The sequence below is a fragment of the Carya illinoinensis genome, chromosome 1, assembly GCF_018687715.1.
Source record: "Carya illinoinensis cultivar Pawnee chromosome 1, C.illinoinensisPawnee_v1, whole genome shotgun sequence".
NCBI classification, from domain to species: Eukaryota; Viridiplantae; Streptophyta; class Magnoliopsida; order Fagales; family Juglandaceae; genus Carya; species Carya illinoinensis.
This window is the reverse complement of record NC_056752.1, coordinates 35,030,858-35,102,946: the sequence shown is the minus strand read 5'-3', so window position 1 is coordinate 35,102,946 and position 72,089 is coordinate 35,030,858. Positions and strand designations below refer to the sequence as shown.

General features: G+C 35.9%; 5 protein-coding genes and 1 long non-coding RNA gene across 11 annotated transcripts; 3 read left to right on the top strand and 3 right to left on the bottom strand.

Moving 5' to 3' along the window:
* The first annotated feature begins 32,065 nt into the window (after positions 1-32,065).
* Positions 32,066-36,952, top strand: LOC122316130. 3 transcript variants are annotated; one of them, XM_043132675.1, is made up of 4 exons: positions 32,066-32,212; positions 32,531-33,312; positions 33,920-35,547; positions 36,551-36,952. In XM_043132675.1, exons 2-4 carry the CDS (start codon positions 32,583-32,585, stop codon positions 36,599-36,601), a joined length of 2,409 nt encoding a protein of 802 aa, XP_042988609.1. In that variant the 5' UTR covers positions 32,066-32,212; positions 32,531-32,582; the 3' UTR covers positions 36,602-36,952. The 3 variants fall into 3 exon arrangements, with proteins under 3 accessions (XP_042988609.1, XP_042988605.1, XP_042988600.1); XM_043132671.1 differs by having other exon boundaries at positions 32,080-32,238; XM_043132666.1 differs by having other exon boundaries at positions 32,082-32,242.
* Positions 36,953-37,721: 769 nt separating this feature from the next.
* LOC122292545 lies at positions 37,722-38,084 on the bottom strand. Its single transcript, XM_043100989.1, has one exon. It carries the CDS (start codon positions 38,082-38,084, stop codon positions 37,722-37,724), a length of 363 nt encoding a protein of 120 aa, XP_042956923.1.
* A 9,747-nt stretch (positions 38,085-47,831) lies between these two features.
* On the top strand, positions 47,832-48,446 carry LOC122292464. The gene has a single exon (XM_043100876.1). The coding sequence runs from the start codon at positions 47,832-47,834 to the stop codon at positions 48,444-48,446; it is 615 nt and encodes a 204-aa protein (XP_042956810.1).
* Positions 48,447-50,118: 1,672 nt separating this feature from the next.
* LOC122316109 (high mobility group B protein 15) lies at positions 50,119-64,213 on the top strand. Of its 4 annotated transcripts, none has more exons than XM_043132653.1 (7): positions 50,119-50,250; positions 52,277-52,524; positions 54,786-54,864; positions 61,616-61,778; positions 61,857-61,970; positions 62,912-63,300; positions 63,445-64,213. In XM_043132653.1, exons 2-7 carry the CDS (start codon positions 52,358-52,360, stop codon positions 63,667-63,669), a joined length of 1,137 nt encoding a protein of 378 aa, XP_042988587.1. In that variant the 5' UTR covers positions 50,119-50,250; positions 52,277-52,357; the 3' UTR covers positions 63,670-64,213. The 4 variants fall into 4 exon arrangements, with proteins under 4 accessions (XP_042988587.1, XP_042988593.1, XP_042988589.1 ...); XM_043132659.1 differs by having other exon boundaries at positions 50,145-50,250; positions 52,316-52,524; XM_043132655.1 differs by lacking the exon at positions 50,119-50,250 and adding an exon at positions 50,605-52,106 and having other exon boundaries at positions 52,316-52,524.
* LOC122316124 lies at positions 62,658-63,648 on the bottom strand. The gene is made up of 2 exons (XR_006244254.1): positions 63,505-63,648; positions 62,658-63,222 (listed from the first exon to the last, which is right to left on the bottom strand). It is a non-coding gene; the product is annotated as an uncharacterized LOC122316124 (long non-coding RNA).
* A 621-nt stretch (positions 64,214-64,834) lies between the features above and the next one.
* Positions 64,835-66,725, bottom strand: LOC122316104 (ethylene-responsive transcription factor ERF062-like). The gene has a single exon (XM_043132646.1). The coding sequence runs from the start codon at positions 66,550-66,552 to the stop codon at positions 65,242-65,244; it is 1,311 nt and encodes a 436-aa protein (XP_042988580.1). The 5' UTR covers positions 66,553-66,725; the 3' UTR covers positions 64,835-65,241.
* Positions 66,726-72,089: the final 5,364 nt, after the last annotated feature.

The following is a 72,089-nucleotide window of genomic DNA, read 5'->3' as shown; positions in this document are numbered from 1 at the left end:
TTAATTGTGCCTTTACGTCTACAACTAATCTAAACCAAGAACAAAGAACTTCGATCCTTTCTAAATGTAAACTGAAATATCATCCACCAAGTTAATCATTGAAATCATATAACATTGAAGAAAATTCACTCCAAAACAGTCATAAGTTACTCATTGAATCTCTAAATTAGTGAAATGCTTAAAAATAATGAATCCTAACATTTCAAGTTACTATAAGAAAATAAATGCAAGAAAAAAAAAATGGTAACCAAAAGAAATGAAATGGAGAAGAAGCTACTGTGCAGCAAATAATCAAATGCCAAAAAAATAAAATAAATAAATATCGTCTGAATGAAAACGAAACAACAAGAAGAAGAAAAAAATAAAATAAGCTACCCCGTTCTGCAACGAAATGACCAGCTATCCGAAAGAAATAAATACTGTCTGGAACGAAAATAAATAAGTAAGCTGAGAACTCCTCCTCCTCTGCTGTGCCCGAACGAAAAACAAGTTGAAATTCAAGTGCCCAAAACCAGCCGGCTATCTACTAAACGAAAAAGAAAGAAATGAAAATCTACTCTCCTGCCTCTAGCTACACGAAAACAAGAATTTAAAACTAAACTCTCCCTTACTGCTATGCCGAAGGACTGAAACGAAAAGCAAGAAAAAAAGTGAGAAAAACAAACCAGCCGCCTCTCTTTGTGAAAATCCAAAAAAAAAAAGAAAAGCATACTCCCAGCTACTCTAACCTAGTGCTCCCTCTGGAACCAAAACAAAGTGAAAAGATAAAAAAACAAAAACATCCCAAAAAGTCAAGCCTCCCGCCGACCCAAAACTAAAGCCACAAAAGACAAAAACTAAGACTAGGGCTGGGCTCCGACTCTGTCGGAGTCAGAAAGCCCAACTCCGACCTCCGACTCCGACCAAAGTCGGAGATCAAGTTGGGCTCCGACTCCGACTCCGATCGGAGTTGTCGGAGTCGGAGTAGAGGGTCGGAGCTCTAATCGAAGTTGAATGGAAGAACAAAAAAAAAACAGAACAAACGAAAATCTCAACAAAGAACATTCCCCAATTCACAATTTGTTTTCTCTTTTGCAACCCAATATCAAAATCTTCGAACAAAGAACATTTCACAAAGAATAGATTTTTGCATCCTAACAAACAACAAATAAACAGAAATTATAAAAAATAACATAAATTATAAAAAATAATATAAACAGATTCACAGAAGATTTTCGCATCCTAGAAGCATATTGTAACAAGTCCACCCTGGAAGCTCCTTAATGCGGTGGAGAAGAGGAGGCTACTGATGGTGAGAAGCGGCGGGAAGAGGTTAGGGATGAAACCCTAACCCACGTGTAGTGGAACTCGAACACGGTTCTGAGAAAATGATGGAAGTGAGAAAACAAATTGAGTAATATTAGTTGACTAAGGGAACTTGTGAGAAAACAAAGGAGGAATTTGTGAGAAAACGAATGAGGAAGTGAGAAACATTGGCAAGAGAGAAAAGAGAAGCTTTCGGCTCTGAGAAAATGATGGAAGAGGTGAGAAACGGCATAGGGTTTCGACCTGATTCCTAAAGGCTGAAGAGATAAATATATATGAGGCCGAAACGACGCCGTTTTGAACTTTTGAGGGTTTTTTTTAAAAAAACTTGGCAAAATATATCATTTGTACATGGGGAGGCTCGAACGCGGGTCAGCTTATTGGCAAAACACCCCATCGCACCATTAGGCCACTCAAGTACTTGTTAATTTTGTTACAACATTAAATATATTAAGTTAACTGTCGGAATTCGAAGTCGGAGCTCGGAGCCAATATGGACTCCGACTCCAACTCCGACTAAGGTTACTCCGACTCCGACTCCGAATTCCAAAAATTCCGACTCCGTCGGAATTGGAGCCTTGTCGGAATTCGGCCGGAGTTCGGAGTTCGGAAATTTTGCCCACCCCTAACTAAGACCTACCTAATAAAGCTACTCAACACGGAAGAAAAAGAAAAACTAAAAATATAAAGCTAAGAAAAAAAATAAATTCACTACTAACTAAAGTCTGGGACCCAAAACTCAAAATGAAAAATGCCAGTATGCGGCCTACTTCATGCGACCAGCGTGCCCGTGCTCTTGCAACTCTTTTCATTTTCTCAGCCCAAGTCATCCTAGAGGCATGCCTTCATCCTGGGACCACAACACTTTCTCTGATTTATTTGTTCATCTTTATGGACTTCAAGCTTCAGCTCTTATAACTGGCCCCTTTGTGATAAATTCTTTCTAGGCTTGATAAATCTTAAGACATTATAAGTTATATGAGTCCATCTGAATTTAATTAAAGACAAAAAAAAAATCATTTTATATGTCAAATAAAGTTAAATCATATTATCCAATTAATACTCTTATTTTAACACATAAAACTCTTTTAACCCAAGATATTTAAGAGTATTAATACCGCATAATTGACCATTTATCAGTGGGAGAATCAAGCCTATAAATGTGCGCCTACCCACACTTTCACAAGTCCGCCCTTACCACTAGTCTACCTAAATGATTTTTTTTTTTTTTTTTTTATCTCTGGCTTGTCCATTTTCTAATTTGATTCATTCCAAATTTCTTCCTAAGCCATTAGGATATGGTTCATTAGAGTTCCAAACAATCGAAGTATAAATCAACAAACAATGACCCAATGTAGTCTTTCTAGGCATTCCGGGCATGTGTTGTTTGTGTTTTAGTAAAACTTTCAACATCTTTCCCTTGGTTTAACAACTAAATAAAATGGATAAATTCCTCTTTTGACATATACTCATATTTGCACTACATTCCACATGTTCCATGACCTCAACAAATCATTTTTTTTTTTCAATTCACTTTCTAGCATGTAAAATTCAAGAATATGACATTTAATCTGCTTTGAACTCAATACCAACACTCCCCCAAGGTGGACCAACATAAGTGTAAAGCATGCAAACAGAAAAATAAATTCTCTTCCACCCCCCAACTAGATTGTAGCATTGTTCTCAATGATGCAAGAGAAATGATGGAATTTATACAAAGAGAGAAGTTAAGGGGCAAAACAACCAAAAGAAGAACCAAATATTTAAAGAAAAAAAATGAAAGAAAGAGGAAAAGGAAGTACCTGGATAGCTTTGAAAGGAATGCAAATAAAAACTGAAGAACAAAACAAAACAATGAAAAGAAATGGATAGATCAAGAACCATCAATTAGGATCAAGCAAATGTAGAGTAGATTCCTCAGGTGCAAAGTTAGAAATAAAAGGTTTGAGCCTTTGACCATTAACCTTAAAAATGTTACCATTGAGAGGATTCATTATCTCTATAGCACCATGGGGAAAAATAGTTTGTACCACATAAGGCCCGCTCCACCGAGACCTTAACTTACCAGGGAACAAGTGTAACCGAGAGTTGTACAATAACACTTGTTGATTAGACTCAAAAGTCTTATGTTGGATGCATTTGTCATGGAAGTTCTTCATTCTTTCTTTGGACAACTTAGAGTTGTTGTAAGCATCCATCCTCAACTCATCCAACTCGGACAACTGCAATTTTCTCACACAACTAGCTTCATCAATGTTAAAATTACATTGCTTAATGGCCCAATACGCTCTATGTTCCAGCTCTACAGGCAAATGGCAAGCCTTACCATATACTAGTCTATATGAAGACATGCCCAAAATGGTTTTAAAGGCTATTCTATTAGCCCATAAGGCATCAGACAATCTCAAAAACTAATCCTTCCTGTTTGGGCTAACTGTTTTTTCAAGGATGTTTTTAATCTCTCTATTTGCTAGTTCTGCTTGTCCATTTGTTTGAGGATGATAGGGAGTAGAAATTTTGTGATGGATACCATACTTCTTCATTAAGGCCGAGAAATGCTTGTTACAAAAATGGGTGTCATTATCACTGATTATGGCTTTAGGCATGCCAAATCTTGCAAAAATGTTTTATTTCAAAAATTTAAAACAACTTGATGATCATTAGATTTGCAAGGGGCTGCCTCAACCCACTTAGAAACATAGTCAAAAGCAAGCAAAATGTATAAATAGCCATAAGAAGAAGGAAATGATCCCATAAAATCTATTCCCCAACAATCAAAAATTTCAATTACTAGTATGGGTTGCATAGGCATCATATTTCTCCTAATGATTCATCGTAATTTCTGACATGACTCACAAGCCTTACAAAAACTAAAGGCATCTTTCAACATAGTTGGCCAATAAAATCCACTTTGGAGAATTTTGGCCACTGTTTTGTGGGCTGAAAAATGTCCACTACAAGCTTCCGTATGACAAAAATTTAAAATACCAGAAATTTTATTATTGGGCACACACTTCCTGATGATTTGATCTGAGCAATACTTGAAAATGTAGGGATCATCATAAAAGAAAGCTTCCTAATGATTTGCTGGTAAAATTTTTCCAGACACTTTTTTCTCGCCGGAAAAAGTTCATTTATAACTCGACTTGGAAATTGGAAATTGGAAAAAAAATTAACGACCTGTAATCTCCAGACTTTTACGGCGCGGGTCAATGATGTTCTAGTACCACCACGTACTCACCACGTACTCAGGACTACGTTATACGTAAGTAAAAGTCTTCATGAATTAACAAGCTGCAGTTGATGATCAAGTCTTCGTCGGGTCATGTTTTAATTCCTTAAATATCAACGTACGACTTTGATTATCTAAATGTTTGAAAGCTCATTTATATTTATCTGAGCTTGATCAAATATTATTCTTTGACTCATATTGTGCACGAAAGTTTCAACCTGCATGATCTTAATCTTTTTCAAGTTGTCCATCCATTTCCTAATTTTGACTCTCTTTTTTTCACTATCTCATACACACACACACACACATATATATATATATATATATATATATCCTATCAAATAAGTTCTCGTACGTAGGATCATTGGTACCAAGGTAACTTAATTCATATATACAAGATGCAGATTTGATCTTTGGACGTTTTAAATTTTAACTTTCTTCCTAGGGTTTTGGCATGTGTCCACTACAAAAATAAGAGGAAATTGCTTTTAATATCAACAAGCAAAACAATAATGTTCTTCTAGATCATAGTCATAGGGATATATGAGCTTCCACCTTTCTATACCCACTTGTGATATATATATATATATATATATATATTACTAAAATAGTCTTTCTATTCATCATCTCCACATCATCTCCACATCATCTAGGTCATGTACACCATATGTGTATATATATATCTGTTAAAAGAGAAAATAAAAACAGGTCATGTGTGGTGTAAAAATGATGAGTAGAATTCTTCTTAGTAAAAAACATTTAAATTTCTATCCATCCCCTATTAATTTTTCTTTCCAACCACAACTCCTTGTCATCCTTCTACTTCTACTCCTCCTTTCCAGCCTACTCTTTCTACTCACTACATTTGCCCAAGTTTTTGTTGATGTTGGCATCTGATTTCCTCTTCCTAGAGTTCAATTCATTAGGATATGTTTTCTTCATTAATTCACACAACCTTTTTATATCTTTTAGTTCCTTTAAAAAGAAAAGAAAAAAAAAATGCTCAAGGCAGGGCCTTTTGGATCCATACCTGATTATTAAATTCTGAAAATAAAACTACACTAATTAGAATTGTGAATTAGGTAATACAAGAGAACTTCTAATGCAGAATAGAACCCAAAACATTTAGTTTATAACTCATTCCAAAATGGTTCTTTGATAACTAGAGTTGGTAATTCAGTTAAGACCCATGATCTAATTAACTAGGAGCATCCACATGAGCTAAGATCATTGGTGGAAAAGTTATTTTGATAACTCTCCATTAGTAAATAATTTCTCACCGGTTATTTTACTACGAGAATAACTTTAAACTGGTTATGGTGAATAGAAGGAATTTACACCCTTTAATAGCATTGTGACACTTCTGCATTTCAAGAGAAGAAAAATAGAACCACAAAGAGGAGAAAAAAATAACCGCCCTCATGTGAGTAGATCCCATACAATTCACTCCTAGTCATTCTCTCTCTTTCTCCCTCACGTTTTTGTTCTAGCGAGTGAGGAAGTCACTGCTAAAAGCACATTTTCTGGAGAAAATATGTCACTACAAATAATATCACTAGAAAAAACCTCAGCAAAACTTGTTTTGGGTCTTTTATGGTGACATTTCCATGCCGCTAAAAGTGTTGTTATATTTGCAGGGAGAAATCACCACCACAAAAAGGTCATTATATAAAACCTAAGCGAATTCCCCCTTGTTTCTTCCCTCCCTTGTAACTCTTAATCTCTCTCTCGGTTCCATTGTTGTATGTGGGGGATCTTGAACCAAGCGTGGACAAGGGACATCTGCTTGATATGTTCAACCAGGTGGCTCAGGTCATGTTCATTAGGGTTTGTAGGGATTAGATTTGGAGGTTCTATTGAATGGTTTTGTGTTCTTGAATGATTCGAAGTTTCTGTCCATTAGGGTTTTGTGTCAATGAATGGCTATGTGTTCTTCAATTTTTTCCCTCTTGTTTTAGGTATATTTATTGCAAGCATGTCATATGAGTATAGTGTTATGGCCTTGATCGCTATCTGTTTTGATTTCGTAGATTTGGAGTTCCTGTATGTCTGGATAAAGTCACTTTTTTTTAGATATTCTCCACGATTGCATCGTTTAATAAGTGTGATCTTAGGAGATGTTTTTGGCATTAGGTTATTGTAGATGTTTTTAATGCTACCCATCTGAAAATCTAGTGTGTTTCCTTCTAGGTCTTCTAGATTGTTATGCATTTTTGCAAAGTTATTTCAAATTTCTCAAACCATTGATGTATTACAGAGTGTTGGGTCCATGGGCTGGGAAATATGGGTTCCAGAGTGATGAATAATCTAATAAAGGCAGTATACAAAGTGGTCATTCATGACATGTAGTGTATTTGTTATTTTTAGTTCTTCATGATGACTTGCTAGGAAAAGTAATCAAATTTCATTTGTTTTACATTTTGAAACGAGAATGATTCACTCAATGCAAATTGAATTGATTTTGTATATTTGGAGGCCAATGAACTTGTAGTTCATAGTAGTTAAGCCCTCTCAAGTGTGATATTAGTTAACTTGAGATATTTAATTGTTTTTAGAAACTGTAATTTCTTAAAGAAGTTCTCTAATATGGGAGTTTCCACAAGAGAAACACAAACACCATTTGAAGTTGCATAAGCAAGTGATGTCTTAATTAATTATAATGTTGCCTTTTCTTATTCTCATGTGAGGTTCAACTTGTAAATCCATTTGCTCTCTTTCTCTCTCTAGAAAATCTATTCCATTGCTTGTTGTTATGAATATTAGAATGACCATTTTTTTTCAAGCTTGATGACAGAATGGGTGTCCATGACCCAATGGGTGTTGTGTGAACTAGAAATATGGTTGGGAAAAGCAATTTTCCTATCATTTGTTATCATGATGGGTAAAAGTTGGTGCAATTGCTTATATTCTCACCTATTTATCTAACTTCTAGGCACATTTTTTCTAAAATTCTAGTATCTAATGTTTCTCATATCTAATAATTCTGCTCAAGAATTGAAATCTAGTACAACATGGCAAAGGATATAAATAAATATGTTGCGGCAAACAAAGTGTCAACTTATATTTAACTGTTAGATTAACGGAAATGTGATATTTTACATTTCCTTGTACTTCGACAACTTTTCATTTTTTCTGCTTTTTGTTTGTTTATATCATATTGTCTCTTTGGCGCACCCCAATAGGTATGGTTTTAGGATCTATCATTGAAGTCATTGAATCTATAAGCTGAACAAACTCCATCATTTTAGTTTTTCATTGTTCATTTACTAATCTCTATTGTTGTAAAACAAAGTCTGCTCAATCTCTTTTCACTCTTTTTTTCAATTACTTTATCTTTTGAGTTTAATGAACAATGTGTTTGTTGATGCTATGATTAATACTAAGTTTTTCCTTTGACAGACAGGACATGGGAGAAGAGTTTAACCAAGAGGTCAAGAGAAAACTTGGCAAAATATTTCTTACCTTGCCTCATACATAACGAAGTATGTGACTCTATCCTCTTCCTCTGATTAAATTTATTGGTGACCGGAGCTTCTCCTTGGAGATTTGAAAACTATATTTTTCGTTGTAGCTATGCCTATGGGTCTTTTTTCTATAAGTTACTTATTAGATGAATATGGTAAAAAATCTTGAATTGTGGTGAATTTTATATCGTTGAGGACGTTATAAATTACAGAACCGCTTTGGAGTGGTTGGGCTGGTTTCAGCCCTTTAACGGAGACCAACGAGAATATGACAGCTCGGCATTACATACAATAAAACTATGAAGATCACTGTATGTGATTTGTGAATGGGGATGCTAACGCAATAATCAAGTCGGGCCAACACTACACGAATTCGAGAGAGAGAACAAAAGCAAAAGCTTCGATCTTCACTTTCTCTATTCCCATGGGCGAAGATCTGCCTTTTCCTTTACCATCAAACCCGTTTCTCTCGTTCTCGTCTTGCTTGTGATGTCGATCTTCACTCTTTGATTTTCCTCCTCTTTCTTTATTTCTTTCACACCTCACCTGTCAAACTGTACTGTCAGTATCTACCTAAGAGTTAGATCATGATCAAGAACTAACACATCCCCACATCATTTTTATTTTTTACGATTTCGAACAGAAACTTGTAATACTGTTTTAATGGTTTGGGAGGTTGAATTTTTATTTTGGTTCTAAAGCGAAGAAGAAAGCCCCTGGTAGTGATGGGTTCTTGGAGATCATATCTGATAATATGTTGGGTAGAGGGGTTCTGAGAAATTGGAGGGTTTTTCAAAGAATGGGGGTGGTAGCTTAGGCAGTGCTTCTAGGACTGAGAGGGAGAATGATGGGATTGAAGTGAATATGAAGGAGGGAGAATCTTCAGAGAAACAAGGGTCAATTCGATTGGTAATTCTTTATCAAAAGCCGTAATGATGGAAATGCTAGGGAAGAGGGGGCGAAGAGAGTGGTGAAGAGGGGGCTCGCTCCCGCTGGGTTTGTCATCCGGGTAGGCTCGGAGAGAATTGAGAGGGTAAGCGTGCGCGTGATCTAATGCAGTGGAACACCTGTAAGCGAAAGTGAGGATGCTACGTGGAATTCATCTTTTGGAGAGCTATTATTTGGAGAAAATCAGAATGACCAATTATAAGATCAACTCTATAAATTATTGTGAATTCTTATATTGAAGATGGAATGGTGATCAAAGGTGGTAAATCATTGATGTTGGCTTATGATTTGATATGTCTCCATGAAGATGGATTTCTTGGAATTGTAGTTATTGGTTTTTTGTTTTAACTTGTTTTTGAACTGCTCTGGTCTATCCGGCCCTGAGTTTTAGGTTTGAAGCTTTAATGCATTTCTATTTTACGTTTGCTACGTCCACACTTGGTCGCCACAAAAACGTATTCGCTACACATCTCCCATGTCGCTAATATCTTTTTACGATGCCTATTGTCGTCACAATATACTTTTACCATTGCTAATCAACAACGAAATATAGACCTACTGCGAAGATTGTTTTACACTATTGTAGTGGCAAATACTATATCTTCAATGGATGACATGCAATTTCCCCAAGTACAATCAAATCAACTAGCAAATTTCATTTGCTAAAAGCGTTTTACCTTCCATCCTTACTTTACATCTAGGATACCACAATTTCCAAGAAATTATACATGAAAGTATTCCCAAAATGTTACCCATTTTAGTTGATCTGGAAGATCTCCTAAACCACAATAAAACTGTGTCCCTCCAATTTCGATTAGCATCATAAGGAAGATGGAAAACTTTTTCCAAACAATCAATGCAATATCACCTTCCACTAAAACATGATTCAAATCTTCAACACTCCCTTTGGCACAACAATCACATTTAGAAGGAATAAGAATACCCACCCTTCTCAACCTCTCGTCCACACTTAAACAATTATTCATTTCTTTCCACATAAAAATAGAATTCTTCTTAGGCAAAGAAGCATGCCAAACCCAGACCAACCCATTTCTGGAGCATGAGCACGAATACAATTCCATGCTCTCTTAGTAGAAAATGAACCATCATTATTTTTTGTCCATATTAATATATCCTGTCCAGTTTTTTAAGAACCCAAAAAATTACGAATTTCATCCACCCTCTCAACACCAACCAACCTCTCTAATACTCCCATATCCCAACCATTTTCTAGTTTTAATTCACACAACTTCAATTTAGGATCCTCCACCACCTGATTCTCATTTGCAAGAGGTCCACCCTCTATCCAATTATCAAACCAAAAAAACAAATTGCCATCCCGAACACTCCATTTAGAATTTTGTAACACAATAGGAATTGAATTAATAACCATGCGCCAAAACCATGTACCGTTTCTCAGATCAATAAGAGATGCATGTTTATCCGCCAATATATTTTGCACGAAAAAAATTACTCCTTACATCATCACCAGTCAAAACTTTCCAAGCAAATTTCACATGGAGCGATTCTTGAACATCTTCAAATGTCCGAAGACCAATACCATTTTCTTCAATCAATCTACACATTTTTCTCCAAGAAAACCATTTCTTTTTTCGTTTCCCATTTATCTCTCCCCAAAAAAAGGAACTAAGCAATCAATTCATAATCTTCAAAACTAATCAACCCACATACAAAATCCTGGAAACCAAATGCCTTCAAAACATGCAAAAGAAAACCCATTCCACCCTGTCGTAAACTTTAGACATATCAATTTTAAAAATAGCATTACCACCTGTCCCCTTTTTGTTAATAAGACGCACCATTTCTTGAGTTAAATTGATATTATCATAGATGCTTCAACCCTGTATAAAAGCACTTTGTTTAGTAGAAATCATCAAAGGAAGCAAATGAGCAAACCAATTAACTAAAACTTTGGTGCAGATTTTGTAGAACACAAACTAATTGGCTGAAATTTATCAAAACCTATTGGTTGAAGCATCTTAGGAATAAGCACCACAAACGACTCCGCAAAATACCGCAAAAAAGGAACACCACAAAAGAAATCTGTGACAGTATCCACAACATCTTAAGAAATAATATCCCAAAACCATTCGGCTCTGGGCTGATTTCAATATGAATACTAAATACCAGCTTTTAACTTCATCAACTGAAGGTAAAGCACACAATCGATCATTTTCATACACTGAAATAACTGAATGAATCAACTCACCCAAATTTGGAAGCACCACACTATTAGATTGTCCCAAGAACTCCAAAAAATAAGAAACTACACCATCATGAATCTCTTTAAGAGAATTTAATACCACTCCATTTTGTAGCCTCATCTCTAACACCTCTGATTGTTTCATTTTTTAAGCAAATAATGAAAAAACCAAGAATTCCTGTCTCTGTGCTCCAACCATTGAACCTTAGCACATTGAGCTAATCGAATTTCGTCTCTTTTTATCCAAGTATGAAGCTCCATTTTAGAAGCAATTAAATCTTGCTCAATATCATCCTCATGAATCCCTTGTAACCAAGATTCTAACTCATCAATTCTAATTTCCAATTCATGAATCTGATGCTCAGTCCAGCCAAATACTTCTTTATTCCAAGCTTTGAGCACTAATTTCATTCTTTTCAATATAGAAACCAGTTTTGAAAACCCATTACTAAACACCTCTTACTCCTATGAATCACTAACACATCTACTAAAATCAGGATGATCCACCCACATTTGTTGAAAACGGAAAGGAGATGGACCATAAGAAGAAACATTACAAGACAAATCAATGACCATTGGTGAATGATCAAATGTAGTACGCGGCAAATACCTCATAAAAGAGTTTGGAAACTCATTCAAAAAACGCTGATCCATAAGTTTTCAATCCCAAGCCCAACTCCTAGCTAATCTATGTTGCCCATTACACCAAGAGAATCTCAATCCCAAGAACTTCATTTCAATCAAACCACAAGAATGAATCCATGAGTTGAAGTCTACCATAGCCACCATGGAACGAGGTCTGCCACCTCTCCACTCAGAATCATTGGCAATAATATTAAAATCCCCTGTGATGAACCAAGGAATATTGGAAGACCTGTCCCTTTCCAAATCTATCCAAAGATACCGTCTCAATTCAGCGAAACATTTCGCATGAACAAAAGATGTCATAATCTCCTTCAAACCATCCAAAAGTATAACTATAATATTTTGATTGCTCATCATCTGAACACTAACTCTGACATCCTGCATCCACAAAATCCATACTTTGCCTTCCACTGCTTCATTCGAAAGACAAAAATCAAATAAAAGGCTTCTTGTAAGAGCTTCCATAGAATTTTCAAGAGAAACAACTCAGCAATTACATTGACTTTTGGCTTATATTTTCTAACAATTTTCTTCAATCTGCCTCTTGATGTACCAATCCCCCTAACATTCCAATATATAAATGGACTTATCATAAATTTAATTTGGAGGAATGGGTAATAACCTGTTTAGAACTTCTACATTTCACACTCAACATCACATTTTTTTTTTCCTTTTTTTCTTCGATAATTCTAATTCTGACATCATGTCCTTCTTCAAAATAAACTTTTCAACCCCTTTTTTACAATCGGAGATACTAGCCCATTTTTCTTCCCCCGCAACTACATTAGAATCTTCTCTAGCCCCATTAATATCCCCATAATTAATCTCAAGCTCTATCTGTGTAACACAAAGATTCTCCGTCTCTATATTATTGAACGCACTCATATTTTCATTACATGTCAAAACTTGTTGTAAAGGTTTACAACTAAACATATCTATTTCATGCTCTGTATCAATACCCTACTTATCTTTGAACATTTATGTCCCCTAATTCTCTAAAATAGACTACTGATTAAAGGTCTTAACACCTTCCACAACATTCAACTCTTCCAATGCCTCTTGCACTTCTTCAACCTAAGTAATGCGATACACCACACCACCAGCTCACTTGCATCTTACTATATATGATTTGGAGCATTTATCATCATGAGCCTACAACTCGCGCAATGTACAAATTGTTATTTATGCTGAGTTTTATAATTCTAAATCATTCATTATAGATAATCACTACCATAATTATTAAAAAAATCTATATAGATTTATAAATTTATTTTTAAAATATTTTCAGACCCATATGACAGCCCATAATACATGTCACCAGTTATCATTCTTATTGTCCAGTGCATTTGGAACTCTTTCTAAAATGAAAAAGACCGTTTATTAAAAATACATAATAAATATTTTTTGTTTTGTCTTGAGAAGTGCCTTCATTTTTTTTCCGAGAAAAGCCACAATTTTCTCATCAACCGTGAAAAAGGAAAACTTGAAACCTAGTCCATTCTTTGTATTTTCAACTAGGATCAAACAACCCTCTAAACCTCAAAAACCTTCATTGCCCCCAATCCCCTTTAGCCCTTTTTATTAGCATGATGTTGTTGTTGCCATACTCTTTACTATGTCTTTTTGTCCTCTACCAACATATGCTAAAGCCCCAGTCAGACACCATCTCCCACTTCTGTCTCCAAACTCTCAAAGCCTCCATTGAAATCCCTAAAGTCCCAAACTTTTGCCCTTCTTCGATCCCTCATCTCACAGCCATGCAACAATCGGGCTCACAGAACAAAATAAAATAAAAGGAGAGAAAATAAAATCGTCTTCACAACTTACCCTCACCTACTTCATCATCTTCGGTCTCAACCTCCTCTCCGCACTCAATCGATATCTATCTTGGGAGTGGGACCCATTGGATGAGCCTCCATCACCACCGTGTTATTCATTAGTGTTCAAGAGGGATTGACACATCTGTTAAATTAGCGTGTTCTTACCGAGAGAACTTGGAAGGCCAATCGCTAGGAAAGATAGCAATCTCCTATAATCCCAAAATTGTTTGGCTAGAAGAATCCAAAAATCAAGTTATTGGCATCCTAGGAAAAAAAAAAAAAAAAAAAAGGAGTTCACATGGCTTACAATGGCAACTGTGGGAGATGATGGTGTTCTGCAGTTGCGACTGGGAGTCAATGGCATTTCGTGTGGTTGCGATGGTGGGAGTTGATGGCCTTCATGAGTCATGGGTTTTGTTTCGATGCCTTCTAAGTTTCTGAGGTTATATGTAAATTATTTGCTTTGATTTTTGATCAAAATGTTGTAGCAATGCTTCAAGTTTTTGCCAAAACTTTGCAAGGAAATCAACATAGTTTTTGACGGAAACAAAAGACGGTTTTGGCAGTTTACTTTCACTACGGTTGACGTTTGGGAGTGAGTAACTACCAATTAATGCGGTCTAAATGCCAAGTCAGATGTTAAAACTTGGCTTTTATATATAGTAATAGATTTGATGCTAAAGAAGCATGTAATAAATGATCATTCAATAATTGCAAATGTGCAACATCTTACTTAGTAAAATGCAAGTGGAATAATAGTTTGGTGTATAGAATTTTCCTTTCAACCCTGATCTAATTAGAATTTTACACAACCAAGACTTTGGTCTCTTTTCCTTCATCATCATTAGCACCAGACGGACCTGTAACATGTTTTTGCACCACTCTATACTCTTGCCTCACCACTTGCTTTTCCTTATCCTTCCTCAGCTTCCCCTTCTAACGCATCTTCAGATTATGCCCCTGTTGTTAACAACGAATACAAAATGCTAGGAGTGTTTCATAAACCACCTCCTGCAAACGGCTAGAAGGTTTCCCAGGCACACCAATCCAAAACGACTTGAGTGGTGACTTCGCAGTAAAAGGTTTACACAAGTAATTTGCATAAAAGCTCAATAGAATTCTTATTACAACAAGTCAATATATAATACAAGACTGTGGTTAAATAAGGAATGTACATCTATAAACAGAAACTGCAACAGATTGATCACAATCCTAATTACATAGAGAGAAATAGGGGATGACCATTAATCATGGGATTAACATGTATCATATTGATTCTCTTATATGCCCCCTCAAAATTAAGGTGCCATCAACAACATTGATTTTGCTATGTAGAGTTTGAAACTAAGATCTTGCAAGGGGCTTGGTAAGTAAATTGGAAAGTTGATCATTTGTATGGACATGGGTGACGCGAAGCTGGCCGCAACGAACATAATCCCGAACAAAGTGAAGGTCAATAGCTATGTGCTTCATTTTGGAGTGCATAACCGGATTAAGACTGAGTTGAGTGGCACTGACATTGTCGCAGAGAAGCAGTGGAGTGTCACGAAGCTTAAGACCAAGTTCAATGAGAATAGAATGAATCCAGGCTATATCTGAGGTAGCAGTGATGAGAGCTCGATACTCAGCTTTTGTGGATGAACGAGCAACTGCCTTTTTGCTTCCGAGTAAGCCAGCTAATGGGGTTGTTGCCTAGAAAAATAATATAGGCAGTTGTGGACTTGAGATCGTCAAGATTACCCCCCTAATTGACATCAGAGAAATCGCGAAGAGTAGGGTTTGTTTACTGACGTAAAAGGATACCAAAATGAATGGTATGTTTGACATATCGCAGGAGCCATTTGACATGTTGCCAGTGGGAGATAGTGGGTTGATGCATGTACTGAGCAAGATGATTGACTGCAAAATCCAATGTTTGGACAAGTAAAAGACAGATATTGAAGAGAGCCAATAGTGCAACGATATTCAGTGGCATCACAGCTAGCAATACCATCGTTAAGAAGGAGCTTGGCAGACACGGCCATAGGTGTTTGTACTTCTTTGGCACCAGTCATCTTTAAATGGGTGAGAAGATAATGGACATATCGATTCTGAGATAGAAATAAACCTTGCTTGACAGGTATAACTTCCACCCTGAGGAAGTAATGCAAGTTACTCAATTCTTTCAAGGAGAATTTGTTACCCAAGGACTGAACAACATGTTGCAGGAATTGAGTGTTGTTGCTGGTTAGAATTAAATCATCGACATAGACCAGAACATAGAAGAGAATGTCGTCCCGATTGTAGATGAACAGGGAGTTGTCTGATTTGGAGTAAAAAAATCCCAAATCCAATAGACCAGACTGCAATGCATTATACCAGGCTCTAGGGGACTGCTTGAGGCCATAGATGGATTTTTGAAGTGCACAGACATGTTACAAATGAGATTGATCAACAAAACTGACTAGTTGTTGCATGAAGACTTGCTTAGTGAGTTGGCCATACACCGAGCAAGTCTTCATGCAGGAACGCATTATTAACATCCAGTTGATGTAGTGACCAGCCATTAGAAAGGGCCAAAGAGAGAATCAGCCATATGGTGGTAGGTTTGATAACGGGAAATCCTTTGGTGACGAGGCGTGCTTTGAATCTGTCCACAGTACCATCAGGGTGGCGCTTAACATGAAACATCCATTTGTAGCCAACTAAGTTAGATGCAGGGGGTTTTGGGACAAGTTTCCAGGTGCCGTGGGAAACCGACACAGTGAATTCATCGGCCATGGCTTTGCACCACTAAGGGTCCTTGAGAGCTTGAGAAACACACGTCGGTTCCAAGGTTGAGCAAGGGGATGATGCTTCATGGTTACCGAGAGTTTTTTGGGACAAAAAATATTATTCTAAGTTCTAGTAACCATAGGATGGGTTAGACGAGGTGGGGTGATGTATGCTGGCTAAGGAGACTCAGGGCGAGCTGAAGAATGAATGGGAGAGGTTGAGGACATACATGGAGTATACGTTGGAGTGGCAGGGACAAGAGGTGTAAGAGGCAAACTATCCGAAGCAGGAAGAGTGACAGGAGGCACCGGGGAAGGAGATGCAAGACTAGCAGGGGAAGAGATGAGAAGAGGCTCGGGAACACGAGGAGGTGCATTTTTTAAGGGAAACATATGTTCGTCAAAGGTAACATTTCGAGAGAGATATAACTTGCCCGTGTGGAGGTCCAAACACTTGAATGCATGTTGAGTGAGGGAGTACCCCAGGAAAACACAAGGTTGAGACTTTGGTTGGAGCTTGTTGGTTCTGTAAGGAACAAGCGAAGGATAACATTGGCACCCAAACGTTCATAGTTTGTTATATAGTCTGGCTCTCGATCAAAGAGTTCAAAGGGACTTTCACACGAGAGTAAGAGAGTAGGAAGATGGTTAATGAGGTAAACCGCAGTAGCGACAGCATAGGTCCAGTAATTAGAGGGAGCCGAGGCATGATGGAGTAGAGTCATACCTGTTTCAACAATATGGCGATGACGACGTTCAGCCGTGCCATTTTGTTGAGGGGTTTGTGGGGCAGTAGTGAAATGACTAATACCCCGACCACTAAGAAAGGAGCGTAGTTTGATGAACTCACCACCACTGTCTGAGTACAAGTTTTTAAGTTTGCATGAAAATTGATTTTCAACCATGGAAGTAAATTGCTCAAACGTAGCACTAACATCAGACTTATGCCACAAGGGGTAAAACCAATAGTACTTAGTGAAATGATCAACAAGTAACAAATAATATTGATAACCATTAATGGAAGGGACCAGGGAGGGTCCCCACACATCAGCATACAAGAATTCAAGAGGAACAATACTCTTGAGAGAAGTAGAACTAAAGGGAAGTTGATGCGACTTATTGCGTTGACAGGAAATACAAGACAAGAGAGATTTAGAGTGGGAAACAGGTAAGGCGTGACTGCGAATAAGAGATTACAAGATCTTTGGAGTGGGGTGCCCCAACCGATGATGCCAGCGATCGAAGGAGACACGAGTTCCAGCTAATCGAATTTGATATGCCTGAGGGAAAGATGAAATGAATGCCATTGGATAGACCCCATCTTCACACCTACCGCGCATGAGAATTGCCCCCCTCGTCCGATCCTTCACAGGGTTAAAAAAAGGATGAAACTCAATAATTACATTATTGTCATGTGTAAATTTGTGAACAGATATCAAGTTTTTATGGATGAGAGGCACATGTAAGGTGTCTTTTAATGTGAGGGATCGAGAAGGAGAAGAAATGGTAGTCCTATACCATCACCGAGAACCACCTCATCCTGGCCCTCATATTCTGAGTGAATGGAGAGATTGGCTAAGTCAAATGTGATATTATGAGAAGCCGCAGAGTCAAGGAGCCATTTGCCATTTGGTGGAGCTGTCGAAGTGGCACAGTTTGCAGCAGGACGTGACCAAAGTTTGAAACATGTTTTAGCAGAATGGCCAGACTGATCACAGATTTGGCAAACAACAGGAGGCTTCTTTCATCCAGATTTATTGTTGGAATATTTTTAGGATCGAGATTTGTTATTTTTGTATCGGCCATTGGATTGTTTATGTTGCAAAGAGTTTGCAATAACAACAAGAGCAGAAGTATGACCATCCATGCATTTGATGTAGTGCTCATGACCAATGAGCAAATCATGTAACTCGGCAAAAGAGAGAGCAAGCTCTTTTGTGCGAATGGGAGCCACCATGTCTCTGAATTCTGAGCCAAAACCATTAAGAACATATAGCATCAAATCATCATCTGAAACTGGTGCATCAATAAGGGAAAGTTCATTAGCGATCACCTTGACCGCATGAAGAAATTTAGATACCGTGCGAGAACCCCGTTGAATGAGGGTTAAGTCTTCCTTCAACTGCATGATTCGAGCCCATGATTTGTTAGTAAACAGATGGGCGAGATGCTGCCAAGTATCACGACTTGTTGTGGTCATGGCGATGAGAGGCAATATAGTTTCAGAAACTAACGAAAAGATTGCATTGAGCAGCAACTGGTCCTATCAATACTAGTGTGCATAGCGAGCCAAGGCAGAGGAAGAGGACTTCGTAGTAGGTGTGGGAGGACACAGAAGTGTGCCATCCAAATAACACATTAGATCATAGCCAAATAAGATGGTTATGAATGTTGCACGCCAGGAGGGATAATTCAAGGCAGTAAGTTTATAAGGTAGTTGGCTAGAGGTGTTGATGGCAATCAAAGGGAGGTATGTGGAAGGATCGAAGCCTCCCGAGACAGAGTGGACACTGGATGACATATTGCAAAGGAGGATCGTTATTCTTGTGAGAGAAGAAGACCTTCTGATACCATAAAAGGTTTACACAAGTAATTTGCAGGAAAGCTTAATAGAATTCTTATTACAACAAGTCAATATATAATACAGGACTGTGGTTAAATAAGGAATGTACATAGAGACTGCAATAGATTGATCACAATCCTAATTACATACAGAGAAATCGGGGATGACCAGTAATCATGGGATTGACGTGTATCATACTAATTCTCTTATATGTAGCATCCAATTTCAAACAAACCCATCAGTTCTCGTAGCACATCATGTAGAATTATCACAACGAATAAATCTACCTATAGGCATCGTAAGGATACACAAAATAGAATATTGATAGAAATTTGGGGACAATCCAGGAAGGAAAACCAAAACCGGAACAACCAAAAGTTCCTCATCCTCTTCAAAACTCAGAGCCAATGAAATGGCTGATAATGCTCTCCATTAATTTCACAGGCCTCCCTCGAGAAAGCGTTATTGAAATCATCCTCCGTCGTTAGACGAACAAAAACATTGCGTTGCTTTCTCATGGAGGAAACCACTGCCAAACCTACCAAACCCATCTATTCTTGATGAAAACACGAATTGCATCCAGGAAAGGGTGTTGCCTCAAAAACTTCCACAACAAAGAGAACCTCAAAGGCTCTATAGATTTTTGAATCTCTTCCTTCGAAAATTGAAAATACACTTCCCCCCATCCATCATTTTAGAAGCCCTCATTGACAAATTTACCTCAGCAATCGGCTGAGGAGTATCAGAAACCAAAAGGATCACAGTTTGGCCACCAGCATGGGGCCTCTAGGGCCTGCGGCTGCCATGGAAACCACACGAACAAACCCTAGGCACAAAATCACCTAGCCAAACCTAATCCAGGAAGTTTCTCTTAAAAAAATAATAAATAAATCAGAAGCTTACCTATGTTAATCCCTCTTCTTGAGGAGATTTAGGTTAGGGTTCTACCCTTTGGAATGCCATTAAAGACTTAAGAGAGAAAAAATGCTAGAAAAAAAAAAAAAAAAAAGCCAGAGAGAGAGACAATTGAAGAAGAAAGGAACCTCCCTAACCAAACAACGATTCAAAAAGAATAAGTAATATCAATGAGCAGACACGGTGAAAACCCATATGTTTCATGTAATTTTTTCCTGCCTGTATTTTTTCGAACTCCATTTTTATTAGTCTAAGTTGATACTATGCTCATGAAGTATGAAGTATTGAGTTTGTTTATTTTTATTTTTCCAACCTTTGGTGCTAGTGTTGAGGGGAGAGAGAGAGAGAGAGAGAGAGAGAGAGAGAGAGAGAGAGAGAGAGAGAGAGAGAGAGAACCTTGAGAGAGTTTGGTACGATTACAGATCAATTCTACGTTCTTAAAAACATAGAAAGCTTACATGTCCACTTTTTATTAAAGGTGTAAAAATGGGTTTCTTAGGCCATCATGTTGGAAGCGTCTCTCTTTAACTACACATTGTTGATTGATTTCTATTCAGTTAATCAGCTACCCATTATAGACAGTAAATTAACTTTAGAAGTTAATTAACCACTTGTTAATATATTATTAAAAAATAGAAAGTTTGTCCTGCTTTAGTTTTGTGTTTTTGGGTATGGAAGAAATAAAACAACCTCTTCTCTCTCTACAATTTTCTTAGAGTAACTATTTTGAAAACTCTTGGTATTGAAGTGTGGAACTAATTTGATAGACTCTAGCAACCCCTAAGGCTGCATTTGGATGTTGAGCTGAGCTAAACTGAATTTTTTATAATTAGTAATAGTGAGTTGAGTTAGTGGAATAAATTCTGTAGAACCCATCTAAGATAAGTTTATATATGTTTAGATGTTAAAATAAATTTAGAACTATTTATAAGAAGTTAAAATCATCTCAATATAGTCTAACAACCAAACGGGCCCTATGTGATAGAGTGCAATTTTAACACTTTGAACGTGGTTGCAACTAGAAACCTCATCCTTCAACTAGAACACACACCCTAAGGGGTGATTTTACACAGCTACCAAAGAAGGGTCATTGCACAAGAAATTAATTATGCCATTTTCAAGTCGCACATGAAACTTCTAACGGCAATTAATTAATTACTTGCAACTATTTTGAATATATGATGCACTGGCATTGGATTAGTCAAATGTCAGTACTTTTCATATCTTATAGAATGTTGATGAAATTGAGTCTACATTGAATTAGCTAAACACTTTTTATATAAAATATTAGCTATTGTAAATCTATCCCACATTCTATATATGAAAACAACTATAGCTTCTTCAAACTAGTATTTTATTATTTATTGTCTCACATTCATCCCACATTTGAGATTATTATATTATAGATATGGGATTTTTATAGATTGTACATATGAGATTTTTATTTATATAATATGAGATTTCACCACCTATGTACATATGAGATTATTATATTATAAACTGTTGGATTGTGAAAATAAAAATGAATATGATTGTTAGAGGTTATTGAAGATTATGAAAATAAAATAAAAAATTATTAAAAAATATAAATTAATTAAAGAAATATAAATAATAAAAAATAATAATAATTTATTATTATAAAAATGTAATGGCTAATACAATATAGATTTTAAGTATTAAATGATTAACTAAAATTTAAAAAATTATATATTCTTCAAATTTTAAATATTGAGACTATGAATGTAATACCAATGCTATGAGTTCTTAAGAGCCATGGCAACTATTTTCAATCAAATGATTCAGATTTTACTATCTCCCTTGTACCACCTCGAGACATTTTATAATCACGGCCGGCCCACTTAGGCCATAGAGCGGCCCACGAAGGGTAGTACCGTTCTCTAAAAATGATCAATAATTATTCCTTGACCTACGTGACCGTATATCTGTGTTCTTATCTGTATTTGATTGATTAACTTGCCTTTTTTTTTTTTTATTTGCCCGTTTTGTTTGATTTGCTTCATGAGAAAAAATGGATCATTGTGTCACAGGTAGGAGTATAATATGTAACAAGATTCTTGAATTTAATATGAACACGATTGGGGTATAATGGGTCTGGTCTGATCCGATTTTAAATAAAATTTAGAATCGAACCAGTAGGTACTGATTTTACATTTTCAAAAACTAATTATGTACCGGTTATTCCCTAAACTAATACATCCAGTTTTACCGATTCTTTCTGTTTTTTTATTTTAATAAAATGCAAATTTATAAAAAAAAATAAATCTATTTATAAAAAGGTAAACATATATATACATACATGCATGTATACACGTATGATAATATCATATGATGATCATATGTAACAATGTTGATGGGAAGCTCAATTACTACTTCCATATATAATATTCTAGAGATCTTATTTACAACTATGGTATATAAATGCAAATGTTTTGATATTTAGGATTTTTTTTTTTCAATTTTAAACTGATTTTAAGTGATAAAAAAAATATTAATGTGATTTATCAATTTCAATTTAAAGTTTTACAATTTCAATTTATTTTTAAATTAATTTATATTATTAGATCTTATATATAAAAATTATATATAATATTAAAAATAATTTAAAATATATATCATATAGAATTGGTCAGGCCTAAGGGGAAGCTTAAATATTAATACAGATTTCAAATTCTACCAAGTATTTGTCATCATCAAAAATGGAGAGATTGTTGAACCTAAAATTTCAAGTTTTGTCTAATTATATATCTACACATGGATTTTGATGATAACAAATAAATTCAAAGAATAAAAGAGTCTCAAACTCAAGTTATCTGCACAATAGAGTTAAGCACATCAAGAAACCAAGTATGAGAAAGAATGGAACAAATTCACATTAAAACTTATAGAGTAATGTTGTAAATCTTTTAAAAATTTAAAATTAGGATTAAGGCTTAAAATTAAAATTTATCATAAAGCATTAAAATACATTTTTTACATGTGCATGAATATTTTGAAAATTAAATTTGAAAATTTTGAAAGATGATTGATTGTAACCTTTCACATGTCATGACATGATTAAAGGTTTGAATTTTAAAAATATTAAAGATAATTGATTGTCATCTGTCACATGTACATGCTTTATTTGAATATTTTTAAAAGTAATTGATACTCTTTTTAACTTATGTAAAAAGTAGATAATTTTGTTTGAAAATTTTAAAAATATTAAAGATGATTGATTGTCATCTTTCACGTGTGCATGCTTTATTTGAATATTTTTAAAAGTGATTGATGCTCTTTTTGACTTATGCAAAAGGTAGATGATTTTGTTTGAAAATTTTAAAAAATAAATAGTACTCCTTTTGTTATAAGCGAAAAGTAAAAGGATTAGATTTGAAATTTTTAAAAAGTGAATGATATTATCTTTGACAAATGAAAAAGAAAAAACTTTTATTTGAATTTTTTTTAAAAAGTGAATGATGTTGTCTTTGAAATGTAAATCTTTTTAAATTTGAATATGAAATCTCATATGTCTATAAATAGATCATTTGAGAGTTTCATATTTACAACACCAAAAGCATATAATATTCATTTAAAATTTTCATTCTCTCTTCTCTAAACATTGAATATTAATTCTTGTTCATTTTGAGGGAGATATAGTTTGTACTGTATTATTCTTATTTCATTCATTGAGAAGTGTTCTCTGATAACCTACCCACTAGCAACTCTTGTATAAATAAAATGGTGTGTATAACCCTTGTGCATGTAGAAAGTGTTCTACATAAGGAATAGCTGAATCAGCACGTGTAAGGTGATTGCAAGTGTAGAAGGTGTTCTATACGGATCTTTTATAGCGGTATTGTTCAAAAGTATAATAGGTTTCTATCTCAACCTGAAGGATGTTGAATAGTGAATTTGAGGATCCTCAAGAGGTAGCTTAAGGCAAGGATGTAGGCAGTTGGATCAAATCTCGTTAACATACTGAGTTTGCTTCTCTCTTACCCTTACTCGTTATATTCATTGCTGCTTCGTATTTAGTTTATATTTTATATTGTGTATTTGATTTATAATTTATAATTTTTAAATACAACTCAATTTACCTCTCTCTTGTGTTAATCATCTGGGTAACAGAAGACCAGCTTGCTAACATTTTCACGAAATATCATCCACATGGTCAACTTCATGATCTTATTTTCAAACTCAAGAATTGATTCCACCATCTAGAGTTTGAGGGGAGATGTTGATGTATATGTATACTACTTTGATTAGAAGACTACTTTGATTAGGAGATCATCCTACATTAATTTACTTTCTTAATTTATTTTGTCATCTTTCCTAAATAGGCACTTTTAATGGACATATTATTCATTAAGAAAATATAGAAGTCTTTTTTATTAAATTCTATTTTACTTATTTTATTCATTTCTTACAAATACAGTAATTAGAAACTTTGGAGAAAAAGTCAAAACTATGAGAAGAAGATATTTAGCTACAAAACAAAACAATATTTTGAGGTGTAAACAGTAAACAGATCGATGTTGAAGAAGATTGATCTCAAAATATTGTGGGTTAGGCCTTCAACGCCCAACCATGCATCACATTAATGAATTGAAAAACTATCTCCATAAATATATAGCATATTCTTACAAACTAACATGAAGGGATATTTTTTACAATCATAAGTTGATTATATTACAAAAAAGTTATATACAATCACTTTTACGTAATCATTGTGTAACTTTTTTTAATATAAAATAATTATTTTGATCAATCACATTAGTAGGATATATAAAATATATGCAAAAATGACTGTATATAGCAAAACTCATGACATTATAAGTTATTTATTTTTTATTTATTTTTCACTTCACAATAAATAATAATATAAATAGTTTGAGTGTCTTTTTTCATATATCTTATATAACCACTAGAGGAGAAAAAGATAATTGTAATTTGCACTACATGGAGTTGGCCTCATGGGAGCAGATCATGAATGTGGCGAATGTGGCCAACTGAACCAAGGCAGTGGATAATGACTTCACCTAGCAATCTTGTTTGAATGGTTACTTTGAATTTTAACAATGTCTCCCAAACCATGACATTATTAAAATTGTACATGGGATCTATCAAGTCTGGCCCATTTTCATTTTTATTTTTAAAATGTTTATAAGTTGTTTTTTGTTTTTAAAAAATTATTTTTTTCATTTTTGTTTACTTTTTAGACTTTCGACTTTTCCAACTTGTAGATGTTTCAATTTTTATAAAGATATTTATAAATTTATCTTTGTAAGGCACTATAAATTGTATATATAATAATTTACAGTTCCGATTTGAACTGGTCGGATTGTTGTTGAGGCTTTAACAGACACCAATAGCATTCCACCACATCACATATTCCACATAAACCAAAAGATGCGCATCACAATGGATTAATGAATTGTGCAAAAACAAAACCCATAAGCCCTAGCCATTCTTCGACCTCAACCTCATCACCTTAATCTTTTCTTGTCGCTGTCACCCACCACCACTCTGTCACCCTCCAATAATTTCACCTTCACCCACCATACTCTCTGTTGTTTGCTGGGTTTGTTCATGGCTAACATTAAACTCTTTCTTGCTTCATTAAATAATAAATATTGGCCTCAATGATCCTTTTGCTCCCTACTTTTCTTGTACTCATTTCTGTTGTATAGAACTTTGAGATAAAGCCCATTCAACTTTATAGTAAATGTTATGGTTCTATATGTTAGAGTTACATCATTTGGATGATGACCCAATCAGTTTCTCTTGCTCTAGGATTAGAATTTGAAGCTTAGCTTTGCCCAAAGAATGGAGATTTTCTAGATTTCTTTCTGTTTCTTCTTTTCAACACTCATTCTGGCCATGCTTGCTCTCATTTCAATTGCATAGTTGACTCCAAGTGAAACCCGAATTCTTTTCCAAGTTCGAAAACTCCTTGAACCTTGAACTTTGAAGCTCTTCAGGGATGGTCAAATTGGACCAATTTCTATTTTCTCCCTCCCTCACCTTCTCTCAAGATTGTCTGCTCAAACAATCGCCTGACTGAATTGTCTATGGTCAAAAACAAAAGCTCCCATTCTCACAACCCAAAACCTAATTTTGTGGAATTTTTTGTTTCTCAGCAAATTCTGTCTAAAATGTTCTCCATAGATCCTCTTTTCACTATTCTAACAAAGCTTCCAAACTAGTTTCCTTGGGCTTGTGGGTCCTTTGCTAGCCAAGATCAAATAGTTCTAGTCGCTTGAAGTGCTAAATATTAGCTTGAATTTTCTCTATGGAGAGATTCCTTCATCAGTTGCTTCGTTGAAAATTCTGAGAAGTGTTGTTTTGGTAGATAATTTGTTCAATGCGAGAACTGGTCTAGGCCTAAGAAGTCTAGAAACGAAATCGAACCAGTTCTAGCCAATTTTGCCGTTACAGAAATTGGTTCCAGATCGGTTTGATTGGTTCGGGCTGATTCAATCCAATTTTTCAGTTTCTCGATTTTCTTTTACACCCTTAAACACGACACTAAATTAGCAAGTTTAGGTTTGATATTAACGGGTTTGAATTAAAATGAGTTGACCTGTTAAGACACAATTTATAAACGCGTCAATAACAAGTCAGTCCACTTAACCCAAAATCAACATGTTTCGACTCATTTAGATTTTATTTCAAAATTATAATTTTATTATTGTTAAGTTATAATAATGATATTTCTTAGTATACTTATATTTTTATTGTTGTGTGTAATTATGGACCTATACTCATATTTGTTATTATAGAATTTTTAATATTAGTTTTATTATATGTTAAAATTTGAAAAGCACTGATATTTTTTGTTATTAGGTAGTCTTATTTTTTTTAAGATTTTGTGGTTATTAATAAATATAAATTTTAAACTTTTACATGAAATTATGTTAATTAGGTCAACTAGGTTCTGCGTGCTAGTTCAACTCATATACATGAAACGGGTATAAATGAGTCGAGCCATGTCATGTTGATCTATTTTTAATTAGGGTAGGTTTGGAGCTTCAAACAAGACATAAAATTCTCATATAATCTAATTTCATCTTATTCTCAAATAGAATTCAAATAAAAAAATTTCAAACTATTCACTACAACTTTTTCAAACTTTTAAATAAAAAATAGAAAAAAATTCTAAATTTTTTAAATTTTCAAACGAAAATAATATTATAAAACTATATTCTTACAATATTTTAATTTTAAAATATTTTTTATTCAACTTTTTCTCTCTCCTTCCTAAAACCCAAATAATACTCAACTCAAAATATCTCACTACTATTCACAAACTTTCTTACTACTATTTACAAAACTCTCATCTCATCTCACTCTCCAAACCAGTCCTTAATTATTAAACATGTTAAACCAATTGCCACGACACAATCTGGTATCTAAATGAGTTGGTGTAAAGTTTAATGGATCGGGTTCAAGTTAACTTATATTGTCGAATTGAATTGACACAACACGAACACGACCCAAAAGTACAAATTGTCACCCCTAATCATGGAAGATTACTTGCAATCTTGTATGCTTTGAAGCATCATCACAACCAATTAATTAATTAATAAATTAATTATCCTTGATTGGCCTCTTGTTTTACAAGTTGTTCACTATTTTCATGTATATTATCACATATTTGTAGGGGATGATAATGCGAGATTAGTAAAGAAAAATAGAGAAAAACAATTATACAACACAAGATTTACATGATTCAGCAATTTGCTTATGTCTACCGAATTGTAGGGGATTTTTTTTCAATAGAATGTAGAAGTACACCATGAAATACACTTGTTTCTCACTCCTCACACACTCTCTTTATCTATTGCTCAAGCTCGCCTCTTCTCTTCCAAAATGCCATTTTGTGTTCCAATGAGATTGATGATCCTCCAACTGCATCGCATGCCCTAGAGTGCTCCTAGGTATTCGAACCTCGTTACTCTAGTTAGGTAAGAGCACCTCTTACACATCTCCAAGTTTAGAATTTTTTTTATACTCTTGCTGCTCTTCATGAACCTTACACTTTTTGTGAAGTAGTTATGATCCTTTTTGGTAAAAAGCTATGTCAAATGAATTAGATGCACTCACCAAAACTCCTACTTGGGACCTAGTGGATTGGAAAATCTACAGTTGGATGCAAGTGGGTATACAAAATTAAGACTTGTGCAGATGGATCAATTGAGTGATACAAGGCTCACCTCGTGTAGATGATCTCAAGCAAGCTTCTCATGTGTGGTTTGCCAAATTCAGTTACGTGGTTGCTCAGTAAGGTTTTATTCCCAATTCACATGGTTACAATATTACTGTGGACCATTAATGAAAGTATTATTATTATCCTTTTATATATTGACAACATAATTATCATTAGGGATGACATTTCTAGGATACAAAGTCTTCAAGTAGTTCTGAGTCAGAGTTTCAAGATGAAGGACTTGGGCAGACTCGACTACTTTCTTGGTCTTGAGGTTACTTCTGACACAGACCGTTATTACCTCTCTCAATCTAAATATACTTCTTGTATGCTTTCCTAAGCTAGTTTGAGTAACAACAAGACTGTCACCACTACTCTTGAGACCAATGTCAAGTTCCTTGCACCGATGATGAGCCTCTTTCTAATACTACTCTCTATAGGCATCTGGTCAATAGTTTTATTTATCTCACAATGATACGACTAGATATTTCTTCTACAATATATTTGGTTAGCCAGTTTATGAATGCTCCTCAATCTACCCACTATGCTACAGTTCTTCATATCTTGCATTACATCAAGGGGACTCTATTTCATGGATTTCATTTTTTTTCACACTCATCTCTTAATATTTGGACATATTCTGGTGCTAATTGGGCTGGAGATTCAACTAATCATCAATCTACCACTGATTATTGCTTCTTACTAGGAACTTCTCTCATTTATTGGTGTAGTAAGAAGCAATATGTTGTTGCTCTTCAGTATAGAACTTGAGTATTGTGCTTTTATTGACACTACATCTAAGCTTCTATGATTACGTTGGCTTTTGGTAGGTATGGTTGCCCTTCAAATGACTTGTTTTCCTATTTATTGTACCAATCATAGTGTCATACAGATTTCTCATAATGATGTTTTTCATGCGTGTACCAATCACATCAAGATTGATTATCACTTTATTAGGCATCATCTTCAGTAAAACATATTACTTCTTCATTCCATCTCCTCTGAAGACCAGTTTGCTAACATTTTCATGAAATATCATCCACACGGTTGTCTTCGTAATCTTGTTTTCAAACTCAAGAATTGATTCCACCATCTAGAGTTTGAGGAGAGATGTTGATGTATATATATACTACTTTGATTAGAAGACTACCTTGATTAGGAGATCATCCTACATTTATTTACTTCCTTAATTTATTTTGTCATCTTTCCCTGTAAATAGGCACTCTTAATGGACACGTTATTCATTAAGAAAATATAGAAGTCTTTTTTATTAAATTCTATTTTACTTATTTTATTCATTTCTTACAAATATAGTAATTAGAAACTTTGTAGAAAAAGTCAAAACTATGAGAAGAAGATATATATTTAGCTACAAAACAAAACAATATTTTGAGGTGTAAACATTAAACAGACCCCTCTTGAAGAAGATTGATCTCAAAATATTGTGGGTTGGGCCTTCAACGCCCAACCATGCATCACATAATGAATTGACAAACTATCTCCATAAATATATAGCATATTTCTTACAAATTAACATGAAGGGGTATTTTTGACAATCATAAGTTGGTAATATAGTAATCATATGTATATGATATTACAAAAAAGTTATATACATTCATTTTTGTTTAGTCATTGTGTATTCTACTAATGTGATTGACTGTATCTCTTTTTTTTAATATAAAATAACTGTTTTGATCAATCACATTAGTAAAGTGTATAAAAAATATACAAAAGTGACTGTATATAACAAAACCCATGATACTATAAGTTATTCATTTTTTTATTATTTATTTTTCATTTCACAATAAATACTAAGATAAAAGTTTGAGTTTCTTTTATCGTATATCTTATATAACCACTAGACGAGAAAAAGATAAATTGCAATGTCCTAATTGTAATTTTTACTACATGCGAGTTAGCCTTATGGGAGCGGATCATCGAATGTAGCCAATTGAACCAAGGTAGTGGATAATGAATCCACCCGGCAATCTTGTCTGAAGGGTTACTTTCAATTTTAACAATGTCTCCCAAAACATGACACTATTAAAATTGTAACATGGGATCTACCAAGTCTGGCCCTTTTTATTTTTAATTTTAAAATGTTTATAAGTTGTTTTTTGTTTTTCAAATTTTTTTTTTTTTTTTTTGTTTAATTTTTAGTCTTTCGGCTTTTACAACTTGGAGATGTTTTAGTTTTTATCAAGATATTTGTAAATTTATTTTTATAAGGCACTATAAATTGTATATAAAATAATTTACAGTTTCTATTTGAACCGGTCGGGTTGTTGTTGAGGCTTTAATAGACAACAATAGCATTCCATCATATCACATATTCCACGTAAACTAAAAGAGGCGCATCACAATGGATTAACGAATTCTGCAAAAACGAAACCCATAAGCCCTAGTCATTCTTCGACCTCAACCTCATCACCTCAATCTTCTCTTGTCGCTGTCACCTACCACCGCTCTGAGGAAACTCTATCTGAAACGTTTGTTAAATATTATAACATGAACATTAATAAACGGATCTTCGATTTTATATGATCCACAATAATAAATAGTAATAAATAAATGCGTACCTTTATTATCAGTTTGATGAAAAATTTAGATCTGACTATGAGGGAAGGATCACCCTAACAACCTTGCATCACAAGTGTCTCACGATGGCAAAAAGCACTCTAATGTTGTAGGTGAGAACCCTTTAACCCCTCAGTGCTATTTATAGATTTCTGACCATCAAAAAATCTCAGAGTTTGTATCTGACTATAATTAGAGATATAGAGTTTTAATCTTATCTCTAAGGAGTTTTCTTATCCCTTTATCACTCATATTTTATCTGATAAGTTTGAACTATTTCACACTCAATTAGGATGGGTGTGTGGGACATAGAGTTTAAATAAAACTCAACGTTCTCCATTGATCATTTCTTCACTGTTCGAACAAAGCTTCCAGACTTGAAAGTGTTGTCACTTGTTTCCTTTGGCTTGTGGGGTCCTTTGCTAGCCAAGATCGAATGGTTCTAGTCGCTTGAAGTGCTAAATATTAGCTTGAATTTTCTCTATGCAAAGATTCCTTCATCAGTTGCTTCGTTGAAAATTATGAGAAGTGTTGTTTTGGCATATAATTTGTTTAATGGGAGAGGATGGAGGGGATGAGGGATGGGTCATCGTGCGTGATCTCCTGCAGTGGGGACACATGGTAGCTAAGGTGAGAAGCCTACATAACACTCACCTATTGGAAAGCTATTATTTGAAAAATAGTATCTTGGACGGCCTGAAGATTAACTCAATAATTTAATAAGACAGGGCATTTGTCCCCAAAGTAATGCTAAAAGTACTAGGGTGTGTAAGTCCTATGCAAACCTTTTGAAAAATAATGTGGTTTCTTATTAAAAATAAAAATATTATAAGGAAGTCTCACACTACACATATACACATAATTAAATATATGTAATTTATCATTTTTGTCATTCTATTTAAACACACACATATTTAAGCATTAAGATAGAATGGTAAAAGTGACGAATCATATGTTAGTTAAGTGAGCGAGTGTGGTATAAGGCTTTTGTATAAAATTTCTCTATTAAAAAATAATTTTTTTATGTGAATTTTAAATATATCAACTTTTTTTAAAATGGGTGCACGAAACTTTTATAAATGTCTGGATGATTTTCCTAATCTCTAAATATAGTAAGAGTTTTACTATATAGAAGTCGATGTATTTTCACATCGCTTAAAATGAGATCTATTATAATTTAAAAAAAAAAAAACCAATTATTTGTTTATATTGTTAATGTGAACAGCTTTCACATAAATATTATGTTGAGTATGTTAAAAAAAAAAACTTTTAAATAGATTTTCTCGGATAATAAAAATTTCGCCACAGAAAAACCGGTGAGCAGTAGAAAAATACGCAGATTTCGCGAATCTTGAATGGAACAAGTCCGTGGGTGACTAACGGCGTCGTATCTTCTTCGGGAACATACCAACGTTTTTTTCAAAACAAAACAATTTTGCCATTACTACGAAGCAGCCAACATGGTTGGGTGCGGTTTCTCTTTCTTCTTCGTTCAATCACAAGGAAAATCGGTTTTTGTCGCCGAATCGGCTCTGCCCCACTTGGTGATTCAAAAGGGTGATCTCAAAGTTGTGCATTTCCAAGTGGGTATGCTGTTGATCTCTCACCCGTTTTCTCTCACATCTCTTTTTCTGTCACATCTTAATATTATTATCGTCACTCTTTTTGAGTTTCTTGGAATTCTGTTTTGGTTGCCAAAAAAGCATGCGGAGGCATAAGAATGGAAACTCAAAAAACAGAAAAATTGCTATTTTATATTATGTACCCCAATTTATTGCAACCAAACGAAGGCTCCATTCATTGTTTTCTACTTTTGATTTATGAAAGATGGCAAGTTTGATATGTTCCTTTCTTTTCTTTTTCTTTGATTTTCAGATATTTCTCCAGTTTTTTAGAGGCTAATGCAATTGTTCTGAATGAATTTATTATGGTGATAAACTATTCTGGGAAAATGACATGCGGGGAGATACACTCGTGGACCTTTAGTGGGCTAGTGGGTGCATTTCTTGATCTCGGCATAGCCTATCTCTTACTGTGTGCATCAACTCTTGCTTATTTGGCCTCGAAGTTTCTGGGTTTGTTCGGATTGTGCCTGCCTTGTCCTTGCAAGGGACTATTTTGGAACCCCTGTGGTGGTCTCTGCTTGCAAAGAGCATTAGTGAATTGCCCGCCGGTGAAAATTTCTTCGGTTCAGTTGTCAGTGAAGAGCAAGTTTCCTTTTGATCAGACATGGGCTGACGACCCAAATTCCCAATCTAATACAGAGTCGGTGGATAAAAGAAATCGTGACAACAGGCATGTTGAGATGGATGGTGAAGCATCATGTAGCTCGTTATTGCAGGGGGCACAAGATAACGTAGGCAGAGAATTGGAGGAAAGTAATGAATCTGGTTTTGAGTTTGGAACGGTGAACTTGGAAGCCATTAAAGGAGGAAGGTTTGATTTTAAACGAAAGGGTGCTGCAGGTCAGAGGAAGAGGCTTGGTCTTCGGAGGCGTCACAGAGGGAGGGTCGTTGATAATGGGAACTCTTGGGCAGGTTCATCGTATGATCATTCTTCTTTGGATGCAAAAGAGAGTTCTCAGACTCCTTCCAGTGCTTGCAAAATAGGAACACGCATTACCGAAGAAGGCAGCTCAGATCCAATGAATTCTGGAGGTGGTAGCCTTTCTTGAGATTGTCACTTTCGCTATGAATCTCACTTTTCAGTCTATATTTTTTTCTATTGCTCTTAAATTGTTTTATTTCTAATTTGAACCTCTATCATTATCATTTTTTTTGTTGTAGTTTTAATCTTCTCTTTAAGTCAAAAGTGAGCATGATAATCACCACTGCTTTCATACAAAAATATGAGATTCTAGATCTATGATTTTGCAATGTGTGTTTGACAATATGAACTGCCTTCAAGATCTCTTCCTGTAACTTTTTAAAACCTTCAATGTAACTAGTGCTTAATTGAATATATATATATATATATATATCGATGAAATTGATAGGCATAGGCCAACTACACAGGACATATACACTAGTAGCACCTATGATAGTTGATAGTGCTACAAGGAAAAAAATATATACTTTAGTTTACTCAATTGAAGAAAAGAAGGTCCCCATTATTCTCCATTATACAATTGAGCCTAGCTAATGAACTATACGTACCACATGAATACTTTGGGCATGACTTTTTATTAGTGAAAATTCACATAATTTTTATTCTACACAATGCATGCTGATGCTGCTTCTGATGTGGATGGTTATTTGATTTTAGATGGTTGGGAAGCACCTGTGCCTGTGGACATTTGTTTGCAAGGAGGAGTTTCACAGTGTCCTGATCTCAATGAATCTGTTTATGATGTTAAATCTGTGGAGGAGGTGGCATCTCCTGGTGAACAGTTCAGGTGCAACACACAAATGGAGCTACGCTTTGACAGTAATGATAAAAATACAATCCGAATCTTGGAACAATCACTTGAAGAAGAGAATGCTGCTCGTGCTGCCCTGTATCTTGAACTTGAGAAAGAGAGATGTGCTGCTGCTACTGCTGCAGATGAGGCCATGGCTATGATATTGCGTCTACAAGAGGAGAAGGCATTGATTGAAATGGAAGCTAAACAATTCCATAGGATGATAGAAGAAAAATATGCTTATGATGCTGAGGAAATGAACATTCTTAAGGAGATCTTACTGAGGAGAGAAAGGGAAAAACACTTCTTAGAGAAGGAAGTTGAAGCCTACAGGCAAATGATGTTTGGAAATGATCAATTGGATGCTGATATGGAGGCCACAGAGACACATGGGATTTCTTCTTTGTCACTTTCAAGTGAAGATCCAATGCTAATGCTGCAGCAGATTAGCAAATCCATACAAGATAAAGAAAATTTGAAAACCACAAGTAGTTCTAGGGAGTATGAGGTCTCTCTCAATTTGCAGAATCATACCATCGCTTTTGGTAAAGAACTGCCATATCCAGCATTGAATGAAGATGCTGACTTCTCAAAACAAGGAGACATCCTCAGGCAACCAAGTATTGACAACCGTCCAAGTTTTTTAAGTTGTGAGGCATTTCATGAAAAGGGAACGGCATCCAGGGATGAGGATCCACTTACTCAACAAAGAGAATTGCATAAATCAGAGGCACACTCACAACTAACTCAATCAAGTACTCCTCAGGGATTTGATTTGCATGTGAGAAGCGTTAACCCAGTTGAGGAAGGACAGGAACAAAGTGATAATGTGAGTCTAGCCCAAAGTGTGGCAACAAAGACAATCAAATCGTGTGATGAAGATAAGACCGTTAGTGCATATAATGGCAATTGTGTGGAAATGGATGGAAATCAGGAAGTCAAAGTTTCGCAAAGCTCGGTTTGTGAGACAGAGTCTCGTGTTTATGATGTCCATGTGATTGATGATGAGTCTAGTATGATTAATGAAGCTAGTGAAAAGAAGAGTGGTCAGTTCTCAAGAAATGCTTCCTTAAACCGGCATAGGAAACATGGTAGTCCAATCCTGAGCAGCTCAGAGACTTATCTAGAAATCAACAGAATCAGGTCAGATACAACTAGTGGACTGCCTCCAAAGGTTCCCTCCCGCAGCAAATCTTTGGTTTCTCGTATGCGGAGAAACTCAATGTCTGCATTTGATGTTCAGAGACATTCGATGTCTTCTTTTGATAATGAAAGGTTAAAAATTGATAATGAAGTAGAGTGGCTTCAAGAAAGACTAAGGATCGTACAAGAAGGAAGAGGGAAGCTCAACTTCTCTTTGGGGAACAAGGAAAGGGAAAAAATCCAGTTGCAACTTCTGGAGGATATAACGAGTCAACTTCGAGAGATTCGACAGTTAACAGAACCTGGAAAAGCAGTGCGTCAGGCCTCTTTGCCCCCTCCATCCTCTAAGGTATGGTATATAGAAAAGGTATATATATATTATATTATATATATAATATAATTGTTTTTTCCTCTTATTACTTATAAAAAAAAAAAAAAAAAAGTATGGTATAACAAAGTGCTAATACTTGAAGTAGCAATAATTGTGTATTGCGGGGATGTCAGATTCTTCTATCAGTGGATTTATTTTCAAATAGTTTTTTGAATTGCTAATATACAGGGAGTAGATGCAACACTTAGCTGTAGCCCATCCACGAGATTGCATCATCTTGTCTCGTTAGAGATTCAGCTTAGCCAGCTGGTGTTACTCTGCTGAGGGTTTAGGTAGCTGACAGGTGTACTAGGATTATTGACTCTAGCGTTAATATGTAACTCTTTTTACTAAGATTTCTTCTAATGTGAACTTTTTTAGGGGAAATACACGCATCCTCCTCAAACTACCACATCATTTGCATCACTCAAACTATCAATTTTGGCAATCGCTCCTAGAAACTACCAAAAAATTGCAATGTACCCCATTTTCCCTTTAGATAATCAACATTACCCCCATAAATTTCCAAAAAGACATAAAACCTTTTATATTAAAAGTTGAAAAAAGATATTAAAAAAAGTTACCTGTTGCCGTGGGTCTATGTGGGTGGTGAGTCATTGTGTTGCCATGGCTTTTTTTCCTTTTTCAAGGGGTGATTGCAAAGTGGGTAGTAGTTTGAAGGGGTTATATGCAAATTTACTATGGTTTCAATGTTATACATAAATGGGTTTACAGCCACAATAACAAAATGGAATATCTTTCTGTGGAATTTGATCTTCAAGAGGATCTGGCTCAGCATTGTCTAAACTTCATAGTCAAATATTTCCTTGAATATTCTATAAAATAACTTCTTGATATGAGGTTTTAGAATAGCTTAGCTCCTTTTTTCATCAATTCTCTCCTTTTCTGGTTCCCTTGAAAAATTTTGAGATCTGCATGAAGCTCTAATGCTTGCTGATGCCCAAAGCTCATCTGCATGCAGGTTACGTCAAAGAAAAGGTGCTGGCGCAGTACATCTTTAGGAGTAGGTTGAAGGGCTTGTATAAGGTTTGTCACACCTACATGAAGGATCTGGTTTTGCAGCTTTGTGGAAACTCTAAAGGGACCTTCAATTAACTGACACTGCCCTCCCTCCGCCCCGGGCCTCATTTACATATGCTTTTCAGGTCTGTAGTAGTGGCATCTTGCCCCCTCTATTAGCTTCCACTTCTAAAACAAATAAATAGTCACACGAATATCAAGCAACTATTTTTTTGACTTGTGTTGAGGTTGTTGCTTTGGTGACTTCTCTTTGTGGGGGAGTATTTGTAACATACTCCTTGTGTACTATAATAATGCCTATGCTCTTTTAGATTATCAATAAAAAAAAAAAAAAAATGTCTTATAAAACATTGTGCTTTAGACACTAGCTAAAATAAACAATTATAACTATATTTTCCACATTATGTGAGCACTTGTGTTTCTGATCAATTTTCCTATAAGCAGAAGTGTTTTTGAAGCTTTACAAGGTTTGACTCTAGAAATTAGAGTCCAATGTGATGGGATGAGATGAAATAAATTAAAACTTCAGTGGAGTTTTCTATAACTACCGCCAAAGCAAGTGTGTTTTTGTGCAGTGTTATTTGAAACTTGAGCTCCCCTGTATTAATCTTCTACACACATTTCACTTGACATGTAAAATCTGCATCTATTTAAACAGTGACGTTGGTTTCTCCTTATGGAAAGATCAATAAACAATTGTAACTATATTTTCCACATTATGTGAGCACTTGTGTTTCTGATCAATTTTCCTTTAAGCAGAAGTGTTTTTGAAGCTTTACAAGGTTTGACTCTAGAAATTAGAGTCCAATGTGATGGGATGAGATGAAATAAATTAAAACTTCATTGGAGTTTTCTATAACTACCACCAAAGCAAGTGTGTGTATGTGTGTGTGTGTGTGTGTTTTTTTTTTTTTTGAAACGTGTACCTCATATTTCATTCATTCATATACCAATCAACCATTACAATATTTTTCTATCTGAAGTGTATGTATAATCTCTATAGGGCCTTCTTCAACCCACGCCCTTTCTATGGGAAAATTAAAAGCTAATTTAGCAAGTAAATGAGCAACATTATCAGCCCCCTTATGAACAACTTTACTTTCCAGTTTTCCTTAGTGATCATCCAACCCACATCTCATCCACCACATTTCCATACTCTCTGTATATAGGTCCTCCTTCCTGTTAATTGCTTTGACAATCACTTGTGAATCTCCTTCTAAAATAACCTTCAAGAAGCCTAGCTCTTCACAAAGCAGCATAGCTCTTCTAAGTGCCAGAGCTTCCCCTATTGTAGGGTCTTGCAAGCAATCCACTGCAGTGCACAAATAGGCCATAATCTCCCCTTCCTCATCCCATATAACCATCCCCATACCCACCTTCTTCATAGCAGCACTAATAGAGGCGTCCCAGTTAGCCTTTACCCATTGAGCATCAGGTTTTGTCCATTTTCCTTCCCTTCTACAACTGGTACCCATCCTCTACAACCCCTTTCTTTGCACTTGTACAGCAACATACTCTCTATACCCTTCCACAGCAAATCTCATCACACCTTTAGGCTCAAGGAATTTGCCTTCAAAGATACTATCATTTCTTCTAAGCCATAACCTTCTTATAATACTGGCAACCAACTCCACCTCTTCTTGCTTCAAACTTATTGCAATTTCCTTCCATAGCTCCAAGAAGCAGGTTCCACTACTATTCTATTTCTGCACTGGGCTACCATTCTCATACCATACATTAGATGCAGCTGGACATGCCCATAGAATATGCACAGGTGATTCAATCTCCAAGTTGCAAATGGGACATAGATTGGATCTAACCACTTGTTTTTTCCACAAATGTTATCGAGTAGGTAGCATATCGAGAGAAGCTTTACATATAAACTGCTTGACACATGGCTGCATATTGAGGCTCCAAATACTTTTCCAGAACTGACCATCCTCTTCTACTTTAGATGTCTGCCCCCTCTTCCTTTTGCCTCTTAAATACTCCAGGTGGTAGGCATTTTTAACAAAAAATCTACCATCAACATAAAAGCCCCATACCCTCTTATCATTTGGTAAGTTGCTACACAACTAGATGCTTCTTATCAACTCCACCTCTTCAGCTGAAAAGATTTCCTTTAGATGGTCCAGATTCCAAACCCTTTCTTCCTCATCGATCAAATTACACACTTTGGAATCCCTACTCATTAGCTGAGTAGGAGATAAAATTTTAGGATAAGTCATACTGGACAACCACTTATCTCCCCATATGTTCACTCTTCGACCATTCCCCACTCTCCATGCCACCCCTTCTCTGACTAAGTCCAAGGCAGACCAAAGACTTCTCCACACATAAGAAGGCCCCCTTCCCAGTTTTTCCTGTAACAGCTCACCATCCTTGAGTATTTCTGCCTCATCACAGTAGTAACTAAGGAGGAAGGATTAATCAAGAAGCCCTAACACTACTTAGCCAACATAGCAGTATTAAAGCATTCTAAGTCCCGAAAACCCAACCCCCCACTCCTCTTGCTTTCACTGATTTTTAGCCAGCTCCTCCAGTAAATCTTGTTCTCATTCTGTTTTTGGTCCCACCAGAACTTTTCCATTAGGGAGTTAATATTAGCACAAACTCTTTTAGGCAGTCTAAAGACACTTATAGCAAAAGTAGGGATTGACTGAGCCACTGCCTTGAGGAGGACTTCTTTTCCAGCTTGGGATAGGAAAGTGTTCTTCCAATTGCTAATCTTAACCCACACCTTCTCCTTTAGGTCCCAAAATGTATTAATTTTGACCTTCCAACTAGAGTTGGTAATCCAAGATATCTCTCATAGTTACCACAAATAGCCACCCCAACCACATTCTTAATGTTCAACCTGGTAGCCAAGCTAGTATTGAAGCTAAAGAAACATAGTAGGTTTTTGAAGATTTAGACACTGTCCAGATGCCTCTTCATAGATTTTCAGCAGCCTATGTATACACTGCCATTTTGCTGGCTTGTCTCTCCCAAAAATCAAACACCCATCTGCAAAAAGCAGATGATTAACCCTTACTCCCCCTCTTGCCACACCTCTCATAGCTCCACAGGCCTCATCACCATTAAGTAGAGAAGAAAGTTCCTCTATGCAAAGGATAAATAGGTAAGGGGAGATGGGATCCCCTTGCCTAATACCCTTACTTGGCTTGAACCACTTACCAGCTTCCCTATTAATAAGCACAGAATAAAACACAAAAGTTACACACTTCATGATCCAACTAATCCATTTTTGTCCAAACCCCATCCTCCTCATAACCTCCTCCAAATAGACTCATTCAATCCTATCGTAAGTTTTGGACATGTCCAACTTTAGGGCCATGTTGCACACCCTACTTTTCATTCTTGTTTTTATAGTATAGAGGGTCTTATAAGCCACCATCACATTATCTATAATAAGTCTCCCAGAGATGAAGGCACTCTGGTTATATGATATAATGTGAGGCAGCACCTTCTCAAGTCTGTTGGCAAGTACTTTCAAAACTAGTTTATATAGAACATTACATAAACTAATGGGCCTGAACTCATTTGCCACAGATGGATTAGCAACCTTAGGAATAAGAGCAGTAAAGGTCCTGTTAACACCCATTTCCAGATCAATCTCACTATTAAGCTACTGCAAGATAGCATCAGTTACATCTTGCCCAACAACATTACAATAGGCCTTATAGAAACAAGCCACATACCCATTAGGGCTAGGGGATTTAAGGGGAGCCATATGGCTCAATGCAAGATCCACCTCCTCCCTTGAAAACAGTTTCTTGAGCTTATTATTCATCTCAAAACTCACACAAGATTTAAGATCTTTTAGACAAACCTCAATGGCCTATGTGGATGGACCGGTAGTGCTGAACAGGTTGTTGAAATACTCATGGAACATCTCTTCAATCTCTTCATGGTTCATCACCTTGTTGCCTCTTGAATCAAATAGGTCCATAATCTGATTTTTCTTCCTTCTCTGGTTAGCATATGAATGGAAGAATTTGGTCTTTTTGTCACCCAAATTATACTAGTTCTTCTTGTCTCTCTGTCTCCATCTCAAATCTTCTTGTTCAAGAATGAGCCCCACTTTAGATTGCAACTGATTAATCACCTCCACATTATGACTTCCTTCCATCTCCTGCTGAGATTGAAGGTGACTAAGATGTTGCCACAGAACTTGCTCAGTTTCTATTCTTTGCTTTCTACTCCAACCGACTAACCCCATCTCACACCTCTTTAGCTTATCTTGAATACCTCTCAGATGCACTTCCTCAAACCTCTACTTCCCCACGCCCTCTCAATTACTGAAGTCCCTTCCTCGTCCAAGGCCCAACTTGCCTCAAATCTGAATAATATTTTCTTTTGCCTTCTTCTCGAGGGCCCAACAACCAGATCCATCAACAAGGTTTTATGATCTGATTGAGTTGCATTTAGCACTTCAATAGTTCTGTCTCAATACAAATCTGTCCATCTCCAATTGGCTACCACTCTATCTAGTCTTTCCTTTGTGAAGGTACTATCCGAGTGCTTGTTACTCTAAGTGAACTTGCAATCAGTTCACCCCATATCAACAATACAATTAGAGTTCAAAGCCTGTCTAAAATCATCCATCTGAGCTTCATCCCTCTAATTAGCTCCCTCTTTCTCAGCTTGAGATACCTCTTCATTAAGGTCCCCTATCACACACCAAGGCTTATTATCAGGATTTAACATAGACAGTAATCTTCAAGATTCTTTTCTCCTACACACTTCAAGATGGCCATAAAAGCCAGAAAAGAGCTAGTTGATCTTCCCCTCCACATAGCATAGGCTAGCAATAATGTGATTACAGGAGAAATTGACAACTTACAACTCCACCTCACTACTCCATAAAAGAGCCAAACATCCACTCCTTCCTTTACAGTTAACCACAAAATAGATTTCCATCCCCAATATCCTCTTTATTCTATCAAACTTCCTTGACAGTAATTTTGCTTCCATCAGAAAAATCACCACGGGCTTCTTTTCCTCCACTAAGAAATGAAGGCTTTGAATTGTCTGAGGGTTTACAAGCCTTTGGTAGTTCCAACTCAAGATTTTCATAATACTTTGGTAGTTCCAACTCAAGATTTTCATAATACTTGGCGGGGCTAACTAGCAGCCTCTGTCAGATCTAAGGTAGTCTCATACTCAGCAAGTACAACACTCTTTTTCCCTTTCTTTGATTTACACACGTCTGTAACTTCCTTTACAATCTCTTTCCTCTTTCTCTCAATTACTTTACCTTCCATGGCAGCCATCCTCCTCCTTTGGCCCTTCTTTTCCACCTCCTTGTGCTCATAAAGTCATTGATTGGCACCGTGTCTTATGTTTCAATTGGCTTAGTATGGGATTCTATTTCATCATCACCCTTCTCTATAGAATCGGCAGCATCAACCCCCACCAATTGTTTCTCATGTATAATGGGCCTCATATCCCTTTCACTATCCCCCCATTTGGGATTTTTAGGAAGCACTTGGCACTCAACTTGTCGCTCCCCATCTCCGCCTATTCCTTCCCACTCTCCAAATTTCTCCACAGGTTGGTTAGACTCTCTCTCCAACAATGCGCCTCCCAGGCTAACAACTAGGCAATTTCTCGATGTGGCCACCTCTCCATCTCACCACTCCCCTTGTCACTGCCCCCCATAGGACCCCTTATTGAAAGTTCCCCCTCTCTCTCCCTGGGACTTATCTAAGCCTGTAACCAGCGTGCATATTGCATCTTGCCCCCCTCATCTTCTACCCCCTGGCACCCACCAGCATTATGCTTGATTCTTCCACACATAAAACAAAGTTTAGGTAATTTTTCAAAAGTCACAGGTACCCATATTCGGCTACCCAGGAAATTTGTAATTCTTTCCCTCGCCATAGCTTTCCTTAGATTTGGGACAATGCGGACCCTTAGAAAATTACCCCAAGCAATACCATCACCTTTAGTCTCCACCTCCACTACAGTACCTAATGAATCCCCAGTCTGCTTTCCAATCTCTCTTGTCATACAAGCCAGCGGCAAGTTATGCAATCTAACCTAGAATATCTCGTTGTCGAACTCCATCTTCTGAGGCAGGATTAAGCCCTCAAATGGCTTTAGTGCTAGAAGATAACTATCAAACAACTACGGTCTACCCTCTAATATCTTCTACTTATCACTCAGAATTTCAAACGAGATTATAAACAAGTTTGAACTAATTTCATGGAAATCAAAGGATCCCTACAATCTCTAGATCTTTGCTAACGTGGATCTCATGACTTCCTTGCTCACCTTTCTTTCTAAAATCAGCCTACCTACCAAGCATTTGTCTCCCTTAGCAAAAGCCCCTGACAGCTACTCAGCCTCTATCACAATGTCTTCACTCTCCTCCTCAATGAGCTTCAGGAAATCCCAGCGCTCCTCTGGATCCTCCATTCTGCCCACACAACTCCACCTAAAGAGTAGAAACCCCTCCTACTACACCCACAGACCCACACTGAAGCACCCTAACCTTCCTTTACAAATGCCGCAGGCCACCATTGACACCTTCAAAAATCAGTTATAACTAACTTGAGACGTGCCTCATGCACACACTCTCTCTCTCCACCTTTTCTAGAGAAAAGAGGAGACTTAAGCAAGTGTGTGTTTTTGTGTTGTGTTATTTGAAACTTGAGCTCCCCTGTATTAATCACACGTTTCACTTGACATGCAAAATCTACATTTATTTAAACAATGACGTTGGTTTCTCTTTATGGAAAGCTTCACGATCAAGCCCTCAAGAAAATAAGTTGTTGGCTTCAATTCTTGTGCTCATATAAAGTTTCCAAGTCTTGGATTGTAAAGAGGATGTGCTAGGTTGAGTTCCATTTCATAGCTTCTGTGTGCTGTGATTTTGAACATAGTGGCAAGAAAAAACCATTTAACGACTTCTTCACAGCTAACAGCTAGCTTATATAGTGCACCACCCACTTATAGGTGGCGTGAACGTTGCTGCCTAATAAGTTAGTTTTTAAAGCGATTGATACATATGCATACAAATTAGGGTTTAAAGATTACAATATGCGTCACTTAAATATGGCATTAGAATTCAATCTATCCCAATGACATTAAAGGGTTTCTCAAGATTTTCTTTCATACATAATAATTAAAATAACTTTTACAAATTTAAAAACTTCTTCACATAAATTTTCTTAAATATATTATTTCAATAGGTATTTTTTACTTTTCCAAACTCCAATACAAAATCTCTAAAGAATTTTCTCCATTCAAACATGTTCTTTAATGAATCCCACCCATTATTTTCACAAAATCTCATAAAATTCATATTTACAAGTTTTCTTGGAAATTTCAAAATTATTTAGAAAATTCTACATACTAACATCAAGGCTAGTTTGGTTATACAAAATCAAATTATCTTATCTCATCTCATATAATTATTATAACTTTCTCAAATTCTCATACAAAATATAATAAACAATTCAATTTTTTCAAATTCTAAAACAAAACTAATATTAAAAAATTATATTATAATAACATTTTATTCAACTTTTAATAAAATATTTCATCTCATCTGAACTGTATAACCAAATGAGACTGATCCATCAAATAATCTTATTATTTTTATTATTATTTTAAGATATTGTAATTTGCTTCATTAAACGCTTTATGCTTGGTAAAATGAGAACAAAAACTCTATGATTCACTGCGTGCTCTTTGAGAGCTTTATGTGAAACGTTAAAACCAAGATGCCAAAGATATGAATTGATGTGTTCGAATATATTTCAAATTTTTGTAAAGAATTCATATTTTGTTAGATTATATTCTCAAATATGCCTATCGTTAATATTCGTATTCATATTAACTAGCTGTAGTATAGGCATAGATGCAACATTTGTCATTCACTAAAATGTTGGTGATTCGAATCCTACCGAAGAGGCTGCGCGAGGCTTGAACATCTCAAACATATATATAGCATTACTCTTTAAAAAAAACATTGTAAAAATTACATTTTGTATCTCTCGAGTCTTTAACTCTCATATGCACGTGGTTCTCACATGCTGCCCGTATATGCACGTTGTCCTAACGCGTCACTTCTTCCAGTAACTCTTCTCGCCACATAGATCACCGAACTTGTCACTACCAAATCTGAATTTGTGGCTGAAAATAAACAAACATGTTGCATTCATGCGCTATCACAGATTCTGAAATCTATCAGAGTTGGTACATACTATAATCCATTTATTTTTTGCATCCATCTTACTACTTTTCTTTTTGATTCCTTATAATTAATTAAAATAAAAGAAAAGTTCGTCTATTAGACTTTTGTTTAGAGAGATTGAGCCATATCCTTTTATGAAAGGTAAGGTTAAGTTTTTGTTTAGTCAGCGAGCAAACCAATCACAAAAAGGAAATAGTAAACCAATGGAGCTCCAAATTTATTATTTTTATTTATGTTATCATGTTTGATATGGGAACATTCTTATAAAGTATCTGGTCATAGATGTAAGTTTCTTGATAAATGAATGGTGACAATTTTCTTTTAAAAAAAAAAAAAAACCTCTCATAATTTTTTAAATATTCATCATAAACTTTAAAATTTTCAACTTCTAGTTTTCAACAAATACAGATTGAAGGGGATTCTTATCTAGTTATAAAAGGCAATACAGGAAACAGAAGAAAATTGTGTTTGGCATGGATAGTTTTCAACGAAGTTTTAGACTCTTCCCAATAAGAACAAAAGTATTTTTTATTTTTTTTATTTTTTTCATTATTTTTTTATATTCTTAAACATTTTTTTTAAGTTCACAACATCACTAAAAAATACTTATTTAAATACTAAAAAAAAAAAAATTGTCATGACCCAACAATCGATAACTCTAGCATTTTTCTTTAAACATAGAATAGATTGGTCTTTCTTTTTACATATAGAGAAGGTAGCTCATAAGCTTGCTAGAATGGCCCTAAACCAAGTTTTACTAGATGCATTGTTGGGTTGAAGAATATCCGGAATCAATCAATGATTCAAAGTGATCAACTATGTATCTCAATTTCATTTAATGCATTCGATTTACCATGGTTTTAAATACCGTACTGTACCGGCCGGAATATACCGTACCGGCCACTAGTCTAATACAAGTATTGTACCTATTTCGTACCGGTTTGAATAACGGCCGATACCGGTCATACTGGCTGATATTTCGACCTGTACTGGCCAGTATTTTAGCCTTCACTTTTTGTTTTTTTCATTTTTTCAAATTACAAGCTTATTTTTTGACCCTTAATGCATACCAGACTATTTATAATTTATATATATATATGTATTTATGTATAAATTATTCATATATAAACTATTATTTTAGAATATAATTTATATATATTTATACATATAATTTATTTATATATCGACTATCCCAAAACGGTACCAGTATCGAAATATTTCGTTACAGTGCCTTGACCGATACGCCATCCGGTACGGTATTCAACTCATTTTACAGCCAAACAATGCAATACATCTCATTAAAAGGAATATAAATTTTGTTATTTGAATTTTAAATTTTAAAATTATTTTTCATTTAAAATTATATATATCATTACTCTTATTTTCATCCGTAAATTATTGCAAAAGGTGCGGCTATTTAATGTGCAAGGAAGAAAGAGGGGTACAAAGGGGGATATGAATGGATTAAGATAATATATTATATTTAAATATAATTAAAATGTATTTAAGTAACTTTAATATTCAGTTATGAAAATTTGGTTTTGTGGTCTTCGAGCAAAGCTTTCAATAGCTTTTCAGTACCACGATTCTTTGCAAAAATTAAATAAATAAAACATTCATCTCTTTTTTACAATTTTTAAACAAAATCAAATTTATTAATTTGGTTAGTTATCTTCGTTCGATCTTTTTGACTGTATATAGACAACTTTTCCCTAATTAATCGTTCAAAGTTCAAACGGGTGCTTACAACTCATAATTATATTATATCGTTATGTAGGTGCATTCCTCCAAAAAAATGTCATCGTTTATTCATTAATCAACAGAAATTTACCAAAAGTTAGTCATCATAGCTATACCAATTGAGAGAGGTCCAGTTAAAGTTAGTCATCTCTTATTTGCCGATGACAATAAGCTCTTTTGTAAAGCCAACACACTCGAATGGAGGATAATAATGAGCATTCTAAGTGCATATGAGCAAGCCTCTAGACAGTAACTGAACAAAAAAAAGTCAGCAATCTATTTTAGCATAAACACAAACATTGAGTGTAGAGCAAACACTATTCAAATTGCAGGTGTAACGCCCACTGGATCCTTTGGAAAATACCTAGGATTACTTGCCATGGTGGAAAGGGCAAAGGTAGCAAGCTTCCATGGACTGATTGATAAGGTATGGGCCAAGATCAACAACTGGAAAACAAACAAACTGTCAGCTGCTGGAAAGTAAGTGCTTCTAAAGTCTGTGTTGCATCCCCACATACACCATGGGAATATTCCTTCTTCCCAAGTCCATCACTAACAGGTTGGACCAAGTTTTAAGAAAATTCTAGTGGAGTTTTAATGAGAATCAATCAAAGATAAACTGGATCAAGTGGGGTCAAATCAATAAAACAAAAGACCAAGAAGGATTGGGTTTCAGAAATTTTCATAGCTTTAACATTGCTCTCCTTGCCAAAAATGGGTGGAATATCCTACAAAGCTCAACCTCCCTCCTGGCCATTATCCTCAAGCAGAAATATTTCCCACATGTTCCTATGCTAGAAGCAAAAGTAAGGGCACGACCTTCACTGGCTTGGAGAAGCTTGTAGGCTGGATTTGAATTACTTAAAGAAGGATTACAATGGAGGATTGGTGATGGCACACAGGTGATGGTATGGGAAGACAGATGGCTCCCTAGACCATCCTTCCTCGCCCCATATCATAGATCCAATACCCTATCTTAGGGGATGATAGTTGATGATTTGATTGATCCCTTACTCAGAAAATAGGATGATAGGATCCTATATGATATGTTCATAGAACAAGTGGTGGATCTAATCAAAGCCATTCCCATAGCTTGGGCAGTAGGAGAGATAGATTGGTCTGGGGTGGAATACAAAATGGCATCTATTCTATGAAGAGTGGATATCATCTCCACAGAGAGCTATCTTTAAACCTTGAAAGTGGCCCCTCTACCAAAAATGTTGATAAGGATCTATGGAAATGGATATGAAACCTACAAGTACAAAATGGAGTCAAAATGTTCGTCTGGAGAGTTTGTAATGAAGCTCTGCCAACTTATTCTAATCTTTCCAAGAGGAAAATAAGAGAGGACAGTAACTACCCTATATGTGACCTTGAAGAAGAGACCTCAGGTCATGCTTTGTGGAGTTGCAGTGCAGCCCAAGATGTATGGAGTCAAGCCTATAGACCTATACAAAAGCTCTCCCTTTATGGAAGGTCCCTAAAAGAACCCTGGCAGCATATGATGGGCAAGCTACAAAAGCCATTAATAGAGGAAATAGGTTCATTTATGAGATTAATATGGGCAAGAAGGGACGAGTATGTGCATGGGAAGGAATTCAAACATCCAAATGCAGTGTTGTATAAAGCATTGGATGACTTAAACTGCTACAAAACCACAAAACAGAATAATATAAATGGAAAAGCTGATGACTCTTGTGAAAACCAGCGATGGAAACCACCCCGTGAGGGAACATACAAGCTGAACTGGGATGTTGCTATAAACCAATCTCTAGGTCTCACGGGTATAGGTGCAATTATCGGGGACTCTAATGGCAAGTCCTTGGTACCCTCCGAGCAAGAAGAAGTTACAAATTGTCCCCTTTCACTGTTGAGGCTTATGTCATGGTGATGGCAATGTTATTTTGTAAAGAGGCTGGTTTCCATTTCATCATCTTCAAGGGAGACTCAATCCAAGTGGTGGAAAAAATACATAATTCAGTTAATGATTGGAGCCAAGGTGCCCTCATCATTGAGGATACAAAGCACCTTTTACAAGAATTTGTCGCTTGGCGCTTTAGGCACACTAAGAGGGATTCGAACATGGCAAGACACATGCTTGCCAAGAATGCCCTATTGAATGAGTGTGATCTCCATGATCTTGAGGAGATAACAAGTTGTATTAGACATGTTATTCAACTAGAATTTTATAACAGTGTGTTTAATCAATGAAAGTTTATCTTGTTTCAAATAAAATAAAATAAAAATCATACGTACGTTTATTGTCAATGCCAAAACTACGAATTGTGGATTCTTGAAAAAAAAAAATTGGAGTGAGAATATCTAGCATCACCTTTTTAATCCAATTAATTCTTTTTCTCGTCTCCTTAGTCCTTACTAGCTTGTAAACGTTTCTCTAATTTAAATCCAACCTTCCTTGTAAATTTGTAATAAATATGATATACTATTTTGCTACCCCGCCACACTCAAAAAGATTAAAAAAATAAAAGAAGATAAATATTTTTTTTTAAGGAAAACTGTAATCATTCATTCATCAATAATTTTACATATATGACCGGATACATTCTGGAATGTTTTCATATCAAACATGATATCATAAGCCAAAATGATACATTTAGAAATCCACCAATACACTATTTTATTTTGTGACTAGTTTGATCTTCACTACTGTTGATACTCTCTACAGACAAACGTTCAAGAGGTAATACTTTTTGTCTAAATTAAGATTCAACCTCACATTTCATAGAAGGAAATGACTCAATCTCTACGGATAAAAGTTTGAGAGACGAAGCCTCCTAGGTATTTTTGCAACATAGGGCACCATATAAACTTACAATAGTCTAAAACTATATTAATTATATTCTCATTTTTAGCATGTTATATATCGTAACATTTTCTATCAATTATTAGATCGCTCTATTTTTAGAAAAATAGAAAATTTGCAAATCGATGAATAATGTCATGAGACATTAACGTAATACATAGTATTGTCCATAAGACAATCACCACAAATAGAAGAACCTATTTATACGACCAAAAATAGCCACATATACAAATTCATGGGGAAGACAGACCATAGAGAATTGAAAAGGTTTTGATGGTGAATAGAAGAAAGAAAATGCTTATATTAAGGTATACTTAAAATAAGGATTATAGAGGAAAGAGATGAACGTTATGGTGTTGGGTTCTGTGGTGTATTTAATTTGCAATCTGTAATTAAATTACACAGAAAGGAGCTGCTGTTACGGCGTCCGTCTCTCATCCCCACCCCTTTATTTTGGTTGGTTCTTATCCCTTTTGCTAGATTGATCGTGTGCCGTTTCAAACCTGAAATCAATTGGACACGTTTTTTGCTCCATTATTATTAATTATTAATTATTATTATTAATTTTATTATTATTATTGAGGCACACCCTCTTAATTAAGGAAGCAGTACATTCCTGGAATACCCTTGGTTTCTTGTCTTCTAGCCCCAACATATCTGGGACAAAGTTGTCTTTTGGCAAGTGTCTCTGCATATTAGGGTTACTTTTTTCTACAATGCAAATAAGACAAATACCCAACAGAGAGAAATACATATAAAAATAAAGTCTTTACCTTTTCGTATTCTTATAATAATAGAGGTTTTTTAGGCTTAAGATTCATCCTTAATGTCATTTCATTTGGCATACTCTACCCAAATCATTGCACTGTTGGTAAGCTTTCTTTTTCTACTCTCTTTTATATATTTTTTGGCTTATTCTAAGTGCTGTTTTCTCTCATTTTCATCATCTGGGCTTGCTTCTTATACCTATTATTTATTCTATTTTCTTAAGAATCTCTGATAGACTATAAATAAATAGAAAAAAAAATGAAATAAATAAAGAACAGTGCTGTTTTCCATAGTATCTATGGTGGGTCATATTAATCATTTGTTGATATTGTTTGTATGTGGCCACCATGAAAGAGGTAGGACAGTGCTGATTTAAAAATTCATGGTGGGGGTCATGGGGACTTTGCAGCAGAGAACGGTTTTTTATTTTTGTTTTGTCTTTTTTTTTTTTTTTCAATGAAAGATATATTAGTAATGAGAACAAAGATCCGAACAAACGAACACAAACATAACAGGTAAAGATGAATTTGATCGTTGTTATGTTTTCTTGGTCGAAATCCTTTATGTTATGAATTACTTTGATTTATTAGCCATAGCAGCGAGGGGTGTGCGGTTGGAAGTTGCTCAGAGATGATTGTTGAAAGAGTTTCATCGTCTAAGCACAGCGTATGAATTCGTAAATTAAACAGATATGTGCTATGAATTCGTAAGTTGAACAGATAAGGGTGGTCTGAAAAGTACTGGATGAGACGAGATAGACGAGATGGAATGAAAATTATTTCCAGATATCTCCTAAAACGATTCATGAGAGATGACACTCACGTAACTGTGTAAAGTGGATATTGGAAGTTAGAGACGATAAATTTGGCAGATGGTGATTACAAAGGTGGGACGCGAATAATGTTGGTGAAAAAATGGCTCATTTTCTGTAGATCCAGCATCAAAGTTTCAACCATAAAGACAAAATTATAAAAAATTGAAAAAAATGGCATATTTGGCAGGGAGGAGTGGCGAAACGAGTAGAAGTGAACTCGGTACCGAGAGGTACTGTAAAGGACAGCTGTGTGTTTTCTCGAGATGCTTCGAGTTGAGAGTTTTTCCTTGTGGCTCTGGTCTTTTATTTTTTATTTTTTGGGGGCCTTGTAAGCTGCATTAATTTAAAAAGACATAAAAAACCGCCAAGTCTTTAGTTATTTTACTTTAAAGAGGGGGATGCTTCCCACCGTAGAAATCTAGAACGTTTGGCCCTTTGGGTATCTTGACGAGGTGGGTATGGCGGTCTGCAGTCCATTGCCATACACTTGAGTTTTGGCCCTTTAATTTGTTCATTTGGTAGCTTTTTTTTTTTTATTGATGGGCACTACCCCACAAACCGCAATTGTATCTTCTTAAATATCTTTTCAGCCTGTAACGGTGTCAGATAATCAGAAAAAGGAAAGGATAGAAAAAAGTGCGTTGGACTTTGATCTGAGATATGCATTATTTAATTTTATGTCTACAACTGTTAAGTACCTATTAGATATCATAATATCTTTGGAATGTCAGGCAAGGTCACAGGCTATGTAGGCCTGTGAAGTCTGGAACATACGGAGAAAGACAGAGAAATGACTTTTTGTTTACGGGTCTTTATTACCATAGCCTAAAAGGTGTTTTCTTTTTAGACTCTAGTCCAAAAGGCCTGAGCTTTGATGAGTTCTTTTTGTTACGTCCTTCGTACTCTGAAGGAATTCATGTCAATGACAGCTACGCTATACTATTTGGCTTTTATTGGGTTTTGAATCACATCCTTGGTACTAGGAGTAATTTCATCAGTAGGTCGTTGTGATTGATCAAAGTTGTCTGCCTTGCCGCTGCATTATGCATGGTATTTGAATGGTTCTTTTCTCTCTTTTTTATCTTTCCATTTGAAGTCTCGAACTTCCCTTCGGCTATTCTCATCTTTCCAGCTTCTGCATGAAGGTAGAGTTGTTGGCAATATCTTTGATCCTTTTTCCTAGATTGAATCTTCTACTTTTCGTATGCCGTTGGTTTTACCTGGAATTGCTCGCCTTTTCTTGATTTTCAAGTATTCCTTTTTTTTTTCTTCGTTTCGTTTCCTGCTCTCGCCTGTATTAATGTTTGCTCTGCAGTGAAGAGAGTAAATAGTGAAGTGGTTGGCGGTTGAACAGGGAAGGGCGGAGGAAGGTTGAGCTTGTCGGAAGGAGTAGACAATGGCATCGGCTTCTTGTGCCAGGAGTCCATTGCCCATGAAAGAAGCATCCTCTAACTATTGTCCTTACCCTCAACCTCTTGCAAAATATGACGATGTTGCAGCCAGTCCTAAGCTCTTCGTGGATACTTTGGAGAAACTTCATGCTTCTATGGGGACTAAGTTCATGTAATCTTTCTCTCCTTACCTCCCTCAAACTTATGCCATGACTCATTGATTATCATTTAACTAGTTTTTGTAGAAGAAGAAGAAGAAATATAATATGGAGTTGAGCTTGTTACTGGTTTTTTAGAATTGTAGTTAAGGTTATTATGTAGTTGTGTTTTTTTTTTTTTTCTTTTTTATGGAGTTAAAGTTGTTTACTTGAGCATGGAAGTATGCCAGCAGTCTGCTGTCATCATTTCTAGCTCCAGGTTGTTATGTTGTTGCTCAATCTTTTTTTTTTTTTTAATTTTTTATTCTCTCTCTCTCTCTCTCTCTCTCTCCCCATTTGGTTAAATTTCCGTAGGTGGAGGCATCGTTAACTAGAGGTCTGTTGTTAAGTTTTTGATGTGTAGTTTCTATTAGCAAGAAGTTCATATCATGAACTTACTCTTAATTAGGTCAAGACAACGGGTAGAATCTTTTAACATGCCAATGATAGGACAATGTGGTGCTGCAAAATAAAAATAAAAATAAAAAATAAAAAATTCTGAAACTATACTAATTTAGTGATATTAATGTCCATACATTTGATATTGACTACTTTCATATCTTGGACATCATGACATGGAAAGTTGTTCTTTATGGATACGTTAATGCGGACATGGTTGGAGTAGTGGCTGAAGATAAGGATTTTCCTGGAATAGGCATATTACAAGCTGGTTGCAAACTGATTAAATTTACCAAACTATTATTATTATTTTTATTATTATTATTATTATTATTATTATTGAATTTAATTGTTTAGTCTTTCATACTACAATTGAGTTTATTTTAATATTAACATGAACTAATATCAGTACTTCAAAGACTTATTTCTAATCTAGTATAATTTTTCCTTTTAATATAATTATTTTGAGACTTATAATATCAACTAATCTGTGCACCCCGGAATTAGAGACTTTGTCCTCGGACGCGTAGCACCAATAAAAAACTATCAACCAGTGTTATCTCATTATAGAACTCCATCAAATGCACACAGATGCATACCTATTTGTCCTATACCTCTAATTGGAAAAAGGAATTAGTCTGAGAACGTGATAGCTAATAGCCATTTCTTCTTTCATTATAGTTTAGGTGCACTAAAACAAGGCAAGCTTTTTTATTCTACAGTTGTGATCATTGTGAAAATTTATATCCATGTGTGATTTGACGTTGATTTCTGGTTTGGTTTCTAGGAGTGACATGCCTATTATGGTACTTGATTTATGGCATAGAGGCCAACTTGTAGTGTACAAAAATTAGAAACGAATTGGCTGAACAGAAGAAGATAACTGTAGACAACAGGGTATTCTTTGTGGTACTGGGTGTTTACCTCTAACTCTTCCTTGAATGATCATAATACATAATTGACAACAATCTTGATAGTTAATAGATGCCACCCACCAAACGTATTCGTCATATCCCTCCATGAAATATGTTTAAAGTCATGAGTATATGACACTGTTCCATTAGAAAAATCTAGGTTTGCAATATGGTGTCATAATAAACTTGAGAGTCACTTTCATTCCTGTTGTATAAGCATTATCTTAATGACCGTGTAGCTGCAGTATGCTTCATTTCATTGTCCCGCGATTGGGCTTTAGCATTTAGCAATCTAGGACTGCTTTTGCTTTACGTGACCAGGAGTTTTGTTCATTTCACTTTGCTTGTTCTATGGAAATCGGGATTTTCTCTCCCTCCTGGTCTTTTCTCTCTCTTCTCGCCACTTTCTTCTTTCTCCTAGCATCTCTTCTTTGGCTACTTCCTAGCTTGTCTTACTGCCTTTTCTCACTTTAATCTTTATTCCCAATTGTGTTTGTCATGCATCATGTTAGGAAATAGGCTCCACAACTGACATTTAGCTTCTTTATGTAGATGGTCAGACTGACTTGTGGCTGTTTGCATGACAAAGTGCTGAGAGCTGCTCATGCTTATGTTATGTACCTTTGTATTACCCCTGTGTGCGAATGTGATATGACCACTTGACTGCGGAACTTCTTATGTGGATTTTACGAGTGCAAACACTATCTTGTATATTTTCTTGTACGTCTAGGCTGGACAGACTTGTATCTTTGACTTAAATGGCGTATCAACTATCTAGTTGTTTGTGCTATTATCACTTGCTCCATATGACGCATACCAAGCATGTGTTTTCTCTTTCTTCTCCTTGGCCTAGCTTATATTTTGTAAAGTTTTCTGGTTATCCATTGATATGATTTTGTTTTCTTTGTGTATTTTAATTGTAGGATTCCAATCATTGGAGGTAAAGAGCTAGATTTGCATCGACTTTTCGTGGAGGTAACTTCTCGTGGGGGTATTGAAAGGGTAAGACAAACAATCAGCAATAATTTAGTTGAGTGAGTTTGTAAATAATTTCACGTGAGTCGTTCTTTGAGTGAATTGGTTGTTTGAAGGTTTGTATTCATCTTGTTTATGATGCATATTTTGGATTTGGGCATGCACTTGATTTTTGTCTAAGAATTTGGTTATGTTATTTTTTTATCAGTAAATAAGAGACTTTATAGATAATAGACAAAGCCAAGTACTGATATATACAAGAGCCACACCTAGGCATGACATAAGAAAATCACGTATTTTCATGCCATGAAAGTCTATTACAATCGATCGATGGAATAAAGTGTGCAGAAAAAGGGTTTTAAGCTTGTCCATTGTCTGTTAACGATTCTCAATACTCTGACCATTCCTCTCCATCCTTATGCGCCACCCTAAGCATGACAGTATCATCTTCCACATAGCTGTAATTTGAGAATTACCCCGTATGCGTTGCCAACTGGCCAAAAAGTCAACAACCCTTCTTGGCATTACCCAAATGAGCCCCACTCTCGCAAAGATATCATTCCATAAATTCATGGCTACGTCACAATGCGACTCACCACTTTTCTTACACATGTAACACCAATCCACTACAATAAAACGGTGTTTCCTTAGATTATCAAATGTATGAATTTTCCCTAACAAAGCTGTCCACACAAAAAAAGAAGCTTTTAGGGGGGTCTTACTCTTCCATATGTTCTTCCATGGAAAGCTTCTTGTAATGTGTGTCATAAGACTTATAGTACAGCTGTACAGTAAATTTCCCCTTGTTGGATGGTGACCATATCATCTTATCTGCTCTTCTAGACACTCTACAATTGTGTATAGGATTGAAGAAATCTATAAATGTGTCAATTTCCCAATCTTGGGCAGTTAAGGAAAATGATATTCCATTGGGGTGATCCACTAGAGAGATCCACCAGCTTTGCTACTACGGCGGTCTTTCTTTGTGCAAGGCGTATAGTATCGGGTAGTGTAACATCCCAATCCCACAAATGTGATTATTATTACTATTATTATTATATATGATTTGGGGTAGTAATTTATTTTGAATAGGATATCTCTACTGTTAAAGCATACATCTCTTTTGTTTTTTGTTGGTTCCCAAAGTGAGTTGTTTACTTATTTGAAACTAATTTTCAATTCAAACTCTTCAAAACTCTTATCCTCTCGGTGTTTCTTTTCTTGTGGGAGTAGTTCTTCAAAGTTTAGTTGAATTCAAATTCCCAACTCCAAACTTTATCCAATTTCACCACATGACACATTATACCCTCACCCCCGTCTATAAAATCCCACGGACCCTTAGATTTTAACATAAGAAAATTAGGTAGAGCACATAGAGAAACTTACCCGTGCAACCCTTCAACCAAACAGCCTTCACCGTCAATCATACAAAGGAGGTTGGAGCACTTTTCTGACTGCCCAGAACCCATCGGCCAGGCACCCACTGCCACCTCACGCCATTTCTGGTAAGCCCACATAAAAAACTTCCTCCCTCCTTTCTCGGTTATTCTCGGCAAGGCAGTTCTTTCTCTAACTCTCACACTTGTTCTCTCTTGTATCGTACCACCATTTCGAGAAGGCCAGTGGCGTTGCTTGTCACTTCCAGTGACTCCAGAGCCGCCGTCACATCAACCTCCTTCTCTAGGTAAGTGTAGCATGGCTTCTTCCATCTCACGAGTTTCCTGTGTTTGCTTCTAGAGAAAGCTCCCACTAGTTTTAATCTGAGAAGGGGCCCTTGGGCCTTAAGTCCATTGAGTCGAATGCCTACCTAAATTTTTGGGTAAATTGATCCTACACGTGAGCTGGATTTGTGTTTTAAATTGGGCTTGATTTTACTACATTTTAGCAACTGTTTTAGTGATCTTATTGGGCTGTTATATTGTCAGAAAAACTTCACTTTTATAGGGACTTTATCTACTTAAATAAATATATTAGTCATAGACTTATTTTTATAGAAAATATTTAAGGGCTTTTAAGCATATTTTAAAGTATATTTTTAAAGTATTCTTTTATATTGTTTTAGCTTATTATTTTAGTTAATATTCAAATTGACCTTTATCTAATTACTTTTTATAAAATTATTGAGATATATGTTTACACAGAATATTAAGTATTATGATGAGTTTTAAATATTATTATTTTATGAAATCTTTGTATAATTGAATATTTATTAAATTATTTCTTTGGTATTATTTTAAGTATTTAGAATGCTACGACACATTTTTTTAGAAATGTTAGTGACGAATAGTGCCTTGTATAGATCACGAGCTATGACGTAAGATTTTGGAAGTAGCGCTAAGAGGTAATTAGTATGATCATATAATTGCATGTGTGCTATAAATTTTCTAATGGTATATGAAAATATGATGTTTGTCTATACTAGGCTACAAGCTAAGTTAAGGTTAGATTCTTTTCACGATTTTTGATGAATTATGACATTTTGCTTGTATGAATGAATTTGTTGTTTGATGGAGTGAATGATTCTAAAATCACATGGAAGCCCTGAAATGTTCATGTAGTAATTTAAATAAAGTATGCCATGTATTAAAATAGCCAAATTATGTATACCATGTTCATGTAGTACCTAGATCATGTATGCCAGGTTTATGTAGTGATTAAATCATATATGCTATGTAATGTCTTGAAGTATTTAGATCAAGTATGTTATATAAAGTTCATATAGAACTTAGATCATGTATGGTATGTAATGTTTATGTATAGATCATATTGTGTCATGTACAAGAATATGCTAAGTTATGCTATGCCATTTACAAGTATATGTTATGCTAGAAAAGTTCATGATATTAAATAAGTTCTAATGCATTAAGAAAGATAAGATGTTTATGGGTGACACGGACCTAAGCGTGTTTATCACAAGTTATGTTAAGACAGTGTCACAGATTTAAGCGTGGTTCAACATATGTTAATTGAAACACATATTTAAGCATGTTTCACTCCAAGTTATGTTAAAGATGACGTGGACCTAAGTGTGTTCATCACAAATTATGTTAACGATGGCACAGACTTAAGCGTGTTCATCACAAGTTATGTTATGCGGTTCCACGGACTCAAGTATGGTTCACCTTATGTTAAGTGAAACACAAACTCAAGCGTGTTTCACTTCATGTTATGACAAGTTATGAGGTGCCATAGACCCAAGCCTGGTTCACCATATAATAAGTAAAAGACAAGATAAACAAGTAATTTATGCATTTATGTTTATATGTTAGCCATGATTATTTATGTTTCCACTCGTGTTAATGATGAATAGACATGCTATGAGAATATGTGAATGATATATGTTTGTTTGAAGTCTTTCAAAAATTAAGTCTTGTTAAGTTATGTTTTAGGGTTTGATGTACTATTTATCGAGTATTCGACTCATTTTTGTTGTTTGTTCTCTTCTACATTTAGCTATCACAGATGGTGATTATAAGGACATAAAGTTGGAGAAACAAAAGTAGATCTAGTGCAAGGACTTAGTTTCTTTTATGATTTTTGGATAAAAGTCGTGTAGGGTTAATTTATATTTTACGTTTTTAGTTTTATGTTTCCAAAAATAGTTATATTCAGTTTAATTAATGTTTTCAATAAATGAGGTATTTTAGGATATGAATCTCTTTACCGAGCATTATAGTAGGTACGGGAATGGGGTGTTACAGGTAGGCTTCTTTAAGAATTCAATCTCCACACCATAAGTCATCCCAGAATTTAGTTATAGAACCATCCCCAACAAGAAGGCGTGTTGATCGATGGAGGTTGGTCCAACCTCTTCTTATGTGTTTCCAAAGCCCCACTCAATGTGGTTCACTCACCTCATTCAAACTCTATCCTCCCCACAATCCAACATATTTTAAATCTATGATCACCCTTCATAAGGCTTCCATTTCTTCGTGTCTATTCCCCCCCTAGGAAATCTCTTTGCAATTTCTCTATCCGCTGCACCACCTTGCATGGTATTGGAAATAATGATACGTAAGGAGGGTAGGTTGGGGAAGGTACTTTTGATCAACGTAACTCTACCACCTTTGGACAAACAGAGCCTTTTCCAACTCGCTACTTTGCACTCCATTCATCCCCGACTTGATGCGACTCTCCTAACATTTATTGGAAATGAGCACCGAGTCAAGAATTTGCCAATCTTGTATAAATGCATTTTGGGGCTTGGATATGAGCTTCTCCAACACCATACCCAATTTATTGGCCAATACCTGTTGCAAAGATTTTGTACATACTTCTCACCTAGCTAAGAGGACGAAAATCCTTAATCTCCACTGCTCCCAGCTTCTTTGGAATCAAAGTAATGAATGTATCATTTAGACTTCTTTCAAACTTCCCTCGTTCGTGAAACAAATGGAAGAAGCTCATGATGTCATCTTTAACTACCTACCAATGGGCCTTAAAGAAGGCCATAATGAACCTGTCCAGGCCTAGACCTTTGTCACGTGCCATACTTCTCACCACCTTACGGATCTCCATCTCCTCAAAAGGCCTCTCTAGACAACTTGCTTCTTGCTAGTCTATCGACTCAAAAGCAAGACCATCCAAACGTGGTCTCCAAGAAAATTGCTCCGAAAGTAATTGTGCATAGTAATTAGTAATGAGCTCTGTGATATCAGTTAGGTTTGATGTAATCCTCTCATCTGCAAATAAGGACTCAATGATAGTGTCTTCTATGCAAATTCGACGTTCAATGGGAACAATTTGGTGCATTTATCTCCTTTTAATCATAAAGCCCTTGATTTTTGTCTCCATGAAGTCTCTTCCATTAAAGCCAATCTTTCAATATTCAAGACAAGATACTTATTGTGATCCTTTTCTTCTTCTAAAAGCTCCCTCTCCTCCTCCTTGTCCTCCAAGCCTTGTAGCTCGCCAAGTAAGGACTTTTTACCGTGCTCCACGTTCCCAAAAATCTACTCATTCCACTTCTTCAAGTCCACTTTGAGTGCCTTAAGCTTACAAGCCAGCACATAACTTGGATTGCCTTGTATGATATAGGAAGACCACCATTGTCTAACTCGCTCAATGAAGCCTTCTGATTTCAGCCACATATTCTCAAATTTAAAATATCTTCTCCCTCCCTGGATGCCACCACAATTAATGAGAATGGGGAAGTGGTCCAAATATAATCTTGATAGCCATTTTTGGGTTAGGTTCGGCAAGCGTGCTTCCCAGTTGGGTGAAATTAGGAATCTATCAAAGTATTGACCAAGCTGGATGTTCTCTATTACTGGACCATGTGAATGTGCCACCCACTCGTTTGCTTAGGAAGTGAGTGACGTTAAAATCTCCCCCAATGCACCAATGAAGGCTCCATAAGCTACAAAGACCAGCCAATTCATCCCACAAGCCTCTTCTTGCTGTATTAGAGTTGGGTCCTTAAACACCAACAAAGGACACCATTGATAATCATCTTCCACATTCTTGAAAGAAGTAGCCACCATATATTCCCCCGCACGCTCCTCCATGTTTTCCGCAACCCGTTTATCCCACATTACCAAGAGGCATCCTGAAGCCACCTTAGACGGCAAATACAAGCCATCCCACATGGCAATAGTTCCACAAACTTCATATGGTGCTTCGGGAGATGTCTTCCAATTTTGTCTCTAGTAAACATGCAACATCAACTTTCCATCCGAGAAGCTGATTTCGTACTTTGGTGCACTTCTCTAGTTTATTCAATCCCCTAACATTCCACAAGACTATCTTCAACTTCATAGAATCACCAATTTTACCCTACCCTTCGTTCCACCACGACTCGCACTTCCTTCATAATTGACCGAACATGTAAGTCACTTTAATTCCCTTTCCCTTATCATGGTTGAGTGGCTCTTCATGGTTATGTTATTGAAAGATTCTTATGTGGATAACATTTTAAATAACTTGTGTTCATAAGTGATTTAGAAGTAGTGGTGGCCTTTTTGGTCTGACATAACTATAGAGATGGCCAATTGGTGAAATTCATTTTATGTTTATTCTGTATTTAAAAGAGCAAGCCATTGCAATTTCTGTTTCATGTTTTCTAGTGTAACTTATTGCCTATCACAAGTTTTACTTGGTTGAAGGATTTTTTGCATCTATATAGAGGGTTATTGTATTAACCTATGTTAGCTTTCCTCACCTAAGATATATTATTGTCGTCAATTCTTCAACCGCATATGATATTGGTATTGTATTTTCAACCTTAGTGTCTATATATTTGACTCTCCGTGGTCTGTATCACCTGATTTTCCGTATGGTATCTTCTTTACTTCTTTTCCTGTGCTACCATTCTAAGTATTTTAAGCAAAGAAAGATTTACATTTGATTCCTCGTTGACTTTAAGCTACATTTAATTTGTTGGGTGAAGTTTTCTTACATGTTCTTATCTTCTATGAATATGGTGTACAAAAGAGTGTAATGTTAATGCGAGATTGGGTATAACACACTATGTCATTTAAAGACTTCAGTGTCCTGCAAGGTGCATTTTCTCATTTTTCTTTGAAATCATGAACTTATACTACCATAATTCCTTTTATCTCGAGTAACACAGCAATCTAACCTGAGAAGCCTCCCTCAATATATAAACAATAGATACATCAAGATTATTAGGTGTTCAGTATTATCAGATACCACCATAATACCTTTTTATAGTCGTTCAGTATTTTTTATGTGTCCTCCCCAATCAATCTTTTTCTAATGTTCACTGTCGATTAGTTAGCATGTAGTTGCTTCTTATCTGGAAAAATGGAATTTGCAGATTATTAGGGAGAGAAGATGGAAAGAAGTGACTGCTGTTTTCAACTTTCCTTCAACGGCTACAAATGCGTCTTTTGTGCTGCGGAAGTACTATATTTCATTACTTCACCACTATGAGCAAATATATTTTTTTAAGGCTCGGGGATGGATCCCTATGTCTAATGGTACGTCCACACAACAATCAGTCTTCATGGAAATACTTATTATAGGATTCAGTTTCATAATACAGCAATCTTTGGCAGATTGTTTGATGAGCCCACCCATAACTCCAGTTCCAGCATCAAGAACAGATTCCTTGCAGCCAACACCAGAAATCCAAGCAGGAAAAAGAATAAATACTGCAGAATTGGCAGGAGGTCTCTATACTTTTCTTCTCATTTTCAATTCCTAAAATTTGGGAGGAAAAAGAGGATAAATAGCTCTATGGATCTCTACTATCAGCAATAACTCTTTGGCTCCAAAACCTGGTGTTTTGTTTTATTTTATGCATGAGATAAGAGTGAAGAGGTGCTTATAACAAACTGTCATGTTATAGAATAAGTGATTGGTTACAAGCTATTAGCTGCTAAATCTACCGTGGCTAGGGGATAAAAATGTGTTTTTCGTTTGGATTACATCTGCTTTTTATTGATGCCCTCCTTGTTGAATAATTTCCTTCATGGCCGTTTGACCAAAATCTCAGTCTATTTTGCATCTAATCAATTTAAGAACTATTTGTAGATATTTTATACTGCATGGTTAAAACATTTGATTATGTGTCTTGGATGCTTTGTAAGTAGATAGAAAATGGAGATGGTTTTACCCTTTTTTTTTTTGGGTAGGGTTTTTCCTCAAGCTGTCACTGTTTCATGTATTATATGCCAATGAAATGGAATATTGGATGATTTTTCACAACACATAGTCCAACGATTGCATGGCCATTGTGATTTATTTTTCTGTATGTGGTGTGCGTGTCTCATTGGATGTCACTTCGGTTTTTTCCATTTATAACTAAACTTTTGTGCAAAACTTTTCATCTGTTTCTCCATAGCGTTTCCTAATTCCAATAATACTTAATTTGAGAATGAGTTTTGCTACATACAAGCACAGTCGTGCACTAATCTGTGTATCAATAATGATTTATTCATATTTAAAATTTAAATTAACACTGTTTTCAATAAAATCTACTTTTTGACCAATCACATTACATTGGTGCACAGATTAGTGCACAATTGTGCTTGCAACTATATTTTTCCTTTGAGAATTTGAGGAAACAGTTGGTAATTAAAAGCCATTTACTCTCGTTTGTGTTTTGCAGCAACAGTAGCTTCAACTGTGGTAGGGGTCATCGATGGGAAATTCGAAAGTGGGTACCTTGTTACTGTCACAATAGGTTCAAAGAAGCTTAAAGGTGTGCTTTATCACGCACCACAGAACACAGTGCAGAAATTGCCACAGAACTATGGTGTCTTTGCTAGCAAAACTGACAGTGCTACTGCAGTACCGGGAACACATCGACGCCGCCGCAGGAAGAAATGTGAAATAAAGAGGAGGGACCCGGCTCATCCAAAACCTAACAGAAGTGGCTATAATTTCTTCTTTGCAGAGCAGCACGCAAGACTGAAACCGCTGCATCCAGGGAAGGACAGAGAGATTAGTAGAATGATTGGTGAACTGTGGAACAAGTTAAAAGAGTCTGAAAAGGCTGTAAGGACTAACTTCTATCTTCCTATTTTATTACTTTCAATTGCACATTCCATCTTTTTATTTTTTAAATGAACATTCACTCTTATGTTTTCATTCAACTTTTGCAAATGCTTTTCGGTACACATTGAAATTTGTGAATTTCAGGTTTATCAGGAGAAAGCTTTTAAAGATAAAGAAAGATATAGGTCAGAAATGGAGGAATACAAGGAGAGATTAAGAACTGATCAAGTCATCAGTGATGCGGTGCCACTGCAACAGCGGCTTCCTGGACAAGATGTGGTAAATACAGTGGATGAAGATGCAGAGATCGAAGATAATGAGGAAGGGGAGTCTCCTCAGACACCTGACAATGCGAGCTCAGATAACTGACTCTGAAGGTGATAAAGCGGATATATCTCTAGAAGTAAGAGTAGGTGCTGAATCTAGTAATGTGCATATGGAGACTTTACCCGAGGAGAGGATTTTGAACTACACAAGATGTTTTGAGAAGGTTGGTGAAGACATCGTTGGATTCTGAGGCTTAAAAAGAAACGGAGTACCGAGTGAAGAACATTGAAGTAGTTCCACGCAAGTTTTGAATGACTTTCGTATCCAAGTGGTAAAAAACTTAGGCTATACAATATCCGAGACTCCTGCTACCTAACAAAGATTGAAGTCCTTTTTCTACCCAAAATAGGTTTTTATCCAGTTTGCTTTTCCTTAACCGTAGATGAATTCAGAAATGGTAACTCAAAAACTCTTTTAACTTTCATCCCTTTTTACAGTGTTAGTTGCTAGTAAATTGTGTCAACTCAGTTACTTGCGGATAGAGAGAGTTTGAGGCTTTAGCTGACCACACAGGCAGTTTTGTAGCAAATGAGAATTTTGATGCAGTTCTTGATCTAAATATTTGGGTTGTCTTCCAGTTCTGAAACTTGATGCGTTGTAGGCATATACATCATTAGCATATTACAGCACTGTCTGTTGGAGTTGGGGGTATGTAAAAGGCAGATGCATGTTACAGACCATTGTTTGTTTTCTGTTTACCTTTATTGAACGGCCTGTCGGGCTGTCGTTAAGAAGTGCTGAACCGTTTATAGGATTAAAGATGGCTTTTCCTGTCTAATGACGTGTGTGTGTACATAACTTGTTTAAGGAGCAAGTTGTAATTAACTACCTTGTTGAAATTCAACTGCTAAGTTCAATGAAATATAGATTGTCTTACATGATGTTATGGCTGAGGCTGAGAATCTTGAAAGGAAAACTGAATAAGACAAGATATAGAAGAATGAGTTAAGTTGACCGTGGGAGGAGATAAATTATAATTTTTCCATATTTTATGATAAAAAAAACAAAAAGGTATTTTGTTTTCCAGCACTGAACTTATGGTCACCAGCCTTTGATTTATCTCTAATAACTTTTTTATATTGCCAAAAGAAAAACAATGGCCCCCACTTCTCAGTGGTCTAAAAGCAGCCGGAATTCTCCTTTCAATCGCTCAAAGGACAGCGTGCCCTATGAAATTGGCCCACACTTTTATAAGAGAGAGAGAGAGTACAACTACAACCTCAGTGGAAGGGCCCATCAAGCCTCCTTCCACATTTCTAGTCCATTTATAATATCAAACAGAGCCCGAAGTTCAAAACATTCCTTCCACAGAAGTCCACAGAACAAAATGGTACTAGAATAAAAACCAACAAATTAACTACTGAAAACAATATTACAGAAGCAAAAGGAAAAGAGCTGCATAAAGAACATTTTTCAAGAAAATATCATACAACCTAAATATGACCAATGGCCATCAATGGGAAAATATAAAACCTATCAGGCTTGCTAACGAAAGATATATGGTGTTATGTGCGATTCAAAGCAAAAACATGATATACCCACAAGAAGAAAGGAGTTCAATCCACAATCTTGGTACCATTTGCAGCTTGTATATTCAAAATGTACTGCTGATGGTCATGAATCTGAGACTAAAAGAGCATCCCAGATCATATCCATGTCCAAGGACGGCATTCTACTTAATTGAAGGGCTTCCACATCTGATAATGCCTCCTGAGTTTTCTTGTTCTCACTCATCTCTGATCCAGCCTTGCTCTCCCACTCAAACTGCCGCTCTTTTCTTGATGAGTTTTGGCTCAAAGCTTGGAGTTTTGTATCCTCAGATGGGTTGTTCTTTGATGGTGTTTGTGGTGGCTCAATGGGCTTCTTTTGAGCAGAAATGCCTTGTGATATTGCCCTTAGCTTTGCTTCGAGCAGCGCTGCTGTGGCTCCATTCAATGAATTAGTCTTGAGTTGATGCTTTTGATCTGGGAAATTCAATTGTGCATATTCCCCACGTAGAATGTAAGCCGCTGTATCGTATGCAATTGCAGCATCTTCAGCAGTGTCAAAAGTCCCCAGCCAAACCCTTGTCCTATTTCTTGGTAACCTTATCTCAGCAACCCATTTCCCCCAGTGCCTTTGCCTCACCCCTCTGAATAGCTTCCCTTGCGATGATGACACGGATGAAAAGTTAGTCTTCTGTAGCTCATGATTCTGCATTCTTCGTCCGGTGTACTTCATGGGCTGGGTCTTGGTGGTGAGCCAGGAGCCATAATTAAGACCTTTGGAGGAGTAGTTTAGCCATTCGTTGCTCCGACGGGATGGAATATGGGCAACTTGGGTCATAGGAAATGATGGGTAGGAAGATGATGAAATGGATTGACATTTTATGTTCTTGCTAGGCGAATTATCAGCTATTCTTGAAGATGAATCTAACAGGCTAGGTTCCGGCAGAAATAAAGTTAAATTCGGGTATCTGGTTTTGGCTGACAATGAAGATGGAGAAGAGGGTTGAGAAACTTGAGCCTGAGTTAGCTTTGGAAACGCATCCAAAAAATTTACAGGAATGAACCTTTCTTTGGCACCTGATGCTGAAGCTCCGGGCGGGTGGACAGGATTCAATCCAGAAATAAATGGACTTTGTTGGTGTTCATCATGGATGACTTCCTGTTTAGTACTGAATCCAGGGATGTTGTGGCCCCAAATGGCATCAGAAGCCTCCTCTGTGGAAGAAGTAGAATCGGAGCTCGAAAACAGCCTATCAGGTGATGCTGGTGATGATTTCATGCCATCACTACCGCCATGGTGGTGACAAGCAGTAGTACTCTTAACCCCAACAATTGGATCACCAAAAAAATGTGATCCCATGGTCATTCCTTCATGAACATAAGATGAAAGTTGATCTTTCTGCATTAATATCTCCATCTTAGGAAACTGATCGTCCATGCAAATCAATCGCTCTGAGTAGTACTATTGAAAGAAACGTATGGAGAACAGGAGAGAGATGATGCAAAATGAAGGCACTATGCTTCATATATTTATCCTGACGCACACCTCATAGAGAGGAATCTGGCTAATTCTCATTAGAAAATAAAAGGAACTACTTTATGTCGATAAAGTAAAACTATCCTCTGAATCAGTGCTTGTACAAAAGAATAAGCTCACCACCTCCCATTTTACCACAGATGTTCGTGCCCACCATTCTCGATGTTTCCTTGCCATCGGCCAATCAGAACCTGACAACTCATCAGGCCTCCACTGCTTACCTGTCATCTAGGGTTTTTGGGATGGATGAATATTCATCTGACAGTGACCACAAGAACCAAGAAATTGAAATGGAATATCATGAAATTTAATTATAAAGTAGGCTTGTTTATTAATGATCATGTGATTTTCCTAAACATCCACATGTTTTAGTCTACCTTTTTATCCCTTTTGTACTTAATATATATATATTGGAACCTTTAAGAGAATAAATAATTAGAGTCTTGATCAGCTCTAAGCTCCATTGTCTTTGCTAAAGGAAAACAATTGCAGAAGATAAACGATGTTAGGAACAAAAATTTGCAATATTGACCAACTGATCAGGTGTGAAGAAGCCTCATGATTGGTTCTGAGTTGCTGGTTCTTAATTAATTAATTAGCCGAAAACCACATATTAATATAATTAAACAAGCTTTGATTTGTTAATATTATCATCAACGTTATCATTAGCAGCTTTGAACAGGCCTTAATTCAAATACTAAAATATTACCATATGTTCTTTGGTGTATGTTTGAGGAAATCATGGCTGTCTTTTCTAAACTGCATCATTAATATTTAAACAAAAAGGCCAAGTCTATACAGATGAAGACAGGTATATATATAATTTATTTGGCGTTTCTGGTGCAATACCATGTGTCTTTTGGAAAGGGTCAGAAGACACTTAATTCGATCGTGCCATATCAATTCAAACTAGAAAAGGTTGTACGTGGGACATCTTATTTACTGGCCATCATCTCATCATCCTTCCCCGATCAGCCTCAAATGATTAGAATTCCCGGCTAAGTTCGTGGTGTACGTTCGTTAGTCTGCAGCCATTTCAGAGAGTTATCTACCTTTAATGAGATCAGTTATATACAATTAATATCTGTTTTTTTTATACTAATTAAGTGCAAATTTAAAACTGTAGGTAAGAGATAGAGAGATTCCCGGGAGCTCTTTATTTCGCTTTATGACCAGGCTCATCTAGTAGTGCGCTCGATGATCATCAATTGGTTTTTATTTATTTATTTATTTTTACAAGCCATATTGCACATGATGGTGGTCCTGGCTAAGACGTCTGGTGTTATACTTGTTAAGTTGATGATCAACGAGAAAGATCAAACGAGGCAGGCCAATTGTTCATCAATGCTAGGCCTAGCTAGCTGCTTGATCTCCTTTAATTTTCCTTTTCCTTTTTCCCTTCTCAAACAAAGTTCTTTATTCCTTCCCGTGTTTTTGGGCCTCGAAACAACAGAAAAGAACAGATTTAAGAGCCATATCCCCACGCATGACTGCTACTTTAGTGATGGAAAAGATGGATTAGACATGATGTGGAAACTGACTTCACCAATCAGTGAATACCAAATCATGATTCATGGATTCTGATCTCTAATTCTGACTCTGATCTGGACAATATGCCTTGTTTTACTTCTCTTCCATCGTATTCCATATATGCTTACTCAACCTTGAAGATAAGTATATATATACATACATATATATATATTCTGCAGCGTAGCAGAAATAAGATGAAAAACAAAAAACGTAGGGTTGAAATAAGGGTTTTCCCTGTTGACCCTTCTACACGACCAACCTAGTTAGCTATATTGTTATGCTTTCCTTGTATTTCTCTGCAAGTATATACAGTTCTGGAGGGCGTCTTTGTTAGATTGTTTGGTAAATGGTCACATCACACATTGTTATAAGGGAAGCCAACTCAAAACAGTCAATTTCTTTTTAAAGGCTAGGAATATGAAGACACAAAAACAGGCCAGATGATTATAAGTTTACTAAGCAAACAACCGGCATAATGATCAACAGATCTACTCCTCCCTTTAATTAATTAATTTATTTATTTTATAATATTGGTGAATATTCTAAGTATGTGGTCTGAAGTATGAGGGGGTGGGAGAGATGATCAGAGAGACATTAATTCATGTCTTTGTCAACAGTTTGGATCAAAGATGTTGGCATCCTAACCTTCACAACTACTAGTACTCTCGAAGCCTTTTGGTTGAAGTATTCTTAGGCTTTAGCATTACCTGTATTTTTTTTTAGTTTAGGACGACTCAGGATGCAGATAAAAATACAAAGAGACAGGTTCCAGTCTGGTGCAACTGCTCCTCATGTTTTTGACTAAATACGTTCCCTTTATACTTTTATTATTCGTAGGCATCCTTTGCAAGCTAGGGTTTCCTAAGCCTTTTTAGAGGGAAGTTCATCCCCCCCATGCCATTGCCTTTTATCTTTCTTGATGATCTCTATTCCAGTCATTACAGCTAGCCCACAGGTTTATATATCAATGACTAGCGTACAAGGACAAAAGTAAGATGAGAAAAACTCAGCAAAGACTGTAAAAGATGAAAACAACCGCCGCAAAGTGCATGGAATCCTCCTTGTACAAATGATTCTCTCTTTTGTTCTTAATTTCCTCTTCTTTTTAGCTTGATGCCAGATCTAGCTATAGTCTCACTTGTCTAGCTAGCTAAAATGAGAATCTTTTTTTTTTTTTTTAATTAATTATGATCTATATATACCTGGCTAGATATATATATATATATATATACGTATATATATGTATATGTATATGTCCATCAGCCCTCATCATCATCATGATCACCATCGACAATTGTTAACGCATGTAAGCATTACATGAACATGACATATATTAAAGGTCAAATTGTCTTCTTATTGGTGCCTATATATTCGCGAATGCATGTGTGCATGCATATATAGGCTATCAGTACTACTACATGACCTACATATATGTGTGTGTGTATATATATATACACATACACATTAAAAGCTGTGCAAGGGCTCCATATAATTTTCTTTAATACATAAGAGTTAAATGGAAGGTAGCAGAAGATATTACGAAATTTGAGAAGAGACTTTTAAGGCATGTCTGTAAATATTTGAAAACTTTTGATTTCGTTTCTTATTAATTAATGGTAAATGATATTTACAGTTATAGAGTGTGTAAATATTGCGTAATCTATATAAAAAAATGAGTAAATATGATACCTACGTGAAGAAAAACTAATTTTTTAATAATAAATTTCACTCTTTTTCAAAACGATTGCGCGATGCTTGTGTATCGTACCACCACATGTAACATTACTTTTAATTAATTCCATCTGCACATCAATCATTTAATTTATATATATCTTCACTTAAATTGGAGGAATATTTTATATTTTAGTGATATAAATAAATATATATATATCACTAAAATATATATTATTTTGATTAAAGGGACTCATGGATTAATCTTAGGCGCTCTAGCTGGTGTGTATATAGATCGACGACGATGGTCCCTCTGATCAGCTGGTGTGGTCCCTAGCTATGTATATTATACGTGGCTCCGGCCCTTACGTAGGTGTACGACGTCGTTGCTGGGTCGCTGTAAAATTAATAATGATCATTAATTAATTAACATGATGATGATCAAAAGGTTATCATGTACACGTAACGATACGTAGGTAACCAGCAAAGCCGGCCATTTGAGATCGTCAAGAAGAAGAATAGAAATTAAACCTTATCCTGAAAACTATATTAATATATCTTTCTGATCATCTAGCTCACGACTCCCACCCAATTCAATTACTTTTTTAATTAATTAATCATATATATATATCATGAATTCGATCGTTGTTATATATAGTTATCATATATGAACATCATTAATTAGTTTAATTAATCTCTTATTCCATCCATGGGTAGAGATGATCAAGACAAACTAATTATAAACTTAATATACAATGCAGGCTTGAGAAATATTTGTGGGCCTATAGCCAGTACTCATGTACTGTACTCTTAACCAATTAAGACATGAGTACGTAGCTACTACTTTTAGTTTGGTGCATGGCCGAAAAGAAAATAAATAAAATATCAAAATTAAGTAGTGTATGAGCTAGCTAGCCGTATTTCCAGCACTACTACAGTACTACGTACGTACATGACTCCATCGTCAGCTTCAATATTCTCCAAACTTTATAATTAAGGTCCTTATAATTTTAGCTGTGAGCAAGAATTTCTTTCTAATTTGTCTGCTTTTATATTTATGTATATGTGTGTGTGGTTGGTGATTAATTATTATGCGGTGAAGAAGTTCATTGCCCTTAGACGTAAGCTAAGGGAGAAAGTTAGCTAGTGTTAGGATAATGTAGTTTAGTTCGAGCTAGCATGTCTACCAAATGACACGTGAGTACGTCTTTCATTGATTAATACCTCATCATGAGGTATATGTGTTTATATATAGCTAGGTAGCTAGGTAGGTTACGTAGGGGGAAAAGTAGCTAATAGCTACCAAGTTAGCGTATGTATGAGACAACAACAAAAAAAGGCTGTAGGCGGAAGGGATCTTCGAAATAAAGAAAGGAAGGAAGAATATGGCCGGTGGCGTATGATGATCAGTCGTGCATCCATGTATTCTTCTTCTTCAACTATTTACTATATATTAATTATAAGGCGTGGATGGCACGTCAATTACTAAACCTCTCTCTCTCTCTCTCTCTCTCTCTCTCTCTGTGTACATGCTTAATTATATATATATGTTAATTAATTGAGTACAGTGCATGCATACACCTTCGAGCTCATGTACTCATTCAATTAGAATTACTCAAATATTCGCATTACATGATATACACACACACACACGCATCCAATATATATTAATAAACTACATATATTTCACAAATCACATTATGTCTGGACCTGTATCCTATTTGCGGGTAATAATTATAATATATATGGAGGGTATTAAATATCTATAAAGGTCCGAATCAATCTAGGCCATCGATCTCCTCTTGGACCATAGCGATTGTAAGAGCAGGGACCGCTCTAAGAGACCCAATTCATAGGTTTAGCCCATCTCTCATCTGCTAAGCAACAAACTGATTGCAAACCTTATATATATGAAAAGCCTAGGTATGAAAATGATCTGATTCATTGGTATTTAAGAGTTTATTCAATCACTGTTTTTGGCATCGGAGGCATTCCCTCGAACCCTCCAAGCCGTCTTACTTTTTGGTTATAGGTAATCGTGAACCGGTGGCGGTAAAACATGTACATCATAGTTGGTGTCATCTGTGAGATACTTTTATCCTACAACTAAAGTGTCTTTCACATGCCCACCACAACTCTATCATTGACAACTAAAGATTAAGAAGTGTCATCAAGAAATATGGAATGAGGACTTTCAGAGATAGAAGAAGTAGTGAGAAAACTCACCGTTGAGTTGG

Coding starts and splice junctions, on each gene's coding strand:
- LOC122316130 (XM_043132675.1), top strand. CDS start 32,583: ATGGTGATAAACTATTCTGGGAAAATGACATGCGGGGAGATACACTCG. Junction 33,313..33,919: donor AGATCCAATGAATTCTGGAG/GTGGTAGCCTTT, acceptor ATTTGATTTTAG/ATGGTTGGGAAGCACCTGTG. Junction 35,548..36,550: donor TGCCCCCTCCATCCTCTAAG/GTATGGTATATA, acceptor ATCTGCATGCAG/GTTACGTCAAAGAAAAGGTG.
- LOC122292545 (XM_043100989.1), bottom strand. CDS start 38,084: ATGGGTACCAGTTGTAGAAGGGAAGGAAAATGGACAAAACCTGATGCT.
- LOC122292464 (XM_043100876.1), top strand. CDS start 47,832: ATGTTCGTCTGGAGAGTTTGTAATGAAGCTCTGCCAACTTATTCTAAT.
- LOC122316109 (XM_043132653.1), top strand. CDS start 52,358: ATGGCATCGGCTTCTTGTGCCAGGAGTCCATTGCCCATGAAAGAAGCA. Junction 52,525..54,785: donor TCTATGGGGACTAAGTTCAT/GTAATCTTTCTC, acceptor TTTTAATTGTAG/GATTCCAATCATTGGAGGTA. Junction 61,779..61,856: donor ATGGATCCCTATGTCTAATG/GTACGTCCACAC, acceptor AATCTTTGGCAG/ATTGTTTGATGAGCCCACCC.
- LOC122316104 (XM_043132646.1), bottom strand. CDS start 66,552: ATGGACGATCAGTTTCCTAAGATGGAGATATTAATGCAGAAAGATCAA.